The 72,089-nt window shown below is 43.3% G+C and overlaps 2 protein-coding genes across 10 annotated transcripts in view; both read right to left on the bottom strand.

The window, feature by feature from the left end:
- LOC110527788 (RNA-binding protein 5) overlaps window positions 1-13,384 on the bottom strand; it is a 17,287-nt gene extending 3,903 nt beyond the window's left edge. For 2 of the 7 annotated variants that reach the window (XM_021609296.2, XM_021609300.2), the window contains exons 1-17: window positions 13,285-13,383; window positions 12,391-12,465; window positions 9,938-11,621; window positions 9,665-9,754; window positions 9,456-9,525; window positions 8,200-8,273; window positions 4,777-4,851; window positions 4,224-4,527; window positions 3,920-4,077; window positions 3,674-3,774; window positions 3,523-3,592; window positions 3,370-3,436; window positions 3,104-3,198; window positions 2,554-2,674; window positions 2,339-2,436; window positions 1,854-2,237; window positions 1,591-1,746 (exon numbers count right to left, since the gene is read on the bottom strand). In XM_021609296.2, coding sequence (XP_021464971.2) covers window positions 1,591-1,746; window positions 1,854-2,237; window positions 2,339-2,436; window positions 2,554-2,674; window positions 3,104-3,198; window positions 3,370-3,436; window positions 3,523-3,592; window positions 3,674-3,774; window positions 3,920-4,077; window positions 4,224-4,527; window positions 4,777-4,851; window positions 8,200-8,273; window positions 9,456-9,525; window positions 9,665-9,754; window positions 9,938-11,621; window positions 12,391-12,437 — 3,594 coding nt within the window. In that variant the 5' untranslated portion in view covers window positions 12,438-12,465; window positions 13,285-13,383. Of the gene's footprint in view, window positions 1-1,590; window positions 1,747-1,853; window positions 2,238-2,338; window positions 2,437-2,553; window positions 2,675-3,103; window positions 3,199-3,369; window positions 3,437-3,522; window positions 3,593-3,673; window positions 3,775-3,919; window positions 4,078-4,223; window positions 4,528-4,776; window positions 4,852-5,581; window positions 5,625-8,199; window positions 8,274-9,455; window positions 9,526-9,664; window positions 9,755-9,937; window positions 11,622-12,390; window positions 12,466-12,659; window positions 12,935-13,284 lie in introns of those variants that run through there. The other 5 variants (XM_021609298.2, XM_021609299.2, XM_021609297.2 and 2 more) reach the window with 5 other exon arrangements.
- A 12,180-nt stretch (window positions 13,385-25,564) lies between these two features.
- Window positions 25,565-64,513, bottom strand: camkva (CaM kinase-like vesicle-associated a). 3 transcript variants are annotated; one of them, XM_021609292.2, is made up of 11 exons: window positions 64,248-64,513; window positions 34,851-34,986; window positions 34,565-34,696; window positions 29,116-29,190; window positions 28,648-28,786; window positions 28,280-28,400; window positions 28,038-28,113; window positions 27,808-27,944; window positions 27,557-27,635; window positions 27,383-27,470; window positions 25,565-27,190 (listed from the first exon to the last, which is right to left on the bottom strand). In XM_021609292.2, exons 2-11 carry the CDS (start codon window positions 34,943-34,945, stop codon window positions 26,837-26,839), a joined length of 1,296 nt encoding a protein of 431 aa, XP_021464967.1. In that variant the 5' UTR covers window positions 34,946-34,986; window positions 64,248-64,513; the 3' UTR covers window positions 25,565-26,836. The 3 variants fall into 3 exon arrangements, with proteins under 3 accessions (XP_021464967.1, XP_021464969.1, XP_021464970.1); XM_021609294.2 differs by lacking the exon at window positions 64,248-64,513 and adding an exon at window positions 58,875-59,076; XM_021609295.2 differs by lacking the exon at window positions 64,248-64,513 and having other exon boundaries at window positions 34,889-34,992.
- Between the last annotated feature and the right edge of the window lie 7,576 nt (window positions 64,514-72,089).

Raw genomic sequence — 72,089 nt, 5'->3', positions numbered from 1 at the left:
ACGGACGGTATGTGTGATCACTCTCTCCGTAGTCGACGTACGTAAGACCTTTAAACAGGTCAACATTCAAAGTCCGTAGGGCCAGGCGGATTCAACACCATAGTGCCCTCAAAGCTCATCACTAAGCTAAGGATCCTGGGACTAAACACCACCCTCTGCAACTGGATCCTGGACTTCCTGACGGGCCGGGCCACCCCCAGGTAGTGAGGGTAGGTAGCAACACATCCGCCATGCTGATCCTCAACACTGGAGCCCCTCAGGGGTGCGTGCGCAGTCCCCTCCAGTGCTCATTGTTCACCCACGACAGCATGGCCAGGCAAGACGCCAACACCATTGTTAAGTTTACAGACGACAACATTGGTAGGCCTGATCACAGACAACGAGGAGACAGCCTATAGGGAAGAGGTCAGAGACCTGGCTGGGTGGTGCCAGAATAACAACCTCTCCCTCAACGTGATGAAGACAAAGGAGATGATTGTGGACTACAGGAAAAGGATGACAGAGCATGCCCCCATTCTCATTGAGGGGGCTGTAGTGGAGCAGGTTGAGAGCTTCAAGTTCCTTGGTGTCCACATCACCAACAAACTAGAATGGTCCAAATACACCAAGACAGTCGTGAAGAGGGTACGACACAAAACCTATTCCCTCTCAGGATAGGAGAATGAAAATATTTGGCATAGGTCCTCAGATCCTCAAAAGGTTCTACAGCTGCAACACCGAGAGCATCTGGTTGCATCACGAGCAATGGACATTAGACAGGTGGAAATCTGTCCTTTGGTCTGTCGTCCAAATTTGAGAATTTTGGTTCCAACCATTGCTGTGAGACACAGAGTAGGTGAACGGATATCAGCATGTGTGGTTCCCACCGTGAAGCATGGAGGAGATGTGATGGTGCTTTGCTGGTGACACTGATTTATTTAGTATTCAAGGCCCACTTAACCAGCATGGCTACCACAGCATTCTGCAATGATACACCATCCCATCTGGTTTGCAATTAGTGGGACATTTGTTTTTCAAAAGGACAATGATCAAACACACCTCCAGGCTGTGTAAGGGCTATTTGACCAAGAAGGAGAGTGATGGAGTGCTGCATCAGATGACCTGGCCTCCGCAGTCAATCGACCGCAACCCAATTGAGATGGTTAAGGATGAGTTGGACCGCAGAGTGAAGAAAAAGCAGCCAACAAGTGCTCAGCATATGTGGGAACTCCTTCAAGACTGTTGGGAAAAAGCATTCTTCGTGAAGCTGGTTGAAAGAATGTCATGAGTGTGCAAAGCTGTAATCAAGACAAAGGGTGGCTACTTTGAAGAATCTCAAATATAAAATATATTTTGATTTGTTTAACACTTTTTTGGTTACTACATGATTCCATGTGTGTTATTTCATAGTTTTGATGTCTTTACTATTATTCTACAATGAAGAAAATTGTAAAAAAAAAGAAACCCTTGAATGAGTAGTCAACTTTTGACTGGTACTGTATATAAATACACTGTATACACATGTCAAATATTACTGCCCACTACACGTGAAGAATAAAAATAAAGATGACAAAGCAGCTGCATGCATGTCACCGAGACACGCCTACCCACCTTCCTCTCGAAGATGGCGAAGGCCGCATCAGCTGCCTTGGAGGTCTTCCTGTCGTCCAGTCCGCCCACGGAGGTCTTCAGTATGGGGGACGGGCAACGGACGCTGTCCTTCTGGCGGTTCTGGATCTTAGCCCAGCGCTCCATATCCTTCATGACCTGAGAGACAGATATGTATTCACCATCTATGAGGTAGTGTATTTGGGCAAGAGGGTTGTTCATATAGCTTCATTGTACATGAGTACAATGTGGTAATGTGGGTTTACTTTGACGGCGGCTAGGCTCCTGGGTTTCTCCTCTTTCTCTCCTGGTTTGTCTTTGCCGTCTTTCTTGTCAAGGCTGTGAGGTGCAGTGTCCTCCTCCTCTCTCCTCTCTGGGGAAGGGTTGGGGTTAGGCATGGTGTTCAGGGCAGGAGTAGGGTTCAGGACTGGGGGAGGGTCGACGTGAGGGGTTGGCTCTGGTTTCTTTATGTCCAGTGGAGCGTCTGCTACTGGATTGGCCAGAATGGCCTGTACGTCAGGTGCCAGGGCAACATTAAATTGGGCCATGGGGGGCTGGGTGTCTGTGGAGTGTCCTCCAGGCACGGGGATGTACGTCTTGGACGCACTGTCCCAGTAAAGGTACTCCTGGGTCTGGGCATTGTAGAAATACTGCACACACAGACAGAGGACATGAAGCACAAACACAACAAAGATAATCATTTCAAGAGCATGTATCAGATCATATATGAGCTACTGTGCAGCACTCTTACCCTAGAGGCAGGGTCATAGTACAAGGTAGTTTGGGGATCGTAGTAGAACCCGGAAGTGGCATCATACAGGTAGTTAGTCACGTCAGGAGTTTCAGTAGCTAGAGAAATGAGAAGGACAGTTATTGCAAGAGCATGACAAGATGAGACTGATAAAATGCCTGTCTAGTCGCATTTTTCCCCCCTGATGTCAGAGGGGCATTATTGCTTGGCCTTACCATAGCTGTAGCCATCAGTGCTGTGGTCTCCTGTAGCTGACATTACTCCCGCAGAGGAGACCTGGGGGTGCAGAGCCTGTTGGTAGGGAACAACTAATGGAGGTTCACCATAGCCACCTCCCTGGGATGTGGGAGAGGGAAACATAGGTTACCTGGGCATTTCACACCGACATTCACTCAAGCATTTCCTCTGTTTAAAGTGTCAATCATTATCAACGCTTCAAGAATGCACAAGATACACATAGTATACACTGTCCATCGAAACGCTTACTTGCAGGTTCCATCGACAATGCAACAATAAAAAATAACAAAAGATAATACAAACGGCAGTCGAATGGAATAAACATTTTAGCATAAGTATAATACAGGAAGGCACAATTTCTAGTCAAATATTTACACGTGTTTTGGGGAAGAGGGGGCAAGTGTTATTATTGCTAAATACTGCACAATTTAAAGACGAAGAGTCAGGTAGCAGCAGCAATATGTGTGTGTAGCATGAATGGATGCGTGTGTCTTCACACGAATAAAGTCGGTTATAATAGTATCTCACCTGAGCCATGCTGGAGTTCAAGTGAGAGACGGATGAATGGGAGTGAGGGATGTCTGAGCTCATCGGCCCACCCATTGAGCCACCCAAACGGTCTCCTAGGTCAAAAAATATATATAAGAAGATGGATTCTTACAGATCATTTTGGACTCAACATTACCTGATTGAAGGATGTTGAGCTGAAAAATACACAAAATGTACCGTCTCTTCATGTGCAAATCCTCAGGCAGAAAAGTGTTTGAATGTGGATACTGACAGAGAGGACTCACCTTGCATGTTAGGTGGGGGAGCGCCTGGTGGCTGCTTGTGAGGTTGGGATGAATAGTACTGCTGCGGCTGGAATTAGGGCACAAAAACACATTCAGTTTTCTAACCAACACACAAAATCAAAACCAAAAAACGATAGCAAACACCTAACTTACCTCCATCATACTGGACTCAGGTGGGAACCCCAGGAGAGAAGTGTTGGATTTATCAAACTCTCTTCTGTAGCTAGCAGGAGAAGACACCATCAAATCCTCAGTAGTGCACTGAAATCTGTGGCTACATGATATAACATGCTACAGGACTCACTTTTGATTCTTCAACGGCTTGGCGACCTCGGCGTAAACCCGGACCCCGTCGATAGAGAGAGGCCTGGGCTTGGTGAGAAGGTCAACTAGACGGGTCACTTGCTAGGATGGAAAAAAAGGCCACGTCATGATATCCATTAAGCGGGCTACAACTCTGACATTTCAAATCCACATATCAGGTGGAAAAGGGAGTGTGATAAACCATGACAAAGAGCCTAATTGACATGTTATGGCAGCTATGTGATACCTCATGAGAGTCCATGTCAATGAAGCAGAAGCATTTGGCACCCGGTGGTTTGCCTCTAACCAGACGGACGTTCCTCTCATCCAGGTAGGCGAAGGGGTCCAGGGCTTTCAGGATGGTCTCCACTGTTGTGGTGGGCTTCACATTCTTTATGATCATGGCTGTAGGGCAACAGAGGGGAGAACAAGCACACTGATCTATAAACTTGGAAGCCATTGAGTTTGAACAGTAATCCATAGACAAACAAACGCATTATTATCCAGTCACACATCAAACCAACTATTCCAATACTGCCCAGCTCACTCACTCTTGCTCTCCTTAAAGATGGGGTCCAGCTGATGAGGACCAGGAGCTTGGCGAGGGGGGTTGCGGCTGGCCCAGGACTCTGCCTGCTGCTCAGCCTCTTGCTGTCTGAGCTGCTGGTCGACCTGCTGCTGCCAGGCCTCTGGGGTGAGGTCTGAGCTGCGCTGCCACGAGCCCTGCTGAGATAGGGGGTCCACTGGGGCCTTGGCCTGTGAGCCATTCTGGCCGTAGTGGTCGCTCTTGGCCTTGTTGACCAGGAGCTGGCCCGGGCTTGGCAGCAGGGGTTCCTGGGCCGGAGGGCCTGGTTCCTAACGCAGCGAGAGGAGTCACATCAATTACTTAGTGGTAGTTGTCTTTACCTATAGCTTAACATAAGGAATACAGGCAAAACAAATCTACTGCTCACACAAATCTCGGGGTAAATACGACCAACCATAAAAATACCTATGCTACTAGCATTCTAAAAATAAGAAAAGATCTATGGAACCAAGGTAAAGGGAATGAATAAATCCCTGTCATCCCCAGCAGGCCCTTCCTGTGTGATATACAACACTTACTTGAGCTTCCTTGACACTTCTGTCCGGCTGGACGTATCTCATGAGAGCCGTTTTAGTGCCAACCATCAGCGATCCCTGAAAAACAGAAAGAGAGTTCGCTAGATCCAAACGGAGCAATCCGCTTCCTTGCCAACCAAGTGACACAATTCTAAATGTTCCAAGAGAACAGACTCCCATCATGCACTGTGGCAGGTTTAGTCCTCCTTAGTGGAGAGGGTAGTAGGACAAACATAGTTCTGACAGAAATTTGGAAGCCATGTCGACCAATACCTTCCAAAGAACTTCCTCCATGCAATTGCATTACTGTTTCCCAGGAGGTAATTCAACCTTTTATGTACAGTACTATCAAAAGCGGAGATTATGAATTTCCCATCACTCGTCTTACTAGATAAAGTTAAATCTATATTCGTTGACAATGCAGGACTCAAATGTGTACTTCAAAAATGTGAAATTCAATAGACCATTGTGTTGGCAGTGCACTGTAAATGTATGACACTCATTTGCCTAAAGGCATGACTGTGCTGGATCAGACATGCAAGCTGTTGGTTTAAAGACAATTTTTTTTCCAGATTTAACAACCTCAGTTTTAACTAATACAGTGCATTCGGAAACTATTCAGACCTCTGGACATTTTCCACATTTCGTTATGTTGCAGCCGTACTCAAATGGATTAAGTAGTTCCCCCCCTCAATCTACACACAATACCCCATAATGACAAAGAAAACAGCTTTTTAGACATGTTTGCAAACGTATAAAAAACGTATTAACTGAAATATCACATTTACATAAGTATTCAGACCCTTACTCAGTACTTCGTTGAAACCCCTTTGGCAGCGATTACAGCCTTGAGTCTTCTTGGGTATGACTCTACAAACTTGGCACACCTGTATTTGGGGAGTTTCTCCAATTCATCTCTGCGGATCCTCTCAAGCTGTCTCAGGTTGGATGGTTGCTGCACAGCTATTTTCATGTCTCTCCAGAGACCGGGTTCGATAGGGTTCAAGTACGGGCTCTGGCTGGGCCACTCAAGGAGATTCAGAGACTTGTCCGAAAGCCACTCCTGCATTGTCTTGGCTGTGTGCTTAGGGTCTTTGTCCTGTTGGAAGGTGAACCGTCACTCCAGTTTGAGGTCCTGAGCCCCCTGGAGCAGGTGTTCATCAAGTATCTCTGTACTTTGCTCTGTTCATCTTTCCCTTGATCCTGACTAATCTCCCAGACCCTTCCGCTGAAAAACATCCCCAGGTGGACACCAATCAAGTTGTAGAAACATCTCAAGGATGATCAATGGAAACAGGATGCACCTGATATCAATTGCGAGTCTCATAGAAAAGGGTGTGAATACTAAAAAAAATCTATCTAAAAACCTGTAATCACTTTGTCATTATGGGGTAGGGTGTAGATTGAGGAGGAAAGACATTTATTTAATAAAGGGGTCTCTATACTTTCCGAATGCACTGCAAGTACATCTAAAATGGTGAGTGGCAGTTATATCTACAATAACCCCACTTGCCGAGACAATACTTTAACCGTTTCTTTGCTGTTGATAGGTAAAAAGATACAGCCGAATGCATTAAACACTTGAGAGGAAATGCATGTCTTTTAAATCTTACGTAACCAAATGATTTTTACAAAATCCAAAACCATTCTACCAACCAGCTACCCAATTAGTAAATTAACAGAGGATAGATCAAAGGAACATGTAACGTCTGTCACTGATTCTGCATCGTTCCAGCCTTGATCAGAGCCAGACATGGCTCTAGCCTTGATGATTGTCTGTTGCTTAACATTGTAGTGCGTCATGAGTCCATCAATATGGGTACCAGATTTGGCCAATATGGTTAGGAGAATATGAGTCACCTGTACTGGTGGCGTGCATCACTGACCTTTGCTAAAATGGCTAAAACCAACCAATGCAGGCTTCTGACACTCTACATGAACTTATACCAATTTGACCAAAAGAAAGGCCTCACAGTCCCCAAAAGGAAAAAGTAAGCAAAGAACTGTGGTCAAGAGAAAAGACTCAAGTGTCAAGCGAATGGGTGTCGAGCAGATATTCTACTTGTATTTAGCAGACAAGTGGATCTGATGTGGAGGACGCATTTAGGCACAGAGTCTATCCATTCAGCACTGTGAAAGAATACCATGGTTGCTGCACAGCTCTCTACGTGTAGAGAAAGAAGAATGGAATAGAACATTACTGTCCACTTGTTGAGAACAAGGAATGAGCATAACCCCCAACAAACAGTCAAGAGTATTGCAGAATGTAGTACCCCAAAGTAATTAGGGGTAAAGTTAGGCTTGTAGGTAGCCAAAGGTTAAGGCAAGATATTGCCAGAAAGGTATAAGTCAACAGGCAACAGCAATCTGAAGCATAAAGAGATCAACTTTCCAACATTGCCACCAAAAAAAAGCAACTCTCGTATTTTTAAGTTCTGTGCAAAAATGAGAACAAAACAAACCTTAAGATGGACTTGAACGCTAGCTCAGAAATGGCTGCCTTACTCGCCTTGACATTGCCATCCAGCAATGAAAAAAAAAGATCACTAAATGAAAACCAATCCAACTAAGGACTTTGATGGACAGAGGACCAAGAATGCAGGAACAAGACATTATGTAGCATGCCTATGGGCCTAGACATACACTGAGTGAGCAAAACATTAAAAACACCTTTCTAATATTGAGTTGCACCATCCCCTTTTGTCCTCAGAACAGCCTTAATATGTTAGGCGTGGACTCTACAAGGTGTCTAAAGTATTCCACAGGGATGCTGGCCCATGTTGACTCCAATGCTTCAAGTTAGAGGGATGTCATTTTGAGTGGTGGACCAGTCTTGATACACACAGGAAACTGTTGAGCGTGAAAAACAGAGTAGCGCTGCGGTTCTTGACAAACCGGTGCGCCTGGCACCTACAACCATTTAAATATTTTGTCTTGCTCATTCACCCTCTGAATGACACACATACACAATCCATGTCTCAAGACTGTAAAATCCTTCTCTAACCTGTCTCCTCCCATTTAGCTACACTGATTGAAGCGGATTTAAAAAGTGACATCATTAAGGGTCCATAACTTTCCCCTAGATTCACCTGGTCAGTCCGTCATGGAAAGAGCAGGTGTTCTTAATGTTTTGTACACTCAGTGTACAATGCACCAGACAGACGCCTCCTCGACCTCGTATTATTGAACTATTATGAAAAGTCGAATTTCTCCCAAAAAGCTATTCTCAGCATCCTTGAACCTACACCAACAGTGTAAATTCACACACCCACACGTAGGGAGTAACTACAACAAATTATCCCAAACAATAACCAACCCTGCTCCCACCTCTCCCTCCCCTAACCCTTATAAAATGCCAGCCCCCCCAGCCCAAGCCTTCTTCCTGCCCGAAGGCACAGCCGACGTAGAGAGACGAGGATGGGCCACCTGGTTGGATTCCATGAAGTGGACTGCATCCTCGAGGTTTAAAAACTCCACATAGGCCGTATCGTAGCTGTAACCTGGGGACAGCATTTGAAATACAGATGGGTTTGAGTTAGTCAATGCCAGTAAGGACAGCAGTTCATGAGCACATCACGAAAGGAGATCACATTCAGCATTTTTGTGGTGATGGTGCTGCATTTAGATGACTACATGGGGGGGATAGAACATTGTCCTAATTATTCATGTTGAGACATGTATGCCAATGTCTCCACTAATACAGTACCTTTTCAGCACAACATGCATTTTAGTCATTTATCTTGCATTTGAGTTGGCAATGTCCGTATTTAATTGCCAGTACCAACATATTTTCCTAATCCAACTATGGACTGAATGTTGTCTCTAAACATCTTGCCAAGTATGCCAACTATAGCTTCATTTCCATAAAGGGAAGTTCCTGCAAGCATAAAGGTATGACCTATGTGCTACTAAGGCATAGGCTTACGGTGTATGAAAGAAACTAACATGAAACATAGGCTATGCCATTGATGAATTGTCTTGCTGCCATATTTAAACTTTGTCATTTCAGAAACATGGTATTGTAGCGTCTCAGGGATCTGAAATGTAACGCTTTACATTGCATGAGCTCAGCCCTTTTCAACAGAACACAATTTAAACCCATCTTGCAACATTTATTAATGTGATGTTCTTTGGTAAGCATGTGAATGAACAGTTGGGAGTAGATGGCTGAAGCAGTCCTTACAATCAAATTATTGAGAAAACTTTCGGTCTAAGCTGAATGACGAGAAACGCAACACCAAGAACCTGAAGTCGCAGCAAAACACTTAGTGGTCTGTAATACGGGCTTGCTGCCGACATTCGTTTACAATCAATGCTTTATTTGTTAAAAAAAGGAAATTGTGTATAATGAAACAAATGGTGTGTACGCAAGAAATGCTTGTCACATGAACTGTTGTGACAGATAGTCACTGTCAAAGATGGCTTCGTTGAGGATGAAAGCTTCTACAAAATGTTTTGAACGTGTTCCTACATCGTCAGGAATGAAAAACACTAATGGATAAATACTAAGAAAACCTGGCTGTTGAGCTGATGCGCGACTGCATCAAGATCGAGAACACCGGAGGCAACAAAGACACTTTGAAAAGCGTATATGAGTCGTATAGTGAAATAGCGAAACATTTCGTAGGAGATTTGAGATACTGTTCGAGTTGAGCATGTCCACACATGGACTTTTGTCTCACCTGGCACAACATTCTTTATCTTCATGCCCTGCATTGGGACACCATCACGGACTGCAAAGGCACCAAGAATCTGCAAGAGAGTGAAATGTTTTTAGGCTTTAACCTTTAATAAAAACACCTATAGGTCTATAACTAAAACTTTCATCATCTAACTAGAAGATTTTACGCAATCAGAAAAGTAAAAGGTAAATGTCTGATTTGATTCCTACCTGTTCCATTGTGGCTGTCTTAGGAATTCCAGTTATGCAAATTGTATGAGTAACCTTGTCCTTCACAGTCGCACTCCTGTAATCCTGATCCTTTGGTTGACAGGTCAGATTTAAATAACAGGTTAATTAAAGCAATTGAAAAATCACATAAATGACAAAGGGGAACACTCAACCAACAGATGTACAAGAAAATTTGTATGGAATTTAGTTTGGATGCAAATGTTTTGTTTTGCATTTTCTATGTGGTTTAGTCTATAAATGTGCTTTACTAACCTGGGAACCAGAGTCACTGAATTTGGGAGTCTGGACTGGTTTGGATTCCTTTAGAACTTCGTTAGGTACTTGCAGCTCCTCAGATTTGTGGTAAAAGACTCTCCCTGGGCCTGTTCTGTAGTCAATGTCCCTGTAGTCCTGGTCTTTGCCTTGGAATGCAGGCCCTGGAACCAGCTTATCCCTCTCTGAGCCTTGTTCAAGCAATGCATCCTTCGGTCCTTTGAAACTAGCATTATCTTTTGGCCCCTGGCCCAGTGGAGTTGGTGGAGTCTTCTCTAGGAGATAGGGGGGCCTGTCCATCTCTAAGAGGTATGGGGGTCTGTCACCTCGATTTGGTGCATTTTGATTCTGCTTGGGATCTCTGTCTCCAGGCCAGCGCTTGCTGTTATTCTCTCTGTTCGGGGTGTTTGGCAGGAGCCCAGGACCCATGGGTGGAAAGGGAGGGTACTGGGGACCTCTACGGCCAAAGGATGGCAAATCCATGACAGAAAAATCTTGGGGGGGCTTTTTATCCCAGTCCTGGGAACCAGGAGCTTCTCTCTCAGTGTGAGGGAAGCCAAAGGGAGGCCCATCCTTTTTCCCTGGGAATTCTGTGGATGGTCTGTCTTTTTCTTTAAAAATTGGTGGCTCTCCAAGAAGACCGCCCCCTCTGGACATTGGAGGGAATCGCTGTCCCTGAACATCTATGGTGAAAGGAGGAAGACCTCTGATCATAGGAGATGGAAGAGTGTCCTTCATTTTTCGGTTCTTCCACTCCTCTGCAAGCGACACCTCATCCATTTCTGGAAAGTCGATGTCTCTATGGGTGCCTTTTGGATCTTTACCCATAAACTTGGGTCTGTTTGGCCCACCAAGATCTGGAGGGCAACCAGGATTTCCCCAGACATCCATTGGCGCACCTTCACTGTTGCCAAATCTTACAGGAGATCTGTCCCTTCCTCTGTATTCAGCCTGGGGTCCAACGCGGTTTCTGAAGTCCATATCAGACTCAAACCTTCTCCTTGGATTCAACGACGAAGCACCCCTCCTGCTGAAGTCCATCATTCCCCTGTCTGAGTCCCGTGGAGGCATGTCCATATTAAACCCATCAATGTCATCCATGCCCATTGGGGGCCTGTCAATATGAGGCCTGTCTCTATCACGCATGTCTCTGAAGCCCTCATTTCTACCCATAGGCTCAATGGAAAATCCTCCACGCCTTCCATCCATATTGGGATTGTTGAAACCTGGCATATCCTTGCGGAACATCTCCCCATCTCTCATATCTATAAATCTGTCATTTGGCTCTCGTAGATCTCGTGGTGGCATGCCTCTCCCTCCCATGCCTGGGCCTGGCCCCTTGAAACCACCACTACCTGCTGCATTTAGCAGCTTGTCTCGGATTGCCATTTCATACTGCCTTCGGAGGCCGAAGTCTGATTCCTCCCCAGGTCTTCCCGGGAAATCCCTGGGTGGTTCTCCTCTCCCTCGTATGTCAAGAGGTTCCATAACATGGCCCCTCATATCAGACGGACCCCTCATATCAGACGGACCCCTCATATCAGACGGACAATCCATCCTCCTCATGTCCATACGAGGCCCCCGATCCTGTGGCCCCCTGGGACCCATGTTCATCCCATTTCGACCCCTGAAATTGGGCATAGCTCCACCCCGGTCCCCAAACATTTCTCCACGATTGCCCCCACTGGAACAAAAAAAATGGTGGGATGTTTGTGTTGGTACAATTAATTATGTGAGAAATGGCCATGATATAATAAGCATATCAAAGTAAACCTGGAGTCACGTGATGATATGGTGTGTGGTCCTCCCACTACAACTCAGGAAACCATGCAAATTATTAGGTTACAGATTAAATAAATTATGATGAACTTCACAGGTTGGTTAAAGTGCACTGTGATGAGCTTGATGCTCCTTTCCAATAAATATAGAGCGTCTTATTCTGGTGACATGATGATCCATGCTTGACAAATAAACAATCTCACTCTTATCTATAATAATCTCATCATGTAGACTAGCCTACCCTCACTGTATCTGTGAGCTGTTGGCTAGAGAGCACATGTCAAGACCAGAGTAGGCACATTTGCTATTTATCGCAACAGTTTCTGACAAAAACTATCGGTAGAGTTGAAAATAAGATGGAAACACATTGAACTTTAGATTCTTATTCAGTACTTGAAAACTAAAATCTACATTGTGTGTACTAAATCCTCAAGCACAGATTTTTATCTGTAAGAAGTCTGTTTGGTGGAAACACACCACTGGTGGATTTTAGAATATTTGCATGAAAATCTATTGCCAATTGGATGGCATCCTAGCTTCTGGCAAACATTTTCAATTGAGCACCTCTTTCAAATCAAGTAACCAATGAAAATAACTTGAAACGTTAGTGTTCCTCATCTCATATCACTATAAAAACAGCTCAGTGGATACTGCCTTTGACACTGTCTGCTTACCGAAAGGGTGGTCCCGCTTGTGGTCCTCTCCTGGGTCCGTCCCACATTTTTCCAAACTTCAATCACCAAATGTATCTGACAGAGTAAAACGTTATGTTAAATCGCAGACAGTAGCTTGACTCCAATGCAGTGTTACCTACCTTCAGTATAGCAATAAACTACAGGGGCTTGATAAGCATCTATAATGAGCAAATTCAAGGAAACAAATTGCCACCAGTTTACCGTCTACAAAGGAAGATGGCACTGACACAATAGTCGGTATCACCAACCTTTAGCATCGTATGTTGTGCCAAGGAATGGGTTAGCTAGCAATGTGACATGTTATTTACTAGCTAGGCCTGACAAATGTGTGTTAACTAGCTAGCTAAATTAAGTTAGCTAGCTAGATAACGTTAGTTACTTTTAGTCAATATTTCCTCCACAATTTGTGGTACAGTTGAAGCTAACTATCTAGCTGTCAAGTATTTTGATAAACAATCAAGGTACACTCTGGTGTGCATTGCAAGGCCAAATACGCTAATGACGACGTTTCAGTTAGCTAGCCGTGCTGGCGACATTTTCTAAGTAGCTAAAGTCAAAGATACTGTGTATAATGACGAGACAGTCTTCTCCCATAGGCGGGAAAGCAGACCGGGCAGTCTGCTTATCGTGGAAAGAATTTGACGGGAGTATACCCTCTCGCTTCGCATTTTCCTCTCTGCTGTCAGCTAGCTAGCTGCCTCCACCGGATTGGTTTTCAAGCTACTAACGTTAGTGAGCTAATATCCTGGCAGGTAAGAGTCGGTTTTCAACATGTTCGCGAGGTGATGTTTTTTATTTGATTTTAAAGGTTGATATGAACGGAAATAACCACATTGAATCCATTTATTTGTATTTATAATAGGAGAAGCTCACCTTATATTTGTTCTGAGATCTTCAATCAATCGGGAAGAAAATGGAGACCGGAGGTTTTAAAGAAGAGTGGTATCCAGGGAGGGGTAATATTTTGGTGGGATTTGTAGTCCTCTGGCAATATGTACTACAATATCCACTGAGACGATAGGTCTGTTCGACATTGACGCTTGACTGATCTTCAAATCGCATTGTATCATAAATAGCGACTCGTTATTATTTGAGGGTCAGTCAGTCACAATTTACCCACGATATAACACGGTTTTGATGCTCTCGAACACGGCCAGTGGGCGATGTTTCTTAGCCCAAGCATGTCTCTTATTATTATTGGTGTCCTTTAGTAGTGGTTTCTTTGCAGCAATTCGACCATGGAGGCCTGATTCTCCTCTGAACAGCTGATGTTGAGATGTGCCTGTTACTTACACTTTGTGAAGCATTTATTTGGGCTGCAATTTCTGAGTCTGGTAACTGTAATGAACTTATCCTCTGTAGCAGAGTTAACTCTGGGTCTTCCATTCCTGTGGCAGTCCTCGTGAGAGCCAGTTTCATCATAACGCTTGATGGTTTTTGTGACTGCCTTTGAAGAAACTTTAAAAGTTCTTGAAATGTTTCATAATGACTGACCTTCATGTCTTAAGTAATGATGGACTGTCATTTTGCTTATTTGAGCTGTTCTTGCCATAATATGGACTTAGTCTTTTACCAAATAGGGCTATCTTCTGTATACCACCCCTACCTTGTCACAACACAACTGATTGGCTCAACCACATTAAGAAGGAAAGAAATTCCACAAATTAACATTTAAGAAGCCATACCAGTTAATTGAAATGCATTCCAGGTGACTACTTCATGATGCTGGTTGAGAGAATGCCAAGCGTGTGCAAAGCTGTCAAAGGCAAAGGGTGGCTATTGAAGTACCCTCAGTTCTTAGTAGATTGTCTGTCCTCATCCTAGGCCACGCCCATTTACAGCTGCAGCTGATAACTCAACGTCTAGGATGTATCACTTCTTCTTTAGTGAATAATAGTTCAAAGTTCATACACAGTTGCCATAATCAGCTCGTGCTGTATTCTGGATGGTCTAGTCGAAATTCACCATTCCAGCGTAGTGATCGTCACCTCCACGTTGAAATTCACCCATTTAATCATTAGGTCAGCAGTCCTAACATTTCAGGAACTAAGGTTGACTTCCGTCAACAGGCTTTTGTACTGGGGGAGAGAAGGGTGTGTTTCATAGTTCTCAACCAATGTCTGTTCACTTGGGTGTGGCCACTGACTGCCTACGTTTTACTATGGAACAATTATCTTATTTAGCAGGCTAAAATTACATTTAAACTTTTCACAAATAGTTTCATATCTAAACATTTAAATTGCACAACAATTCCATGTGAATCTGATAACTAGAATGTGTGGACTTTCCAAGATACAATTTATGTCGTCCTATCATCAGATATAATGTCCCAGACAACAACTGACATCATATTCTTTAAGTACCATTGGACACTTTCAACTGGTTGAGAAAGGGAATTATCGTTCCATTCCCCAACCTTTTGATGTTACCATACTTTCTCTGTGGTAACAAAGGGCTTTCCAAGAGTCCATTCTGTAGAGTGGAGAGAGAAAGGGGAAAGGTATTTATAGGGCGGGTCATAAACCTCGTCCAACAGGGCAACGTCATGACAGTCCCCCTTTGTTGGGTTCAATCTTGCAATTTTCCTGCAAGTTGTAAACTAACAAAAAAATGACCATGGGTTGTCCCGGTTGTGGACCATTGTTGTGGTCCCCCTCTGGTGGTTGACCAGGGTAGGGTTTCTGCGAATGAAGCAGGCCGCTCCAAGGCTAGGCAGCGGATGTCCAGTTGGTGATCGCTGTTGCGTCCCTGTCATCTTGTCTCCAGACTGGAAGATCTGGGCAGTAACTTAGGCAGATATTAACAATGCACACATACTCACAAAATGTGTCATTACATTTCCTCCCCAATGAGCGGCGTTGTGGCACTAACTCATGGTTGTATGGGGAAGTTGTTTATGGCTCTATCACTTCCTAAGTGTCAAATAAAATGAATAAAAGCATAAGCAAAAGATTAATACAAAATATAGTTATCACACCTTAAACATCTAATTGGACTGTATTCTATATACAGTACGTCCAAGGTCTTGGCAAAATTACTATCATGGCATTGTTTGTAATGTCATGTCTAGGGCATTCCTCTTCCATTGGTTCATGACCAATGTTCTGGAGATTCCCTTCCACGTGATGGCAATCTTATTTTGGAAGTGGAAAAGTCCGCTGGACTTCCATTACCACCAGTGTGGTACACCTCAGTGATATATCAGATGTGTTCTGAGTTATCCCCGTCGAGGGGCTTGTTCGCTCCTCTCTGTTCTCATGGGGAAGTTTACAACTAGATTTGTTTCCTGCTCTGACAGCCTCATACAGTTAATGCACGTAGTCTCGACCCCCCCACCGGCCTCGAAGAGGCTCATGGGTCTGGGCTTGTATCCTCCCCTTTGTGTCTCGGGACCCCGTCCCCAGGGGTTGGTGTGGGTGTCCGAGGCACAAACAAAAAGGTCGGGCCCTGTGTATGAGTTGTCAGCAGCCGCGTAGGTTGTAGATTGGCTGTAACCTTTCAACCAAAGGGCCTCCCGGGTGGCGCAGTGGTTAAGGGCGCTGTACTGCAGTGCCAGCTGTGCCATCAGAGACACCAGGCTCTGTCGTAACTGGCCGTGACCGGGAGGTCCATGGGGCGACGCACAATTGGTCTAGCGTCGTCCGGGTTAGGTCGGAAGGGATGTCCTTGTCTCATCGCGCACCAGCGACTCCTGTGGCGTCTGTGGTCTCTCCCGAGCCCGTACGGGAGTTGTAGCAATGAGACAAGATAGTAGCTACTACAACAATTGGACACCACGAAATTGGGGAGAAAAAGGGGGGGAAAAAAAACAAACATTCAAAATGCTTAGTGGCTGTCAGTCACCACAGCGTCCACGTGGCAACCGCGTGGTACCTGTGAACTGAGAAGAGGATATCTGATATCTGTGATATCGCAAAGTGTTTCACCAGTGGGAGTCATCGGGTAAGTTGCTGGACTGTCGCAATTAGTGTCATTGGGGTGACAGTCGGAAGATGTATCATCGGAAGCAAGCTCATAAATGTTTTTCTTGCTGAGATGGCCGCAGTGCTTACGGAAGTGTCCGAAGGGCAAGAGAAGTTAATCTCAACTACAGTATTGCACAACTTCAAGGAGAAGGGAAGATGCTCATTCACAGAGACTGCTGGCCCGAAATCACGAAAAGAATGGTCAAACAGGTTTGCTGAGGGAATGTGTTGAGATATTGTAATATCTCCTTGGATCGGATTCTGCACCAAGAGGTTTTGAAGCGTCTTTTTCCCAAGGGGTGCATTCGACAGACACCCCTCGTGGATGACTGCGTTGCAGCTAGCGTTTGGGGAAGACAGTGTTGTCAGTGGAGAAGGCACTGTGACCATACATGGTTGGTTTTCCAATCCATCAGTGGGAGTAACCGATCTGCTCCGAGTAGCAGGGGTTCAGATTCGAGACTGGTAACATACACAGGCTGAACGAGCGATACGTCCTTTTATAAATCCCTCAAACTTGTGAAACTGAAAAAACTGGAAAAAGTATTAGAAGTCATGTCTGTTAATGTTTCATTGCCTTGTCACATAATTATTCTTTATTTGTATTTTTTTTTTTTGGGGGGGGGGGGGGGCGCCTGGTGTTCTATTATTTCATTTTTTTCAAAGGAATGTCCCTGTATTGATGTGTAATATTGTTATTATTTTTGCAATAAAACATGTATTAATAGCATCGAATTGCAAAAATAGCCCATCTGAAAAGAATTGCCCATCTGTAAATAACCCACCCAACTACCTCATCCCCATTGTTATTTAATTTTTTGCTCCTTTGCACCCCAGTATCTCTACTTGCACATTCATCTTCCTGTCACGATTTCCGCCGAAGTTGGCTCCCCTGCCTGTTCGGGCGGTGCTCGGCGGTCGTCGTCACCGTCCTACTAGCCGCTACCGATCCCTTTTTCGTTTGTCTGTTGGTTTTGTCTTATTAGTTTCACTTGTGTGTATTTTAGTTTAATTAGCTTCCCTATATGTAGTAGGTTGACCCGCCCTTGTTTTGTGCGGAATTGTTTTTTGCTACTCTGTTAGTTGTGGTTTTCATGTTTGTATTCTCCGGACTGTTTGGTCCTGTGTTTGGGCTGTTCTGTTTTATGCGCCCTGTATGTTGGCATGACCGTTTTTTGTCAGGAGAATAAATCAGGATTTACTGAACCCTGCTCTCTGCGCCTGATTCCAACCCACCACTCCTAGTATCCCGTGACACTTCCGCACATCTATCACTCCAGTATTTAATTGCTAAATTGTAATTATTTCACCACTATGGCCTATTTATTGCTTTACCTCCCTAATCTTACTACATTTGCACACTTTGTATATAGATTTTTCTATTGTGTTATTGACAGTACGTTTGTTTATCCCCTGTGTAACTGTGTTGTTTGTGTCACACTGCTTTGCTTTATCTTGGCCAGGTCACAGTTGTAAATGAGAACTTGTTCTCAACTGGCCTAACTGGTTAAATAAAGGTGAAATTAAAGAAAAGGTAAAAAATACCATACTTTCTCTGTGGTAATAGAGTGGAGAGAGAAGTGGGAAAGGTATTTATGGGGGGGGGGGTCATAAACCTCACCCAACAGGGCAACGTCATGGCATTTCAAATCTATTGATCAGAATATATGTTTGTAAACTCACCATTAAAACATACCATAGTGCCTCCCGAGTGGCACAGCAGTATAAGGTACTGCATCGCAGTGCTTGAGGCTTTACTACAGACCCATGTTCGATCCCAGGCTGTGTCACAGCTGGTCGTGACCAGGAGACCCATGAGGCAGCTCACAATTGGCCCAGCGTCGTCGGGGTTAGGGGAGGGTTTGGCCGGCTAGGATTTCCTTGCACCATCGCGCTCTAGCGACTCTGTGGTGGGCCGGGCGCCTGCAAGCTGACTTTGGTCACCAGCTGGACGGTGTTTTTTCCGACACATTGGTGCAGCTGGCTTCCGGGTTAAGCGAGCAATGTGTCAAGAAGTAGTGCTGCTTGGCAGGGTCGTGTTTCGGAGGATGCGTGGCTCTTGACCTTTGCCTCTCCGTAGTCCGTAGGGGAGTTGCAGCAACGGGACAAGACTGTACTACCAATTGGATATCAGGAAAAGGAGTAAAAGTACCAAAAAAATACAAATAATAATACCATAGTGATTGAGTGCCCATGATATTTGCATTGCTACTAAGTGAACCTTCAATTGTTCCCAACTATTCCCAGTGACCGGCAGACCACCCCTGTCCCCCCCGGATCCCAGGGCTGCAGAGAGAATCCTGCATTTCTTAATTTCCATGATTAACAAATAATATATCATATTTGTAATAATGTAGTTAGTTCATGCAAAGGATTGTTACCTCTAACCAGGATTGCCATTACAAAAAAATATATATTTTTGGCAGGCAATTATTATTTTAGCAAGCAATTATGGTGATTCATCCTGTATTGTCCCTAACATCACTACTCCCTAGCAACAGATGTAGGATACAGACACACACACACACACACCCATACACACTCAACTCCTTTTCCTTACAAACAACCATAAACTCAGATGCATATACTGTTGCAGCTGTTTGAGAAGGCATGCAAAATTGACATAAATGGGGAATATTTGATTAATTCCTAGGTGAGATCAGATACACACCCTTCCCCTATCAATACCATATTTACATGTGCAGGGATACTGGAGTGATGGAGGTTGATATGTATAGGGGTAAGTGGCCAAGGCAACAGGACATAAGATAAAGTAGCAGCAGTTTGTATGTGAGTTGGTGTGCAGGTGCGTAGAGTCAGTATAAATCTATGTGCATATTATGTTTGAGTGGGCAAATGATGGAGTGAGTGTTTGTTTGTGTGTTGGAGTGACAATGTATGTGAGTGTGTAGGGCCCTATCGGTGTGCTTAGAAATAGTGCAAGTGCCACATGTGCTCCCTCTCCGGCACCAGGCTGCTCGTTATGGTGCTCACCTGTCACCATCGTGATGCGCACCAGCGCATTATGACACTCACCTGGACTCCATCACCTCCTCGATTACCTGCCCTTTATATGTCACTCCCTTTGGTTTCTTCCCCAGTCGTCATTGCTTCTGTTTCTGTGTCATGTTGCTGCTCTGTTCGTGTTTTCTTGTTTTGTATTATGCTACGTTTATTCATTAAAACACTCACTCCCTGAACTTGCTTCCCGACTCAGAGCACGTCGTTACAGCAAGGATGGAAATAAAGGTAAATAAAGAGGTTACTCAGGCAGTCCGTGTAGCTAATTTGTTAGCTATTTATCAGTCGTATTGCTTGGGGATAGAAGCTGTTCAAGAGCGTGTTGGTGTCAGACTTGATGCACCAGTACCTCTTGCTATGCGGCGGCAGAGAAAATTGTCTACGGCTCGGGTGGTTGGAGTCTTTGACGATTTTCCGGGCCTTCTTTTCAGACCGCCTCATATAGAGGTCCTGGATGGCAAGGAGCTCGGCCCCAGTGATGTACTGGGCTGTCCACACAACCCTCTTTAGCGCCATGCGATCGAGGGCGGTGCTATTGCCATACCAAGCAGTGATGCAGCCAGTCAATATGCTCTCAATGGTACAGCTGTAGAACCTTTTCAGGATTTGACATACAGTAAGTGCATGTGATACCAAAATGTCTACTAGACAGTCACCATTACATTGGTGTCAGAACTGTAATAGCTATACACCCAAGCCTGTGAAGCATCTGATGAAGAAGACTGGGCAAGAAGAGGAGGAAATTAGCACTCTGCTCCAGGTGCTGAGTCTCGGCGGGAAGTGATCCAAGGAATAAGGTGCCCATCCGGACAGTGAAGGATGCCTGCTATGGGAAGTGGAGTCCTAGGAACCCTACCTAGCGCAGTTTCAGCTAGCCATGTGGTCAAATGGATGGGCTGAAGAGGAAATGGCTGTGCAGCTTGCCCCTGTAGGGGCTGTACTAGAGCTCTGACCAGTGGAGGGACTACACTGCCCTAACTACCACCTTAAGGCCTAGATGTTGGAACACGGAAACTCCAGATGAAAGTCTCTGTGATGGAACTTCAAAGCAGTGGAATAAGGCAAGGGAATTGTGGACAGACAGCCCCCGAAAGATCCTTCCTCCAGATGAGAAGCAGCAGTTGATGCCCCCTGAACAGGTGAGTGTGCCCCAGCAGATGAGAAGTGGCAGAGTGGACGTACCTTCAGAAGCTACCCAGCAAGCTGTGCGGGAACAAGGGAAGAGGTGTTCGGAAAGTCTGGAGCCTGATCAATGGGAGAAGTTGGAAACACTGCTTGCATTTAGTGGATGTCTCTGCAGCATGAGATGAAGACTACTGGAGAATCCGTCTTGTCCAGCACTCTATTGATACTGGCAACGCAGAACCTATCCGTTTGTGGCCCCATCGCTTGCCACTGGCGAAGAGAGGAAACAGAGCAGAAGATCCAAGAGATGGCGGATACAAGTTTCATCAAGCCATTCAACAGCCCTCGGGCGGCCCCTGTAGTCCTTGTCAAGAAGATGGACAGCTTGTGGCGTTTCTGTGCAGACTACAGGCAGCTGAACTATGTGACTGGGAAGGATTCCCATCTCCCCCCCCACACATAGATTAAATCACAGGGCCACTGTGGTGCAGTTCCCTTGACCTCTGCAGCAGTTATTGGCAAGTGGAGTTTGCCCCAGAAGCCAGGCCGAAGACCACCTTCTCGATTGGACAGGGACGGTGGCAGTTCACCATGGTGCCCTTCAGGCTCTGCAACACTCCACTAACCTTTGAGCTTCTTATGGAGCAAGTGCTGTGTGCAATCCTCTGCAACAAGTGTGTGGTCTACCTGGATGACCTCCTTGTGCCTACTGCAGACATCCAGGGAGCTCTGGCGAACCTATGTGATGTCATACGCGCCTTCTGTTAGGCAGGACTCAAGCTAAATCCCAAGAAGTGTAACCTACTGCAGCGTCAGATCAGGTTCCTGGGCCATGTTGTCAGGGGCAGATGGAGTCGCAGGTGATCAAGCCAAAGTAGTGGCGGTTAAGCACTGGTCAGTCCCAAAGGACCTCACTGAGTTGAGAAGCTTTGTTGGCCTGGCTTCTTACTAGCGGAAGTTCATCAAGGACTTTGCAACAGTAGACAGCCCTCTACAAACAAGGACCAGCGGTTTGACTGGGATGAGGACTGCGCGGCCGCAATTCACTTAACTGTGGGAGGCCCTTATCAAGGCTCCGGTCCTTGCATACCCTAACCCTCAGCACCCATTCATCATGGATCCAGATGCCAGCAATGTGGGCATTGGGGCTGTTCTGTCGCAGGAGGGTCCAGATTGTGAACGGGTGGTGGCCTCCTACAGTCGGAGCCTCAACTTTGCAGAGCGCAACTACTTTGTCACAATTCAAGAGTTGTTGGCTGTGGTCGACGAACTCTATCATTTCTGATCCTACCTCTATGGGACTTAAGGCCTCCTCCTTACTGACCATGCCTCACTCACCTGGCTCCTCAACTTTTGAGAACCACAAGGCCAGGTGGCTCGCTGGATAGAAAAGCTATACGAGTACGACTACCAGATGCAGTACCGGGCTGGTCGTCTCCACACAAACTCCGATGCGTTTAGAATAGAATGCTATATATGTTGGGGAGAATCTCAAATTTGGACTCATCAGACCAAAGGACAGATTTTCACCGGTCTAATGTCCATTGCTTGTGTTTCTTGGCCCAAGCAGGTCTCTTCTTATTAATAGTGTCCTTTACTCTTTGCTTATTCGAGCTGTTCTTGCCATAATATGGACTTGGTATTTTACCGAATAGGGTTATGTTTTGAATGGCTCAAACGCATTAAGAAAGAAAGAAATTCCATAAATTAACTTTTAACAAGGACCACCTGTTAATCGAAATGCATTCCAGGTGACTACCTCATGAAGCTGGTTGAGAGAATATCAAGAGTGTGCAAAGCTGTTATCAAGGCAAAGGGTGGCTATTTTGAATAATCTCAAATATAAAATATATTTTGATTTGATTAACACTTTTTATGATTACTACATGATCCAATATGTGTTATTTCATAGTTTTGATGTCTCCAGTATTATTCTGCAATATAGAAGATAGTAAAAATAAAGAGAAACCCTTGAATGAGTCGTGTGTCAACTTTTGACGGGTACTGTATGTACAAAATGCCATAACAGTAGCTCAAAAGGGACAGGAGATATGCTTGTTCAAAGTTTGGTGGGATACAAAAACTCTAATTTGCAGAAAATGTAATGGTGATGAGCTTATAAGTACTTATGGGAAACATGTTGCTCATGAGGAGATTATACTGTATGTACAAAAGGTCATGACTAGCTCAAACGGGACAGGAGATATGCTTGTTCGAAATATCTATGCGCCCCTCTTGTGCCGACCAGTGTATTGTTGTAAATGCCAGATCTCTATGGCAAGACGCATCATTCACCTAAGTTTTGTCAAAATCTAGCCAGTGGTGTCTGAGATATCGAGTGTGACTAAACTATGGACAGCAACATCTCCCCACTTGGTCTGTTTATTGCTATATTCTCGTGTGGACAGATGTTGACAGGAGTGGAGTCTCTCGCTTTGCTTCTTCCTCTCTGTTAAAACCTCCTAGCGTGGATGTCCGCACCCCCGCGGGAATCGAATTAGCGTAATAAGCTAGAGACTATATGTATCTGTTTTTTTTGTTTTGGATGCATCTCAATCCACCATCCACCATTGTCGCATTTCTGCATCTAAGGTGACAGAGCTAGAGCGGTGTTTGTCAGACCATGACACATCCCGAAAATCAGTCTTCTCACAAAATCTTCTGTAGTGTCAGAATGGATTGCCTACAAACGATTATGACCCCTCTATGTAAACATGTGATTCTCACGAATACGTACAGTGCATTCGGAAAGTATTCAGACCCCTTGACTTTTCCCACATTTTGTTAAGTTACAGCCTTATTCTCAAATGGATTAAATACAATAATGTCCTCATCAATCTACACACAATACCCCATAATGACAAAGCAAAAACAGGTTTTTAGAAATGTTTGCAAAATTCAAAACAGAAATACCTTATTTACATAGGTATTCAGACCCTTTCCTATGAGACTCAAAATTGAGCTCAGGTGCATCCTGTTTCCCATTGATCATCCTTGAGATGTTTATACAACTTGAGTGGAGTCCACCTGTGGTAAATTCAATCGATTGGACATGATCTGGAAAGACTACAGGCAGCTGAACCAAATAAGGTCCCACAGTTCACAGTGCATATCAGAGCAAAAACCAAACCATGAGGTTGAAGAAATTGTCTGTAGAGCTCCGAGACAGGATTGTGAATAGGCACAGATCTGGGGAAGGGTACCAAAACATGTCTGCAGCAATGAAGATCCCCAAGAACACAGTGGCCTCCATCATTTTTAAAACGGAGAAGTTTGGAACCACCAAGACTCTTCCTAGCCAAACTGAGCAGTCGGTGGAGAAGGGCCTTGGTCAGGGAGGTGACCAAGAACATGATGGTTACTTTGACAGAGCTCCAGAGTTCCTCTGTGGAGATTGGAGAATCTTCCAGAAGGACACCCTTCCAAAAGGACAACCATCTCTGCAGCACTCCACCAATCAGGCCTTCATGGTAGAGTGGCAAGACGGAATCCACTCCTCAGTAAAAGGCACATGACAGCCCGCTTGGAGTTTATCCAAAGATTGAACTCATTGACCTGAATGACAAAAACATTACTCCTGGAGGAAACCTTGCACCATCCCATCGGTGAAACATGGTGGTGCAGCATCATGCGGTGGGGATGTTTTTCAGCGGCAGGGACTGGGAGACTAGCAAGGATCGACGGAAAGATAAACGGATCGCTCAGGACCTCAGACTGGGGCAAAGGTTCACCATCCAACAGAACAATGACCCTAAGCACACAGCCAAGACAATGCAGAAGTGGCTTTGGGACTAATCTCTGAATATCTTTGAGGGGCCCAGCCAGAGCCCAGACTTGAACCCGATCGAACATCTCTGGAGAGACCTGAAAATATTGTGTAGCGTCGCTCCCCATCCAACCTGACAGCGCTTGAGTGGATCTACAGAGAAGAATGGGAGAAACTCCCCAAATACAGGTGTGCAAAGCTTGTAGCGTCATACCCAAGAAGTCCCAAATGTGGGAAAAGTCAAGAGGTCTGAATCATTTATGTCAGTTGTTTTGAGGGCCACAGGCCTCACAAGACTCTTCTGAAGGTCCCCAAGTACCAGTGGAAAAAATTTATTGAAGTAAACACATCTTTCTTATATCTCTCAGATATAGGACACACTTCCTTTAAAAAAAAATTTTTGGGGGGGGGACTATCTGTTCCATGTAGTGAATCCGCTGGGGCGGCAGCGTAGCCTAGTGGTTAGAGTGTTGGACTAGTAACCGAAAGGTTGCAAGTTCAAATCCCCGAGCTGACAAGGTACAAATCTGTCGTTCTGCCCCTGAACAGGCAGTTAACCCACTGTTCCTAGGCCGTCATTGAAAATAAGAATTTGTTCTTAACTGACTTGCCTAGTAAAATAAAGGTAAAAAAAAAAAAAAAAATGCATTTGTATGGGATAATAGCAGTAAGGCCAAATAAAAATGTTAATTAAATATTATAAATTTATACTTCAAGGGGTCTTCAAATTCAAAATCAAATAGCAAAATGATCCTTGGTATGACATTTAAAACAATTCCAAATAGCCTATTAATAGGACCCCCCCCCCCCCCCCACATTACTTTTTATAAACTTTTAATAAACTTGTCTGGTAGTGTTGATCGAACGACATATGCTCAGTTGGTCTTGAGCAAGTTGGAAAAGCAGTGTGAGCCACCATTTGTGTGAGCCACCGTTTGTGACAAACCTCAACCTGCAACTTTTAATAATACACAAGTAACACAAGCCAACACCACAAATAAATATAAGTAACACAAGTATAATCACATTACTTGCTTTCTTGCTACAGTAGCTACATAGACAATAAAATGCATTTTTTTTGTCTGTGTAAATTTCAGCCTCCCCTAATGCAGGATATGATGACAGAGAATGTATTTTCTGGAAATGATGATGATACGTTTATTTCCCCTTTGATAGCTACTGGACCATGAACCTACACATAGTATTCCAACTCACCTTTTTAGCACAGCTGCAGAACCCATACAGTACATTGTGCATCAAAAATATATATTATAACTTGTGAATCACAATACATTTTATTTTAGATTTACAGTCAAGAAATACAGACTACAAATGGGACATGACTCAAAATACAAGAAAAAGTACATTCGCTAAATAAATGCATAATACAAGCATATTGTTAAATAATTCACCATACATTAACCTTATAGAATACTTTTTAAACGTGTGAGGATTGATTAAATCATTGCTTTGATTTGTTACTCTTTGTTTTGTGGTGGCTCCCATGATATGAATCAGTCAAAGTGAATTAAGAAAATGTTTTACAGGTATTTATGGGCAAAATGAAATGGCAAAAAAAAAACAATCAGGTGAAAAGGTCACGAACTGTTTTAAAATATGTTCTACTGTCCCACACCTACATAGGGACAAGTTTTTTTGAAAAGCAATCAAGTGGAACCGGCTGGTCATGGCATATGAAAAATAAATCATACTGATCAGTCACAATTAAATCAGATTCTGAAAAGTGTCACAGTTTTATACAGCAATACGAATATTGCTCAGTTCATAGATGTACATAATACTTCGGCAGCACTTCAGCTCAGCTAAAAGATGCTTAAGACATAAATAACACACTTTAACAGGCTTGACGCGATCTTAAACGTACACACAACATGAGCTACTATTTGCAAAATGTTCATAAAGCCCGATACACTATTTTATTGGGATCAATAATCAAGCATACACATTTTCTCACCAGGTTTCCGTCTTCTTTCCAAAGAAAAGGGAATATACAGTGAGAATATAAGCAGTTATCAGACCATTTCTCAGTCACATTGGGTACGGTACAGCAGAAAACAGATTTTGAGATTGCTCTCTAAGTTGACCTTTAAGGAACCAAAGAGGCTGGCCATCACAAACATGTAGGTGTCTAGGAATTTCACTAAAGGTGTGATTCAGATTCAAACCGATACATTGATAGAATTGAGAATTCGATCAAATAAAAAGTAATTAAGTGAAGAGAAAGTGTGAGACAGAAATTTGCTAGACCTGCTCAAAACAAATGTTAGAGGTATGTATTCCTCACACTCTTTTTTTCCCCAAAAGGATGAGTATCAACAAAACTAGAGGGGAAAAGAGTAAGAGGAAAAGATAGACAGACCACTCAACCAATCACAGGGTGCAGATAGATAGAACAGACTGTGTGAGATGCGGCTGCACTAATGCTGCAAGAGGGTGAGTGTGGCGGGACGTTAAGCAGATTCTGGATAATCATGCTGGTGCCTTATTTACAGGGTGTGTGTGGTGGGGGACACTGGTCCCGCTTTGTCTAACCATTCTGATCCTCCTGTGTTTGTGGGGGTGTTTGGAGTGGTGCTGCGGAGTCCCCGTTACACCGTTCCAGGGGCTCGGCCTCTGGCTCCTCAGGAGCTGGGCTGGGCTGGAGCTGGGAGGGGGAACCAGGAGTGATGATGGTGGGTGCATTCTGTGAATAGGGAACTTGGAGGGTGAGTGAGGCTTCTGTGCTGGCAGGGGTGCCCTCAGAACCATCAGCTGGGGGTACTGGAGTGTTGCTCGGGGTGACAGGGCCAGCGGTGGCTCCTGGAACTGGGCTGGAGGCACCGGAGTCACTCTGTTCTGGAGCTCGAAGCCTCTTCATCAGGGTTGTGACCCTTACAGCTTTCTGTGGAAGAGCAAGACCATAGAAGGATGTTTTTAGAACACCATCATCTAACTGAACAGACTGTCCAGTGAATGAATAGAACTTCATATGCACAACATTCATGCATTTTGCATACTACGGTGTAGCCCAGTTCAGAAATGTTTTTTTTTTTATTTATTTTTTTTACATTAGTTTGACAGAAAGGAAGAGTACCTTCCACTTGGCTTTGGCAAAGTTCTTTTCAATTTGCCCACACACTCCATCCCTGATGTTCTTGTTGGAGGCTGCATTCCCAGAAATCCTGAAACAAGGGACAGGTCAACGGAAAACCCACCAAAACACCTGAGAAGACAGAAATGGGTATGCATTTCAATCTTGGATCCATACCATTCATGGTTGATGGCCTCCTGTGCAGTCAGTCTTTGATCCTGCTCCACTTCCATCAGACATGACACCAGGCTTTTCGCTGTGGATGAAATCGACAAGAACGATACAGTACATATCTACTCTTTCTCGCCTCTGGTGCAATAAAGTGGACATGCCTAAGAAACATAGTTTTTCCATCTAGCTGCTTTACTGGTTTAAAAATGTGATATGTAGTACTGCATTCTGATTTGAAATAACATGACTCTTTATACCTGAGTCAGATATGTCATCCCAGTACGGTGAGTCAAACTCATAGTCTCCCGACAGAATCTTGCGGAAAAGGTTTTTGTCGTGATTATCATAGTCTTCATCTTCCGTTTCGTCGTAGAAAGGGGGGTTTCCTGATAGGCTGGAGGAAGGGAAAACAAGACGTTTGATAGTCACCTGAGATGGACAATGACACTGTAAACTGTAGTAAACTTAGGTGGTAAAGAACACTCACAGAATATACATGATGACTCCGATGGCCCAGCAATCCACTGGCCTTCCGTACCTCTGACGTCCCACCACCTCAGGAGCTGCAGGAAGACACACAGAATCCAATAGAATCCATTCCATTTAATAGGAAAATGGAATGCCCAGAGGTAGCAAGATGGTGTCCGGGCTCTAAAGTTGGCCAAACATTCATGCCAAACCCATCTGCCCCCATAAGTCTATGATCTGCCCTCCTCCCTACCCCCTCACCAAGGTACTCTGGGGTTCCACAGGGGTCCTTGATGAGTCCGTTCTCCAGCTTGGCCAGGTGGAAGTCACTGATCACTATTTTGGAGTGCTTCAGGCGGTTGAAGTACACCAAGTTCTCCAGCTGTGTGAGACAAAACAACGTGTACATTTGAATACATCATCATTAATTTTTGTTATGTAGAAAGCATGACAAAATATAGATAATTGCCAGGTTATAGAATTACTCAGGGTGCCATTCAATACATTTTTATTTCAGGCAGAGGGCAAAGTAGCTTAATTTCTAATGCTGGCACCCAAGTGAGTGGCCTGTGGTGTAATAGCCACTATGCAACACTAGATGGGAGCAGTGTGCTGAGTGTGCAGTATACCTTGAGGTTCCTGTGGACAATTCTCTGGGAGTGCAAATAGGCCACGGCTTCCAACACCTGTCTGACAACGTTGCTGGTGTCCTTCTCTGAGTAGTAGCCTTGGTCTAAGATCCAGTCAAATACCTCTCTGCCTGTAGCTCTGCAGAGAACATACAACATATGATATGACAGTGGTTTTCTCTGTATCATTCAAATGTACTGTAGGCCTCTTGCAACACTCAATAAGTCAAATCAACTCTCAGATGAGACGACTAAGATGAGATTCTCCTGCAGAATATGGGAAATAGACATTTCACGCAGGGGTTCAGAAAGGGAAGCATACATTGAAAAGTCTGCAGGATGTAGGCTATCGTTGTACACTCCTTAAAATGGTGTAAACTGGGAGGGAACCACAATGACTTCAAGGGAATGAGTACAAAAAATGAAAAAAATAAGCAACATCATTCAATAATTTCCAATAACACTCACAGCTCCAGGAAGAGGAAGTACTCCTTTCTAGTTTCAAAGACATCAACCAGCTGGAGGATGTTATGATGTTTTACCCTGTTAAAAAGGGAGACAGAAGGAAACAGAGAGAGACATGAGACAATATTATATATCAAGCAATTATAAGATTAACTAGCAATCATCAAACTATATGACATTTAATTATTTGTATCAGTGGTTTAATGACTTAATAACCATTAGAGAATTGGACCATTTACAATTTAAGTGAAATTCATATTATGAAATGCCTACTCGTGCACTAAATAAAATCATTAGGGGAGAGTGGGGCAAATTGAGCCAAAGGGGTAAGTTGAGCCACCCGTGTTTCTAGGAAACCATACACACAATGTATAACTTGACTAAATATTTAATATTTCATGGAGTCTGCAAAGGAAGAAATCACATGGAAGAAGGGGTAAGGAAGTTAGATCCAAAAAAAACATTTTCAACAAGTACAAATACATTTATTGTGAAGTTGGACCCATTCCAAAATGGACCTGACCTTTCCCACCCGGACCCGATATGCATAAAAACATATTTTTAATATAGAGACCTGTTCCGAACGGACCTGAGGACAACTAGACCTGTACCCTATAGACCTGGTCTCAGTGAAGGAAGCAGCAGAAAAGTCAAGTTTTTAAGCTACTTTATCAACAGGAGCTGATAAAGCGCGAGGTACAGGAGGGAGATAGAGTTGCTGCTCTAGCAGACGAGGGGATGGGGGAGTGTTACTGTGAGCGAGTGAAATGGGGAGCAGGGAGGAGGGAGAGAGAGATGAGAGACTGCAACCAACCAAGCCGACTCGTGCTATAGTAGAATAATAGCTGCCATAAATAGGTTATTTATCATCCAATATGATTACATTGTACCAGTCTTGACTACATCAAACCGAGAAGATACTCTGAACAAAAATATCAACGCAACATGCAACAATTCCAAAGATTTTACTCAGTTACAGTTCATATAAGGAAATCAGTCTAATAAAATAAAATCATTAGGTCCTAATCTAAGGATTTCACATGATTGGGAATACAGATATGCATCTGTTAGTTACAGATACCTTAAATAAAAACAGAGGAGCGTGGATCAGAAAACCAGTCAGTATCTGGTATGACCACCATTTGCCTCATGCAGTTCGACACTTCTCCTTCGCATAAGAGTTGATGTGGCCTGTAGAATGTTGTCCCACTCCTCTTCAATTCTTGTGTGAGGTTGCTGGATAACGGTGGGAACTGGAACACGCCGTTGTTCAAGTCGATCCCGAGGATCCCAAACATGTTCAATGGGTGACATGTCTGGTGAATATGCCGTCCATGGAAGAACTGGGACATTTTTAGCTTCCAGGATTTGTGTACAGATCCTGGCGACATGGGGCCGTGCATTATCATGCTGAAACATGAGGTGATGGCAGCGGATGAATGGCATGACAATGGGCCTCAGGATCTCGTCACAGTATATCTGTGTATTAAAATACCCGTCAATGAAAGGCAACTGTGTTCATTGTCCATTAATCATTTTGTTCAAAATCAGCAAACCGCTCGCCCACACATCTGCCCAGTAGAGTTGAAACCGGGATTCATCCGTGAAGAGCACCCTTCTCCAGCATGCCAGTGGCCGTCGAAGGTGAGAATTTGCCCACTGAAGTTGGTTACAACGCCAAACTACAGTCAGGTGAAGACCCTGGTGGGGACGACGAGCATGCACATGAGCTTTCCTGAGACAGTGTGTGCAGAAATTCCTTAGTTGTGCAAACCCACAATTTCATCAGCTGTCCGGGTGGCTTTTCTCAGACGATGTCGCAGGTGAAGAAGCCGGATGCGGAGGTCTTGTGCTGTCGTGATTGCACGTGGTCTGCGGTTATGAGGCCGGTTGGACGTACTGCCAAATTCTCTAAAACAACGTTGGATGCGGCATATGGTAGAGAAATTAACATTCAATTATCTGGCAACAGCTCTGGTGGACATTCCTGCAGTCAGCATGTCAAATGCAGGCTCCCACAAGACTTGAGACATCTGTGGCATTGTGTTGTGTGACAAAACTGCACATTTTTAGAGTGGCCTTTTATTGTCCCCAGCACAAGGTGGGGTGTAATGACCATCTTGTTTAATCAGCTTCTTGACATGCCGCACATGTCAGGTGGATGGATTATCTTGGCAAAAGATAAATTCTCACTAACAGGGAAGTAAACAAATGTGCGCATAACATTTGAGAGAAGTAAGCTTTTTGTGCGAATGGAACATTTCTGGTATATTTTATTTCAGCTCATGAAACATGGGACCAACACTTTGCATGTTGCATTTATATTGTTGTTCAGTGTAGATAAACTAACTAGAAAGCTAGGCTAATTGAGGCTGCACTTTCTCTTCTTACAGTTAAAACTCCATTCAGAATATTAAGTAGCAGCATACCTGTTGGCTCTTGGTCGATGTAGCCTATCCTTTAACTTTTAATTCCGTAATTGTAATTCCATATTCCATTGACTAGATACATTATATGTACAAAAGTATGTGGACACCCTTTTAAATTACTGGATTTGGCTATCTCAACCACACTGTTGATGACAGGTGTATAAAATCGAGCACACTGCCATGCAATTTCCATAGACAAACATTGGCAATAGAATGGTCTTACTGAAGAGCTCAGTGACTTTCATCGTCGCACCGTCTACGCCAACAAGTGAGTTTGTCAAATTCCTGCCCTGCTAGAGCTGCCCCGGACAATTGTAAGTGTTGTTATTGTGAAGTGGGAACCTGTAGGAGCAACAACGGGCTCAGCCGCGAATTGGTAGACCACAAAAGATCACAGAACTGGGCCGCTGAAGTGCGTAGTGTGTAAAAATAGTCTGTCCTCATTTGCAACACTTAACCGAGTTCCAAACTGCCTCCGGAAACAACGTTCATTGGTAGCTTCATGAAATGGATTTACATGGTCGGCCATCTGGCAGTCCGACGGACGAATCTGGGTTTGGCGGGTGCTAGGAGAATGCTACCTGCCGAAACGCGTAGTACCAACTGTGGTACTAGTCAGGGGCTGGTTTTTATGGTTATGGTTATAGGCTAGCCCCCTTAGTTTCAGTGAAGGCATATCTTAACGCTGCAGCATAAGATAACATTCTAGACGATTCTGTGCTTCTATCTTTGTGGCAACATTTTGGCGAAGGCCCTTTCCTCTTTCAGCATTACAATGCCCCCGTGCACAAAGCGAGTTCCATACAGAAATGGTTTGTCGAGATCGGTGTGGAAGAACTTGACTGGCCTGCAAAGAGCCCTGACCTCAACTCCATCGAACACCTTTGGGATGAATTGGAACCCTGACTGTGAGCCGGGCCTAATCGCCCAACATCAGTGCTCGACCTCACTAATGCTTTTGTGGATGAATGGAAGCAAGTCCTTGCAACAATGTTCCAACCTCTAGTGGAAAGCCTTCCCAGAAGAGTTATAAGGGGGGAACAATCCCATAGTAACGCCCATGATTTGGAATGAGACGTTCGACAAGCAGGTGTCAATATACTTTTGGTCATGTATCTCCTATATTTAGCCACATAAGGACCTATGACACTTTGATGACTTATGATTGGAGAACGACAAGCTACACGTACCACTCTCGTGAAAAGATCAGCAGAATAAATTATACAATTTCTCTCTCTCTCTCTCTACTGCAGAATTCGGGTCTGGATATGTACGGGTCCTTCCGGAAAAGTCAGCTAAAATTACACATACCTGAGACCCTTGACAATTATTTCAGATCTGACCCAGACCCGTGACATTATTTAGAATTCTGGATCCGGACCTGCTCGGGTCCTGGATTCGGTCTTCGGGTACAGGTGGATCCGTGAAGACCTTTCATTTATTGTGGTATAGGTTTCATGACGCTAGTATCTAAACCAAAAGTTTAGATTTAGAAAGTTGATACTTTTAAGATGTTTCCATACATCAGTTGTGGTCTCTATAAGGTTCAATATGAGGTTCTAAACCTAGCATGAAAGTGAATCATTGTAGTTGTGTGGGTTAATATAGTCAAAATGTTTGCCTTGGGGTAAGTTGAGCCAAAGGCAAGTTGAGCATATTTAAGTGTTTTCTTCCCAGGCGTAATGAAAGGCATTATAACTGGGATATGAGGTAACAACAGGGCATGGCCTATGTCAAAAAGTGTTTTTTTTTTAAGTACAAAGTGTTAGGTGTTAAGCCTCTGTTAAAAGATGCTTAAATTGATTGAAAGACAGAAAAGCAATTGCTATTGGGAAATAAAGATAGACATGGTTTTAAAAAGGTAGCGGTAACATTTCACTCAGTACATACATTTGAAGGCGGTTTAACTTAATCCATACATAACTGAACAGCATGGATATTCAAGGCACACAAGGTATGCGTATCAAATTGTGTCAAGAGACCACTTTTTTGGGACAAGCTGTGTCTTCACAGTCAAAACAGTAATGTTTACACGAATTCGGATTTCGGGGGGGGGGGGGGGGGGGGGGGGGGGGGGGGGATACACAACATCCTGAAATATACTGTATGTAGATATCTTTGCTCGAAAGAATACTATATTTCCCTTGACAGAGGGATGCTGAATGTAAAAAAATAGCTCAACTTGGACCACTCTCCATATAGGCAAAAAGGTACAAATAGGCATTAAAAACAGACATTATTTGTGATATTGTAGGGGTGGATTAATGATTTTGTTATGTATGGAGAGTGGACCATTTCCAATTCCTGTGAAATTCTGGTTAATGAATTCAAACTTGAGATTGGTCTCACTACCAAAGTTTATTTTTTTAACCTTTGTTTAACTAGGCAAGTCAATTAAGAACAAATTCTTATTTTGAACGACAGCATAAGAACAGCAGGTTAACTGCCTTGTTCAGGGGTAGAATGATTTTTACCTTGTCAGCTTGGGGATTTGGTCTTGCAGCCTTTCGGTTAATTAGGTATTTAAAGGAATCTTGATTGGCATATTTTATTCACAGTTTTAAGTTAAATAATGTTTTAATTAATGTAATCCCAATATTTTCAATTGCATTACTGATGGGTCTGTGACTCTTTCTACTTCAAATTCAAGACTGGACTGCTCAAGAGATATTGCTTCATTGTAACTATTTGTTACAGGCAAATAGATCATTCAAGCTGAACAGGACTGGTGTTTATGGGAATGTTATAGAGATGTTATGGAAACATTATGAGGATGCAATGGAAACAAGAACGTTAGTATTTAGCAACCATTATTAACTAATTTCTGTTAACTATCTCTACTGCGTCCCCCCCCCCCCCCCCCCCCCCCCCCCCCCCCCCCCCCCCCGATTTCAATTGCATACATGTGAATTGTAAAACTAGAGATAATCGTAACAGAATGATTCATGCTTTCCTGTGGCATTTCAGACGCCAAGGATAAAGCTTTGCATTAATGAATAAGCCAGAAACGGAATTTCACTCACATATTCAAGATCACAATTTCATTCTTGGCAGCTTTCCTCACTTTCCTCCCGTCCTTTTTCAAAAACTTTTTACAGGTGAACATTTTGAGTGTGTTCTTATCCTTCGCTCTGAAGATCTCACAGAACTCCTCCCTTAAATCAGGACCACACACAAGAACAAACAAGAGAAACATTTTAAAACGGCCAAATCTTCTACTGAAAGGAAGAGGCATGCGTGTTCCTATTAAGCTTCAGTCCCAGAATACAGAATGCAACAGTCGTTTAGACGTCGTGAAGGAATACTCACGATTTGACAATTTGTCCAAGGTCATATTTATCAGTCACCTCTGAGGGATTGTTGTAATCCTTCTTCTCCCCGAGTGTCAAACAGCCAAATGGCATGACAGCTCCTGCCCTTCACAGGGAATTCACACCAGCACCACCTGTTAACAAGACCGAGCACATTGTTGCTACAATACACATGAAAGCAATTGTACATGAGAAGGCACGTTGTTTCGCGTGGCTGTGCTGCGGTCATAGGTACGAGTTCCATCTCACTACTAAACATCTGAATAAGAGCACCGTGACAAACGCTGTTGCTAAAGTTTATGATCTATCCCTTCTCCTAGTCACTGTATGTACACGTCTGTAGGTACACGTCTGTAGGTACACGTCTGTAGGTACACATCTGTAGGTACACGTCTACGTCAATTACATCACACCCCTGCACATCAACGCAGTACTTACCCTGTGTATATAGTTATCGTTATTCATTGTGTATTTATTCCTTGTGTTATTATTTTTTTGTTACTTCTACATTTTCCTCTCTGCGTTGTTGCGAAGGGCCCATAAGGAAGCATGTCACTGTTAGCGCTAAATGGCACAATTGTAATTGGCTCCTGCTGGATGTTAAATCCCTCACCTACCTACTGTAGCAGTCCACTTTGCTGAACATAAGTGTAACAATACTCTATCTGAGTGAGGTTACATAAGACCAGGCCTGGCATTGTGTTAGAGGTATCCAGTCTAGAGGTAGCCTGTCATTGCTAACAATTAAGGTGCAGACCAAAACATGTATTCTTTCAATCAAATGCACACATTAGCCAGCATGCACTTATCATTTTCAAAATGGGTTTATGGAATATGCCGGTCATTGAGATCATAACGCACTTTGAACTCAACATGATAATGACTTCGATTAAAATCTTTAGAGAACATTGTATGCCATGGGACCTTGAAAATAACCGGATTCATTCATATTCATCCATCACATAACTCTACTATACAAAGACTGAAGTCTCCAGTAGCCTGGAAGGCGTGTTTCTTTTTTACTCAACAGTGAGCCAGCCCTGTACTTGCATTGCAGATGTCACTTTATAGAACTGAATAGGTTTCCATGAATCTGGTCCAAAGCAGCAACACATACTCAGTATTCAGCCTTGGGACGATTAATACCACCAGGAGCTGCAGTAACTATTGTTCTCTCTGAACAAAGCACACAGTTCCCTGAATACATGCAATACGAATATGATCCTCTCTGGATGGGTTTCTGGCTGCTGAACAATCCTGTTGATTTGGCAGCAGAGGAAGCAGAGTGAAATACAGTGGGAGGAGGAAGGAGGCGAGTGAATTTGACCGAGGTGCCATCTCAGTGGAGCCATCAATCATGTCCCTATTATGAGAAGAAAAATGGATTCCTCATCTCTGGTGGAAAATCAATGCGAGGTTTCACTCTGTGGTAGAGGAAAATAAACAGGTCCTTATGGAAGGATCATGAATGTATGAGGAAACAACAAAAATAAATGATACAGGGAATAAGGCGTTTAGCCTTTGTAAATGAGCCATTACCATTCCTGCATTAATAGCTGGTGTAGATGCACATGATTTCAAAACAGTTCTAATCTTTTAGTAGTATTAGGAGTAACAAATAGCTATAAATCTACATAAAGGTTCACTTATTTTCTTTTGACAACACCAATCATTCATGACGTATGAGGCATCTGCTATGCTCGTTGCAAGCCTTCCTAATGGCTAGTAGAAGGTAAAGGTTACAGCAGGACTAACTTCATGTAGTAGGTGTTAAAGAAACACCTGAAACGAAATGCCGCATATGACGGAGAAGCTGTTGCGGTCTATAGAAACAACTTCAGATCGCAAGCTACTGTAGCAAATGTGCCATAGCTAGCTGCTAGCCTGCATTATTTAGCAATAAAGGATTCTCTGACCAAACTTGACATAAAAAAAATGGTATGTGGTGACTGTCGACTTTGTGGTAAAACACTATCCCGTGAATATTGCAAGTTTTAGTGATTGCTTCCTCAAATATTTGATCAGAAAGCTATATGTTTTCTAGTCGTACGCTCACCCGATATTTTTCACCGACAGGGTTCATTATCGCGACCAAAACAGTCGCATTTGACTTCGCAGTGAGACACATTCTTAACTGGTCGCAAGAGTGACAGCAATTTTTTTTGGACCTTGTCACGTTAGTTTTGGTTCAAAATGAGCTTTTTCTTGTCATCCTGATTTATTCAAACAATAATGTGCAATTGACCAAAGATAAACCAACTTTCTGAATAGGCAACAATGACACCGGAATACAGGGAAGGTTTTGGAAAACCTCTTGGCCAGTCGATCATAACGGTCAGTGGCCTGCTTGGTCCAGTGAATTTCTTTTGTAATAATGCAATTTTTTTTATCTAGGGAAAAGTATTCATTATTGTATATTTTGTTGTGTTACAGCCTGAATTCCAAATTCATTAAATATTTTTGTTTTTCACACCCATCTACTCACAATATTCCATAATTACAAAGTGAAAGCATGTTTTTAGAAAATGTTGCAAATGTATTTAATCATTGCTAGACAACCATTTCCAGTCTTGCCATATATACAGTAGTGAACAAAAACATATGAAAATGTAAAGTGTTGGTCGCATGTTTCATAAGCTAAAATAACTTTTATTAACAAATGTGTTTACATCTCTGTTTGTGAGCATTTCTACATATCCAAGATAATCCATCCACCTGACAGGTGTGGCATATCAAGAAGCTGATTAAACTGTCATGTATTGTCATGTTGTGTCTTGTTCCTGTTCTTTCTCTTCACCCTGTCTCCCTCTGCTGGTCGTATTGGGTTGCCTTCTCTTCCCCTCCTTCCCCCAGCTGTTCCTTGTCTTCTCTAACTACCTCGTTCACCCTTTTCCCACCTGTTCCCTTTTTCCCTCTGATTGGGTCTCTATTCCTCTCTCTGTTCCTGCTTCTGTCTTTGTCAGATTCTCGTTTGAGTTTCTCATGCCAGAACCAAACTATCGTCTTGTTTGCTTCAACCTTGTCCTGTCCTGTCGGAATCTGCCTGTTCATCTGAGGCTACGTGTGATCAGGTACCTCTGTCCTCTACAACCCAGCTAATCCCCTCTGCTGCTAGAAGAGGACTCTAACCCAGCTATTCTCCTCTGCTGCTAGAAGGGGAACTCTTCTGTGATATTCAGAAGGACTTTATGTTTCATTTGTCGCCCTCTCTGCGGGTTGTTTATTTTGCCATCATATCCATTTGAAGAGGATCTATGTCTTACCTGTGTTTCGACATTAAAGAACTCTGTTTTTGTTAAACCGCTTTTGGGTCCTCAATCACGTGCATGACATAAACAAGATGATCGTTATACAGGTTTATTTACTCTCCCCCTTGTGCTGGGGAAAGTAAATGCCACAGATGTCTCAAGTTTTGACAGAGTGTGCAATTGGCATGGTGAATGCAGGAATGTCCACCAGAGCTGTTGCCATAGAATTGAATGTTAATTCCTCTCCCATAAGCCACCTCTAATATTGTTTTAGACTATTTGGCAGTACATCCAGCCAGCCTAACAACCGCAGACCATGTGTAACCATGACAGCCCAGGACCTCCGCATCAGGCTTCTTCACCTGAGGGATCATCTGAGACCAGCCACCCGGACAGGTGATGAAACTGTGGATTTGTACAATTGAATTTCTGCACAAACTTTCAGAAACCGTCTCAGGGAAGCTCATCTGCGTGCTCGTCCTCACCAGGGACTTGACCTGACTGCAGTTTGGAGTCGTAATCAACTTCAGTGGGCAAATACTCCCCTTTGATGCCCACTGGCACGCTGGAGAAGTGTGCTCTTTATGGATGATTCCCAGTTTGAACTGTACCGGGCAGGTGGCAGACAGCGTGTATGGCATCATGTGGGCGAGAGGTTTGCTGATGTCAACATTTTGAACAGAGTGACCCATGGTGGTGGCGGTGTTATGCTATGGGAAGGCATAAGCTACAGACAACGAACACAATTGCTTTTTTATCAAGGGCAATTTGAATGCACAGAGATACCATGACGAGATCCCGAGGCCCATTGTCGCGCCATTCATCCACCACCATCACCTCATGTTTTAGCATGTTAATGCACGGCCCCATGTCACAAGGATCTGTATACAATTCCTGGAAGCTGAAAATCTCCCAGTTCTTCCATGGCCTGCATACTCACCAGACATGTCACCCATTGAGCATGTTTAGGATGCTCGGGATTGACGTGTACAACAGCGTCTTTTAGTTCCCGCCAATATCCAGCAACATCACACAGCCATTGAAAAGGAGTGGAACAGCATTCTGCTGGCCATAATAAACATCCTGATCAACCTTATGCAAAGGAGATGTGTCGCACTGCATGAGGCAAATGGTATTCACACCAGACACTGACTGGTTTTCTGATCCACACGACTACCTTTTTTTTTAAAGTATCTGTGACTAACAGATACATATCTGTATTCCCAGTCATTTGAAAACCATGGATTAGGGCTTAATTTATTTATTTAAATTGACTGATTTCCTTATATGAACTGTAACTCACAAAAATATATGAAATTTTTGCATGTTTTGATGTGTTTAGATTTTTTTTCAGTGTAAACTAAGCCAATAATTTAATTATTGCACCTGTTACTGGAATGGTTGTTCCAGTTTAACAGGCTTAGGTAGTTTCATCCACGGTGCTTAACCCTGGCAGACATTACGAGTGCAAGTTGCGGATTAATACACATTTCAACTGTTGGATAGCCTAATGCTGGCTAGATTCCAATAGGAATTACACATACTTTTACAAGCCAGTATAATGTGATTTACAGTTAGGGTTGTAACATTCTGGTACATTTCTCAGGTTTTCCAGAAATCCTGGTTGGAAGATCTTTATACAATCTTTGGGGGATGTTTGTGGAATTTTGCAACCCTACTTGCAGGCCTGTTGTGACCTGTAAACTGAGTTTCAGGCCACAGTATAAGGCCTTATGATATATGTAATGGTTGATTTCTAACTTTTTATATTTGCCCTGGAACTCACCATGTCGCTGTCACTAAGAAATACAATTCAATCGAAAAGGCAAGCCGCACTGATTTGAGGCGTGGCTTAGTGGGGGTGTTACATTTAAGTATACCTTACAAAAAAAGCTGCATTTGTATTACTCATATGAAGGTAGTACTGCTTACTTCGGCTCTTTAAGTTTCTTATCTTTTTTTTTTTTTAGGTAATCAGTTTCCTGTTTGAGTACTCAGGAACATTATCACTCTTCTTGGTAAGCAACGCCATTGTAGATTTGGCATTAGGTTTTAGGTTATTGTCATGCTGAAAGGTGAATTAACTAAAAACAGGTTTTCCTCTAGGATTTTGCCTGTGCTTAATGGTGGCTGCATAACATGATGCAGCCACCATTATGCTTGAAAATATGGAGAGTGGTACTCAGTAATGTGTAGTATTGGATTTTCCCCAAACATAATACTTTGTATTCAGGGCAAAAGGTTAATTGCTTTGCCACATTATTTGTAGTATTACCTGCCTTTTTGCAAACAGGAGGCATGTTTTGGAATATTTGTATTCTGTACAAGCTTCCTTCTTTTCACTCTGTCAGTTAGGTTAATATTGTGGAGTAACTACAATGTTGTTGATCCATCCTCAGTTTTCTCCTATCACAGCCATTAAACTCTGTAACTGTTTTAAAGTCACCATTAAAGTCATCATGGTGAAACCTCTAAGTGGTTCCCTTCCTCTCCGGCAACTGAGTTAGGAGGGACGCCTTTATCTTTGTAGTGACTGGGTGTTTTTATACACCATCCAAAGTGTAATTAATAACTTCACCATGTTGAAAGAGATATTCAATGTCTGCTTTTTTTTTACCATCTATAAGTGCCATTCTTTGCGAGGCATTGGAAAACCTCACTGGTCTTTGTGGTTGAATCTGTGTTTGAAACTCACTGCTTGACTGAGGGACCTTACAGATAATTGTGTGTGGGGTACAGAAATGAGGTCGTCATTAAAAAATAATGTTACATTTTACTATTGCACACAGAGTGAGTCCATGCAACTTATAATTTTACTTGTTCAGCACATTTTCACTCCTGAACTTATTTAGGCTTGCCATAATAAAGGGGTTGAATACTTACTGACTCAGGACATTTCAGCTTTTTATTTTTCATTAATTTGTAAAACATTGTGGTATCCCAGGAGGTCTACCCGGGGGATGGTAATAGAGGGGAGGTACATGAGGCGACGTTGGCGCCCTCTACTGGAAATACGGGAGCTGGGCACCCCGAAGCCTACAACCAGGGGGGCCCAACCACGAGAGTTCCAACCAGGTGAGAAGGTCTTGGTGCTGATCCCTACAACAGAGAGTAAATTCCTGGCTACGAGGCATGGGCCGTCAACTATAAGTTCCGCCAACCGGGGCGGAGAAGACCCCTCCAGCTTTACCATGTGAACTTTACTCCAGTGGCACACACGTGAGGCACTGTGCGTAACGTGGACCCGGCCACAGCAGGGCCCGCCCTCGGTCTAAGTTGCAATGGGGGAAGACCTCAACCCAATCCAAGACAAGAGCTCAGAGAGTTGGTCCTGTGGAATACGGCCGTGTTCTCCGAGGTGTCGGGGTGCACGGATCTCGTGGAACATCATATCCACACATGTCCTGGAGAAAAAGTGCGCAAATGGCCATACCATGAGCCCGGAGGGTGGTGGTCCAGTGGGAAGTGACGATAATGCTAGAAATGGGGGTACTGGAGGAGTCACACAGTGAGGGGTCTAACCCCATAGTTCTGGACAAGGTCAGTAAGTTTGATGCTTACCCCATGCCCCGGGTGGACGATCTGATCGACGATCTTACCGCTTGGGGATGGCGAGATACGTCAGCACCTTGGACCTGACAAAGGGGTACTGGCAGGTGCCACTACTAGCTGCCTCCCGGGAGAAGACTGCCTTCTCCCCCCCGGGGGGGCTATACCACTACAGGGTTCTGCCTCCACGGGGCACCATCAACCTTTCAGTGACTCATGGACCACGTCCTGCGGCCGCACAATGAGTACGTGACAGTTGGGAGTCACATCTTTGTAGGTTACAGGCCGTGGTTGATGCTCAAAAGGGATGCAGGTCTGACCGCGAACCCCCACAAGTGCAAGCCGGGCTACGCCGAGGTGGAGTACCTGGGATATCAGATTGGGAGAGGAAATGTGAAACCCCAAGAAAAATAATCACTGCCATTAGGGGATGGCCGGTCCCCCGAACCAAGAGGCAGGTGAAGTCATTCCTGGGGTTAGCAGGGTACTACATTAGATTTGTACCCAACTTTGCTGCAATAGCTTCTCCCCTCACAGACTTAACGAAGGCACGATTACCCCGACGGTGCGATGGACGGAGGACACGGAGGCGGCGTTCCAGGCCCTGAAGGATACGCTATGTTCGCACCCGGTACTCGTCACTCCGGACTTCTCAAAAAACCTCCTAGGCCAGAGAGACACGTCTGACACAGGGGTAGGGGCCGTTTTGTCCCAAGAGCAGGAAGGCGAGGAGCACCCAATCATCTATGTCAGCAGGAAGCTCCTCCTGAGGGAGAAGAAATACTCGATTGTCGAGAAGGAGTGCCTCAGCGTGAAGTGCGCACTGGACACACTCAAGTATTACCTTCTCGGGAGGAAGTTCACCCTGATCACTGACCATGCCTCCCTTGTGTGGATGGCAAGAGGTAAGGACGCGAATGACCGTGTCACCCACTGGTTCCTGTCCTTACAGCGCTACTCTGTCATCCACAGGTCGGAGGTGCAGTCCCGCACGGCAATGCAGTTGTCCTCTCCAGGAGGGATGCAAACCTAGACCTGAGCATGCCTCCCTCCCAGTCAGGGCTAAGGAGGGGGGCGGGGTCTACCCTATGGGGGGGTCCTACCCTTTTTTTTTTCCCCCACCTAAAATGACATACCCAAATCTAACTGCCCGTAGCTCAGGACCTGAACCAAGGATATGGATATTGAAAGGAAACACTCAAGTTTGTGGAAATGTGAAATAAATGTTGGAGAATATAACACATTAGATCTGGTAAAAGATAATACAAAGAAAAAAACATGCGTTTTTCTTTTTTTATTGTGCCATCATCTTTGAAATGCAAGAGAAAGGCCACAATGAATTGTTCCAGCCCAGGCACAATTTGGACTTTGGCCACTAGATGGCATCAGTGTATGTACAAAGTCGTGGACTGATCCAATGAACCATGTATATCTGTATATCAAGACTGCCTAAATGTGCCTAATTGCTTTATTAATACATTTTCAAGTTCATAATTGTGCACTCTCCTCAAACAATAGCATGTTACACTGTAATAGCTACTGTAATTTGGACTGTGCAGCTAGATTAAGAAGAATTTAAGCTTTCTACCCATATCAGATATGTTTATGTCCTGGGATTTTTTTTGTTACTTACAACCTCATGCTAATCACATTAGCTCAACCGTGCCGCATAGGGGGGACACAGATCCCGTAGAGTTTAAAAATCTGACATATCCTTGAATAGTCAGTGAAGTTATGGTAGCTGATTTAGTTAAGTTATAATTATTCCATTATTTTATTTCTGATTTAAGAGATCTTTTTTATTTTTATTTTACCGTTATTTAACTCTTATTTTCAATGACGGCCTAGGAACAGTGGGTTAACTGCCTGTTCAGGGGCAGAACAACAGATTTGTACCTTGTCAGCTCGGGGGTTTGAACTTGCAACCTTCCGGTTACTAGTCCAATGCTCTAACCACTAGGCTACGCTGCCTCCCCCTCTCAATTGAAGGGTGTTGCGTTATTGTGCTTGTTGTCGTAAAACCATGTGCGGTTATTATGAACAAGACAGCATCCAATATTGGCTTCAACTTGGTTTTCCATACAAAGTGTTCCATTACAAAGGGAACCCGGTTTTTGGTTGCTTTCTCCTTTTAAAATATGATAAAGTAACCCCTCAACAACATCTAGTTTTAGCAACTTGCTAGCTAGCTACCACATGAACAGGTGCAGTTTTATAGGGTGAGCTGTAGTAGTTCAGCACAGCTGGATCAAATTAGGTTTAAGTGCCTTGCTGAAGGGCACATCAACAGACTTTTCACCATGTCGACTCAAGAATTTTAACCAACAACCTTTCGGTTAGTGGCCCAACGCTCCAACCGCTAGGCTAACTGCCACCCACTAGTGTGTTTGTGTCGGGAGCATGCTGTCTATTTAGTCAAGCAATGCCCACATTATTCTGACATATTTTTTTTAATAAAAAATAATGTCAGTGTCAATGCAGGCCTATTAAATAATGAATTATTCTCCAAATGGTAATTAATAGGCCACATTTTTTGCAATCCAGTGGCCATTTGTTTTGAAAGCCCTACACCACTGAATTAAAGGGAAACTTCTTTGCTGTTACAGTAAAGCCTGCTTTTCCACTGACTAGACCATGTAAAGAACACACTCCATCTCCCAGAATAGCTCTTGGGCCAGGAGAGCAGACTGAAGTATAATTTCAGAGCCAGAATGATTGCATCCAGATTTTTTCTTCTTCTTCTAATAAACACACAAAAGCCGTTAGCTACTCAGTCTACACTCTGGCAGAGGAGGGTGTTATTTTCGTCTTCTTCATGGCAAAAACTTTCAAAGCGTTGATTAAATTCCCTTTTCCTAGTGTTTCAACAGTGCTGTTTACAGCAGCAGCAGCAGTCCTTGCTGTATTGGTTCGGTGCGGAGTGGGCAATATCTCCAACCGACACGTAGACTGCTAGTAATGAGCCAGGAGAGGGAAATAATGAACCCTGTGCAGCGAGAGAGGAGAAGAAGAGTGAATAGTTCTGTTTCAGGTTGTGAATCAATCATCGGCACGGGAAGGAGAGAGTCTCTGGGATGAAGACTCAGAGGAGAGGAGAGGAGAAGAGGCGGTTGAGTGTAGTGCGGGCCACAGTGGGACTCACTACTATATAACTCCAGGATCAGGGCTCCAGAGATACGCATTGCCTCACTCGCTGGCTGAATAGCACAGTGGCCCTGATATAATCAGCCTCCCCTGAAGCAACTATATTACTGCAACTGATAAACATACATCAAATCATATCAAATGGTATTCGTCACATGCTTCGTTAACAGTGAAGTGCTTACTCACGGGCCCTTCCCAAAAATGCAGAGAAATTAAATAGAGAAATAATACAGAAGTAATAACACATAAAACATCTAAGTAATAATAAATACACAATAAGTAACAATAACTTGGCTATATACACGGGGTACCAGTACCAAGTTGATGTGCAAGGGTACAAGCTAATTGAGGTAGATACATACAGTACCAGTCAAAAGTTTGGACACCTTCAAGGGTTTTTCTTTATTTTTACTATTTTCTACATCATAGAATAATAGTGAAGACATCAAAACTCTGAAATAACACATATGAAATCATGTAGTAACCAAAAAAGTGTTAAACAAATCATACTATATTTTATATTTTAGAGTCTTCAAAGTAGCCACCCTTTGCCTTGATGACAGCTTTGCACATGCTTGGCATTCTCTCAACCAGCATCACCTGGAATGCTTTCCCAAAAGTCTTGAAAGAGTTCCAACATATGCTGAGAACTTGTTGGGTTTTTACAAGGACTGATTTGACGTCATTTCCGGTCAAAACTTGTAGACTTGTTTATGTGCTGCTGTGCGGTTTGTTGCTAACCTTACTTTGCTACCTGCCAACTTTACAGTTTTTACTTTTTAATTACCGTTTTATATTTACATTTTTGACCTCTTTCGACTTTTTTCATTCATCTGGATGTGGTTCATCAGGACCTCCACCATTCGGAGCTATACATTAACATTTTGCCATCTAATTGCAGTCGCTGTACTCATAATATACAGGAGAACGATCGCCTTATGGCGAGGATAGCTGTGCTGCAAGCCCAGCTTCAGAGCAATCGTTAGGCAAGTGAAGGAACGGATGAAATAGTGTCTGTGCCACCAATAAGTACAGATAGTAATATAAATCGCCTCACACAGACCCCGCAGCCGGACAATTTTCTCATGGCTTCTGGAGGGAAATGCTGTAGGATTGCTCAACCGATGTCGCTCATTCAGCCGACAGAAACTATCAACCGGTTCTCCCCATTAAGCAACGTGTCGGAGTCAGAGGCCGTGCTTTCTCTGGTCTCTCCTCCTCCCGTTACGGGGTCTGAGACGCCGAAGCCTCCCACCATTAGCTCTGACAAATTGAAAGCCCTAGTCATTGGCGACTCCATTACCCGCAGAATTAGACTAAAAACGAATCATCCAGCAATCATACAATGTTTACCAGTGGCAGGGCTACCGACATTAAGGCTAATCTGAAGATGGTGCTGGCTAACGCTAAAACTGGTGTAGAGAGTATAGGGATATTGTTATCCACGTCGGCAGTGATGAGTGATGAGCTCTACAGCAGTCTCACAACTCAATCGCTGGTTGTCTGCCCCTTGTAGATAATTGGCCCTCTTTCTGGGACTCACCCACAAACAGGACCAAGCCTGACCTACTGAGGAGTGACGGACTCCATCCTAGCTGGAGGGGTGCTCTCATTTTATCTACGCACATAGACAGGGCTCTAACTCCCCTAGCTCCACAATGAGATAGGGTGCAGGCCAGGCAGCAGGGTGTAGGCCAGGCAGCAGGCTGTTAGCCAGCCTGCCAGCTTAGTGGAGTCTGCCACTAGCACAGTCAGTGTAGTCAGCTCAGCTATCCCCATTGAGACCATGTCTGTGCCTCGATCTAGGTTGGGCAAAACTAAACATGGTCGTGTCCGCCTTAGCAATCTCACTGTAATAAAGACCTCCTCCATTCCTGTCATTATTGAAAGAGATTGTGATATCTCACATCTCAAAATAGGGCTACTTAATGTTAGATCCCTCACTTCCAAGGCAGTTATAGTCAATTAACTAATCACTGATCATAATCTTGATGTAATTGGCCTGACTGAACCATGGCTTAAGCCTGATGAATTTACTGTGTTAAATGAGGCCTCACCTCCTGGTTACACTAGTGACCATATCCCCTGCTAATCCCGCAAAGGCGGAGGTGTTGCTAACATTTATGATAGCAAATTTCAATTGACAAAAAAAATACATTTACGTCTTTTGAGCTTCTAGTCATGAAATCTATGCAGCCTACTCAATCACTTTTTATAGCTACTGTTTACACGCCTCCTGGGCCATTTACAGCGTTCCTCACTGAGTTCCCTAAATTCCTATCGGACCTTGCAGTCATGGCAGATAATATTCACATTTTTGGTGACTTTAATATTCACATGGAAAAGTCCGCAGACCCACTCCAAAAGGCTTTCGGAGCCATCATCGACTCAGTGGGTTTTGTCCAACATGTCTCCGGACTTACTCACTGCCACAGTCATACTCTGGACCTAGTCCTGTGGAATAAATGTTGTGGATCTTAATAGTTTTCCTCATAATCCTGGACTATCGGACCACCATTTTATTACGTTTGCAATTGCAACAAATAATCTGCTCAGACCCCAACCAAGGATCCTCAAAAGCCGTGCTACAAATTCTCGGACAACCCAAAGATTCCTAGATGCCCTTCCAGACTCCCTCCACCCACCCAAGGACATCAGAGAACAACAATCTGTTAACCACCTAATTGAGGAACTTAATTTAACCTTGTGTAATAACCTATATGCAGTCACACCCCTAAAAACAAAAAACATTTGTCATAAGAAACTAGCTCCCTGGTATACAGAAAATACCCGAGCTCTGAAAATTGGGACGGAAATGGCGCTACACCAAACTGGAAGTCTTCAGACTAGCTTAGAAAGACAGTACTGTGCAGTATCGAAGAGCCCTCACAGCTGCTCGATCATCCTATTTTTCCAACTTAATTGAGAAAAATAAGAACAATCCCAAAATTATTTTTCATACTGTTGCAAAGCTAACTAAAAGCAGCATTCCCCAAGAGAGGATGGCTTTCACTTGATCAGTGATAAATTCATGAACTTCTTTGACGAAAAGATCATGATCATTATAAAGCAAATTACAGACTCCTCTTTAAATCTGCGTATTCCTCCAAAGCTCAGTTCTCCTGAGTCTGCACAACTCTGCCAGGACCCAGGATCAAGGGAGAGACTCAAGTTTTTTAATATTATATTTCTTGACACATTGATGAAAATATTAATGGCCTCTAAACCTTCAAACTGCATACTGGACCCTATTCCAACTAAACTACTGAAAGAGCTGCTTCCTATGCTCGGCCCTCCTATGTTGAACATTATAAACGGCTCTCCATCCACCGGATGTATACCAAACTTACTAAAAGTGGCAGTAATCAAGTCTCTTGAAAAAGCCAAACCTTGACCCAGAAAATATTTTTAAAACTATCGGCCTATATCGAATCTCCCATTCCTCTCAAACATTTTTGAAAAAGCAGCAACTCACTGTCTTCCTGAATTCAAACAATGTATACGAAACGCTTCAGTCTGGTTTTATACCCCATCATAGCATTGAGACTGCACTTGTAAAGGTGGTAAATTACCTTTTAATGCCATCAGACTGAGGCTCTGCATCTGTCCTCGTGCTTCTAGACCTTAGTACTGCTTTTGATACCATCGATCACCGCATTCTTTTGGAGAGATTGGAAACCCAAATTGGTCTACACGGACAAGTTCTGGCCTGGTTTAGATCTTATCTGTCGGAAAGATATCAGTTTGTCTCTGTGGATGGTTTGTCCTCTGACAAATCAACTGTAAATTTCGGTGTTCCTCAAGGTTCCGTTTTAGGACCACTATTGTTTTCACTATATATTTGACCTCTTAGTGATGTCATTTGGAAACATAATGTTAACTTTCACTGCTATGTGGACGACACACAGCTGTACATTTCGATGAAACATGATGAAGCCCCAAAATTGCCCTCCCTGGAAGCCTGTGTTTCAGACATAAGGAAGTGGATGGAGGCAAATGTTCTACTTTTAATTCTCGGACAAAACAGCTAGTTCTACGTCCCAAGAAACATCTTCTGTTGAATCTGACAATTAATGTTGATGGTTGTACAGTCATCTCAAATAAATCTGTGAAGGACCTCTGCGTTACTCTGGCCCTGATTTCTCTTTCGACGAACATATCAAGACGGTTTCAAGGTCAGCTTTTTTCCATCTGTGTAACATTGCAAAAATCTGAAACTTTCTGTCCAAAAATGATGCAGAAAAATGTATCCATGCTTTTGTCACATCTAGGTTAGACTACTGCAATGCTCTACTTTCAGGCTACCCAGATAAATCACTAAATTAACTTCAGTTAGTGCTAAACACGGTTGCTAGAATCTTGACTAGAACCAAAAAATGTGATCATATTACTCCAGTGCTAGCCTCTCTACACTGGCTTCCTGTTAAGGCTAGGGCTGATTATAAGATTTTACTGCTAACCTACAAAGCAGTACATGTGCTTGCTCCTGCATATCTTTCCGATTTGGTCCTGCCATACATACCTGCATGTACGCGGCGGTCACAAGACGCAGGTCTCCTTACTGTCCCTAGAATTTCTAAGCAAACAGCTAGAGGCAGGGCTTTCTCCTATAGAATTACATTTTTATGGAATGGTCTGCCTATCCATGTGAGAGATGCAGACTTGGTCTCGACCTTTAAGTCTTTATTTAAGACTAATCTCTTCAGTAGGTCCTATGATTGAGTGTAGTCTGGCCCAGGAGTGTGAAGTTGAACAGAAAGGCACTGGAGCAGCGACCCGCAGTGCGTGTCTGCCTGGCCGGTTCCCCTCTTTCCACTGGGATTCTCTGCCTCAAACCCTATAACAGGGGTTGAGTCACTGGCTTACTGGTGCTCTGGGTTTCTGTACAGCACTTTGTGACATCAGCTGATGTAAGAAGGGCTTTATGAATACATTGTATTGATTGATTGATTGATGGCTGCTTTTTCTTCACTCTGCGGTCCAACTCATCCCAAACCATCTCAATTGGGTTGAGGTTGGGTGATTGTAATGGCCAGGTCATCTGATGCAGCACTCCATCACTCTCCTTCTTGGCAAAATAGCCCTTACACATCCTGGAGGCGTGTTGGGTCATTGTCCTGTTGAAAAACAAATAATAGTCCCACTAAGTGGAAACCAGATGGTTTTTGCGACTGCACTTTATGGATTGACTGAACTTCATGTCTTTCTCTTTGCTTATTTGAGCTGTTCTTGCCATATGGACTTGGTCTTTTACCAAATAGGGCTAGCTTATGTATACCACCCCTACCTTGTCACAACACAACTGATTGGCTAAAACAAATTAAGAAGGAACGAAATTCCACAAATGAACTTTTAACAAGGCACACCTGTTAATTGAAATGCAGTCCATGAAGCTGGTTGAGAGAATGCTAAGAGTGTGCAAAGCTGTCATCAAGGCAAAGGCTGGCTACTTTGAAGAATATCTAATAGTATCAATATCAAAGTCAAGAAAGGTCATGCAAAAAGGGTCAAAGCAGATAGTCCGGGTAGGTTTTTGGTTAACTATTTAACGAACTATTTAGCAGTCTTATGGCTTGGGGGTAGAAGCTGTTCAGGGTTTTGTTGGTTCCAGACTTGATGCATCGTTACCGCTTGTCATACCGTAGCAGAAAAAACAGTCTATTAGACTTGGGTGGTTGGAGTCTTTGCCAATTTTCATGGCCTTCCTCTGACACAGCCTGGTATAGATGTCCTGGATGGCAGGGAGCTCAGCCCCAATGATGTACTGGGCCGTACTCATTGCACTCTGTAGCGCCTATTTTTTCTTGCTGACGTTGAAGAAGAGATTGTTGGCAGTGTGGTGCCAGATCTCTGACCTCCTCTCTATAGGCGGTCTCATCGTCGGCGGAGATCAAGGCTTGGAGGACTCACGCTGAGCTGTGGTCAATGAACAGCATTCTCAAACAGGTCTTCCTCTTGTCCAGTTCTGAGAGGACAATATGTAGTGCGATACAGATTACGTCACCTGTGGATCTGTTGGGGTGGTATGCGAATTGGTGTGGGTCCAGGGTGTCTGGGATGATGGTGTTGATGTGAACCCTAACCTGCATTTCAAAGCATTTTGTGCTACAGGGCAATAGTTATTTAGATAGGTTACCTGGCGTTCTTGTCATAGGGACTATGGTGGTCTGCTTGAAACATGAAGGTATTACAGACTGGATCAGGGAGAGGTTGAAAATTTCAGTCAAGACACTTGGCATCTGGTCAGCAAATGCTCCTAGTACGCGTCCTGGTAATCCTTCTGTGTCCTGGTAGTCCGGGTCTTACTCACATGGACTGTCCGGAACAGCTGGTGCTCTCATGCATGGTTCAGTGTTGCTTGCATAGTGTTGAGAGCATAGAAGGCATTTAGCTCGTCTGGTAGGCTCGCGTCATTGGGCATCTCGCGGCTGGGTTTCCCTTTTAAATCCAGGATAGTTTGTAAATCCTGCCAAATCTGATGAGAATCAGAGCCGGCGTAGTTGGATTCGATCTTAATCTTTAGTACATGGGCCATTTGTTCTGTGTTGTCATATGTTCTGCAACTTTACTAATATAATTCATATTTTGATATACTGTAACTATTTTCCATTCATAAGTATAGTGGTACTTGTCCATTGTGTATGCTAATCCAGACCCACTCCACAAGAGACACAAACCCATTCCACGACAGAAGAATAGACATGCTACATTGGCCTGTCCCTTCATTAAATTTTATCACGCTCCGTCAAGCTAATCAACCTTTAGGGGTTGGGAAGCCTCAGCTAGTCTATACATGAAATATAGGCTGTTGCATATTGCTGTGACATTTGACAGCTTTCCTTACAGTGAATACCGCCTGTTGTATTTTCTCCCCTCAAGATTAGCAGTTTCAATGATGTGTAGTAATATCCATACAGGCATTCGCCCTTACCTTACCCCTCCTTCCTGATAACCTCACACACATCAGTCTAAATGTACCTCACAGTTAGACTTCCGTCACAGTTGCCACAGACTTCTACATAACACTGCTTCTACAGTACCTGGAGTAAATGTATCTACTGTAAAATTTACAACAAGAGAGTTCAGAAGTCAAAAACAAAGGTACAATGACATACAAGGGTTGTCATATCTGTCTTGATTTTAGCTGTAAATTTGACAGCAAGTCAGTTCTGACATGGGGGACACTCTAGCTCTTTAAGGTAGTCAAGACCTTTCTCAGTTTGAGATTAGATCGACAACATCACTCCCCAAATGTTTGTTTTAGACATAATAGCTTTGCACTCTCTGGCAATCCCTTAGTAGCAACACATGCAGGGCTATGTTTGTGACTGTTAAATATCTTAGTCATTCAGCAGACACTCTTATGCAGAGCGACTTACAGTAGTGAGTGCATACTTTTCCCCCCATTGGAATCAAACATACAACCCTGGCATTGCAAGCACATTGCTTTACAAACTAAGCCACACGAGACCTGTAATCTGCTGTCACCTAGCAGCACATTGATCCCAGCATTCATATTCGATATTCTACGTGGCTGTAAGGAGATAATGAAAGAGTGGAGCCAGCACGTTTGCCAGCACATTTTCATAAGCTGCTTGCGTGTGAATACATTCATTTTTGTTTTGACCTTCCATACATGCCCTAAAATAAGCCTCTGCAAATGTGTTTCTGTTTGCTCCGTGGTATGAATGATGAGGGAAGGAGGCCAGTATTGTCAACTGTAGACTACATTGGATGTATTGGCACTGGCATATGGAGAATGCAAATGTAGCCTAGCCTTAAACAGTAGCCTATGTAGTGTGTACCAGTAGCTACGTTTACATCCAATAGGCAACAGATTTTCATATGAATATTCCAGTATTCGCATTTTCCCACCACAGATGTTTTCCCATTATTGCGGATAAAAGGCAGTGTGTGATGACATTGTGCACATAAAAAATAACTTTTGCGGTTAAATTCCCATATATCGAATAAAAAAGTGAAATGGGTTTTCATCGCATTTAACTCTACTGATGGTTTTGTCACTAAAAATGTTTGTGTTATATAGTGAATGTGCCCACTCTGATCTTGACATGTGCGTTCCAGCCTACAACTCGCAGATAGTGTGGGTCTAGTTTACATGATGAGATTATTATGAACAAAAAGAGCAAGATTATTTCGGTTTGTCAAACGGCAGCTAAACATGTCACCAGAATAAGACCCTCAATACTTATTGGAAAGGAGCATCAAGCTCATCACCCTGCACTTTTACCACCCTGTGATGTTCATCATAACTTATTTCATCTGTAGCCTAATAAACTGCGTGCTTTCCCGAGTCGTAGTGGGAGGACCACACAACATATAATCGTGTGACTCCAAGTTTACTTCGATATGAGGGTTATTGTATCAATATTTGCGCATAAAGATGTTTCCACTGTCATTGCACGCATAATTAATTTTTACAGACACAAAGATTCCACCTTTTGATTTGGAAAGTTTACCGACAAAATGAGCTGTATCCATCAGGCCTGTCATGACATTTTTCATCCGACATGTACTTTACTCGCGTAGAAAGGTTGGATTTCATCACCTTCCAGTGTAGGATTATCTATGATATGTGTAGTGTCTAACCGAATGAATATTTCATTAACTGCATTATTAACCCTTTATAGGACACTATACGGGGAACATAAGGGGGAAAGGAGAATGTTCATGTTCACAATCCACTATCTGAGGAGCCATTTTTGAAGACTTCTAGAAATCAAGGGAAGAGACAGTCAGGTGTAAGAGAATATAGCCAAAGACACATGCTCACATATGCACTCTGAACAATATGGAATAATGCAGATGTACATTTGAAACATATGTATTTCGTAGCTAAACATGTTCTGTGCATAAACAGCCAACAGTTTACAGCCTGTATACAGTATGCACACCTCCTTTCTCTTCTGTCGGAAAGCTGCAGAGCTCAGCATCACTCCCTGGTACTGTATGCTAAAACAGAGATGTGTTAGTAGTTTCAAGTCCAAAGTACAGCCTGCCACTCTTCACATGCTGAGACCCCTTCTCAAGCATGGATCCTAGGGAAACGACCACCACAAAGGCTGCCTGCCTGGCTGTCTCTAACCCAGTGGTTCCTAAACTGTGGGGAGCGCCTGCAGGGGGGACGCTGGGGGTGTAACACAATCATACTCTTATAAACACACACACACACACAAACACACACACACACACACACACACGCCAAATTAGCTTATATAACGGCTTCATAATGACATTCCCCCTTGTTCTACAATCCCATTATCGTTTTGCTATGCAGCTCTTGTTCCAATAGTGAAGTGTTGGCTCAGGGGTCACTTTTAAAAATGGTTTCATGTCTGAATAAGAGGACAGAAACAATAACCCTTGTTCACTTTTTATTCTATTATTTTGTTTTCTAAGCAAAGCATTCATCCAATTCAGTTTCAGCAAACATAACAAGTGCGAGACACAGCATCAATCAGTGGTGATACTGATATAGCTAATAGAAATAGTGCTTAGCATAATGCATAAACATTCATCATTCTTCGCTGTATTGTCTGAGCCTCTGTGCTAATCATGAATATGCAAAAAGCCTCGTCACAACACTGTTACGCACTAACCAGGTTTCCATCCCACCTTTTTTTATGCGAGTAAAGTACATGTTGGATAAAAAATGTCACAGCACATTTTATCGGTAAACTTTCCAAATGAAGACAAAAGAAAATACGCTATACAAAGGTGGGATCTTTTTTTGTGTCTGTAAAATGTATTATGTGAAAAATGGCGGTGGAAACACCTTCATGGTCAAATAATAGAGAAAATAAGGAAGTAGGGTTTGTTGTGTGGTCCTCCCACTACGACATGGGAAAGCATGCAGTTTATTAAGGCTACACATGAATTGAGTTATGATGAACTTCACTGGGTGGCGAAAGTGCACTGTGATGAGTTTGATGCTCCTTTTCAAGAAATATCAAGGGTCTTATTCTGGTGACATGATGGTCGATGCTTGGCTGCCGTTTGACAAATACAGAAGCGACAGGCGCAACATTCTCTCGTCTCAAACCCAGTAGGTTTCTACTGAAGCTGACAGAGGCTGACGACATCGAGGCTTACCTACACGTCTTTGAGAGGACAACGGCTAGGGAGAAATAGCCCCATGAGCAATGGGCCAGCCTACTAACACCCTTCCTATCAGGCACGGCACAGAAGACCTATCAGGATATGATGGTTGACCAGGTGGCTCATTACGAGGTGCTGAAAAAGGAAATCTTGCGCCGTTTGGCCAAGCAGCAGGAGGACAACTACCTACAGAAGGGATTGCTGCAGAAGGTGCAAGCCACAGTCCTCCAGGAGAGGGAGGCCAAGGAGGCACTGAGAGGGGAGGTGTCCCTCCACCAGAGATCTGCAGAGCTCCAGCAGAGCCTAGGTTGCTATGAGGAAGGATTTAGCCAGGCAGTAGGAGGAGAAACAGGAGGGCCTTAGAGAGATGAAGGAGCAGCTTGCCAAGCAGCAGGAGGACAGCTCCCTACAGAAGGTCTTGCAGGAGGCCCAGGCTGCAGCCCTCCAGGAGGAGGCAGTAGACGCTCTGAGAGGGGAGGTGACCCTCAATCAGCAGAAAGCTGCAGAGCTACAGCAGAGCCTGGAGACTGCTCTGAGGGATCAGGAGGAGAAGAGCAGAGAGGAGGCCACTCTGAAAATGGAGACCCTCCAAGCAGCAAAAGACCTGCAGCTCAGCACTCGGACAGAGAAGGCCACCCCCTTACAGGAGCAGCTAGCTAAGAGGGAGCAGGAGATCTCCCTTCAGAAGGAGGCGCTGCAGGAGGCCCAATGGGAGAAAGAGTCAGTGGAGGCGATTCGGGACTGGCCCGCCCCCTCACCAAGAAGCAGATCAGGTGCAGCCCATGGAAATGCCGATGCCCTCTCCAGGAGAGGTGCTCTAGGGAGCTGGACCGCCCCTCCCTCCTGGACAGAGCTGGGTGTGTGTATGGCAGACAGTAGGGAGAGGTGAGGGGATTGGTAATTGAGGGGAAATATCTTGCAGGTCGCTGGCTCCACCCCTGAGCCTTACATGGATTTCCTTCCCCTGGCGAGGCTCAAATAATCAACATAACTTGCAATACACATGCTGTCCATCATTTTTTTTCATAAACTTGCAATACAATACATTTGTATTGTATTTGTACATTTTTTTTCATAAACTTGCAATACACTGTCCATCATTTTTTTTTAAGCATGGGTTTACATGCAATCTCCCTCATCCGTTTCAAATTCTTTTGAGTATACCTTTAAATGCCCTGATGTGTCACTAATTTCGGCTTTGACAACAGCTGATCAATTAGATATGGGGATGCGCAAGGAATAGCAGGATAGAAAGCAATTGCGGCATGACGCATGCGAAAATACAATGTTTTATAGTATTTACATTTTCAAAAAAATCAAGTATGGGTTAAATGTCAGGATGTTATGCTCATTTTGGCTCTTCCTCGAGTAGATTGGAAGGGGTGGGCTGTGAGTGATAGGACCTAGTTCTCTTCAGGTAGCCAAACAATAAAACGTGGCCACTGAATTAGGAAGATGCCTAAAAGCAGAGCTTCTGCGGTGGTATTCAAATGAAGGCTAAATAGTTTTTCTTCTACATCGCAGCAGAAGTCTTTAAAAAAATATGTTTATTTTTTTCTTCTCATTGACAAGTTTTTCTTGTTCTCTTGCCCTTTGTCAGAGCTTTTAAACTAAATACTACACCATCTTTTGATTTCTAATTGTGTCGGCGCCGGGGACTCGAAATGTGGCTGCTTTATTGATGTCATGCTAATCAGGCTATTTGATTTGAACACATGGATTGTTTTACTTTTGTAGGCTAGGATTCCAGGATACCAGGATTGCAGTGCTTTAGTGTATTATGTTGCTGTCCAGCGTTTCTGATTTGTAGCCTTTTGATTTGAACATTTGAACACTTCTGGCTATTTGACTTCATTTATACATGTTACAGAACTTTGGTTTCACTAAATATGTTGAAATGAAACTAAATAATCTGTTTCTTTCTTTAATACTTTTGTAATAGAATAGGTAGATTACACGGTCTACAGTACAGGTAGAATGTGGTAGTCTGGCTATAAACAGCCTATAACTCCATTCCTATTCAATTCAGAGTTTAGAGAAATACATCGAATTGGAAATTAGCTATTATCAGTCTGTTGAATTTGCACTCGGCCCCGCCCCACCTCCTCAGCCATTCAAGAGCTGAGCTGCTACTGCGTTGTGGCCGTCGCATACTGCATACTTTTTACTAAACGGTTTGTGCTAAATAATATGTGACGATGAGTACGCAGTTTAAGTTTGTATGGGTATTTGGACACGGCCAGTCTTTATCTGAGAGTAATGGCTTGGGAGCTATAGAGACTTAAAATCTTTTACTGCAGATATCGTTATATCTGCAATAAGGCATCGTGAACTGTACAATTGGGTGATCTGGCTGTTCATTTAATTATCTCTCGTAATACTGTAAGTACCATACAATAACCAGGTCAATTATTCTCCCCAGTCTCCCAGGTCTTTTTTTAAACCTTTATTTAACTAGGTAAGTCAGTTAACAAATGCTTAGTTTCAATGACAGCCTAGGAACAGCCAGTCAACTGCCTTGTTCAGATTCCCCCCCCTAACATTCAGGGGTGAAAGTAGATTTAATTTCTTACCGGTATGGGACTCCCTATGTGTCACATAGATAAAAACAAGTATAGAGTGTAGATGTAATCATCGCTCGGGGATTCGATCTTGCAACCTTTCGGTTACTGAGCCAACGCTCTAACCACTAGGCTACCTGCAGTCTGACGCAGGCATGGCCTTGATGCCTGATCCCTGGCACGAGTCTGGAGCCCACGAAGGTTAAGGCTAATGAAGCACTAGTGATGGGGAAGATGGTCAGGCTAGGAAACAGATGTTGCCTTTTTCAAACGTAAGACCATCTTCTGTGTATTATCCCCGCCTAGAGGAATTTGATTAATTCAACCTCAATACAGACTAGATATTGTATAAAACACAAACATATATCGTTGCCAGGGGAGAAAGTAAGCTAACTTTACTGCATGTCAGCCGCATCAAAAAAAAAAATGCGAATTGACTTGAAACTGGATGGTATACGTGAGAACAATTACATTTTGCAAAGGTGGAGATTAGTGGCCGATACCGAGATGCGTGCGGACAGCAGTGGACTCATCAATTCATGCTACAAGTATCATTACAATACACTTTTAGGTTTTTTGTAACAGACGTCTCTTTCCGTTCATCAAATTGTGGGTGCACAGTACACTGTTTGGATGCTGGAATTATTTGATGAGCGGACGAACGTGCGCAGGTAGCCTACAGGAGCGCTTTTTTTTTTTAAATGATTGACAATCAGATGAAAACATCACGACTGGTTGTGTTTATGCCACATTAAAAGATAACACGTGTCAGAAGTCATATGACAAATCTTTACTAGGTCTACTAGGCACACAGATTCTATATGTAATTCGATGATTACATCTACACTCTATACTTGTTTTTATCTATGTGACACATAGGGAGTCCCATACCGGTAAGAAATTAAATCTACTTTCACCCCTGAATGTTAGTGATATCGGGATATTCTTTTTGATGATATATATTGCGATCTTATTTTCCCTGTAGTTGGCTGTACCCGCAACAAAACTCCAGTATTTTTCCTTTACATATTTTTCTCCATCTTCTTTTTAAATAAGGAGCCAATTTGTTTCCAGATCTTTTATTTCCATGACTGATCCAAACTCATTTTCTCAAGGCTCTCTCTTGTCCCTCTGCAGCAGACACATGGTGAGTAATATGTTTGGAACATCAAATTGCAATAAAATCTCAGTATTGAATCGCAATACATATAGAATCGTGGGAATCGCAATAAATATCTGAAGTATTGTGATAATATCATATCGTGAGGTCCAGTTCCCAGCCAATACTGATCGTTACCATCAGCACCTAGGACAACAGATTCCACAACAGAACTGCAAGGGAATGGGAAAACTACATGAAATCACTGGTGAGAACAGCTGAGATAGCTGGGCTCTCCTTACCTGTTTGATCTGGCTGTTGACTGAAGAGGAAGGACGTAGGTCCCTTGTGTTCCAGCTTCTGACTTTATTGGTTATGAGTCGGACACATTTGTTCCTATTCTTCTTCTTCACGCTTCACTGCCTAATCTGACCATTCTGTTCTGTTGTTTGTTGCCTTGGATACCAAGTCCTACATAAGCGTCATTGGTACAGTGCTGCGCATTCCCCATCCACACGGTGTTGTACAGGAACAGAGCTAAATTTAGTGGCTGGCTAGGGTCATGCTCACCTCACTGGGTTTTTTTGACGCAAAACAAACGGAAGCTTCGTCTTGCATCAAAAGATCAACATAGAAGATGCTTCATGGAATGATCTTAGTACCTTCAAATAGACTGTGTTTGTAATAAGAACAGTACCCGTTGGCCTACAACCCAGTATACAACCCATTATTTTCATCTGCATGCACATGAAGCATGATGTGACCACTTTCTTCACTCACTTCACACTTTTCTTGTTGACTGTTTTTTTCACATTACTGTAAACACGCCACAACCGCACAATATATACAACAAGGACAACAATTCGTTAGTGTGGTTTAACCTTATCAGACCAGGTTCTATGGAAGGCAAACTGATAGGTTTCTGTAATAATCTGTCACATCTCTCTGTAGTCATTCAATCAATGACTAGTTGAAGATTGACATACAGCATCTAGCAAAATTACATCATGGATCAAGCGGGGGTGAAATATTAATTAATGCTATAATTTAAAGATCTCCTTCAATTTTAGCTTTTTGTAGATGCAGTCATGTACTCGGATCTCTGCCACACTTTCAGTAGGATGTGAGGATTTTCTTTGACAGCGGTGCTCACTCACATTTTCTTCCTTGTAAAAATGGGCTTTACACTTGTGTTCTTTGATTGGCGAATGACCTATTTTCTCAAAATGGTATTTGAGTGCTCTCCGGCCTCTTCACTGTGTGAATGGGACTTCTATAAACTAATCCAATTGCCTTATGCGGATCTCTTGTTTCTCCGAATTGTCCCTCAGGTAAAGCAATGTATTGACATTTGAATGTACTGACATCTCCTCTAAGCAAATATTATTTTCACACACACACACACACACACACACACACAACCCAAAAGATGCTTCCCAGAAGAAGTTGTTATTACAAGCGTTTGGCTACATTACTTAAATAATACATTATGATTTCCATGGCTTTAGTAATTGTCACCCATGGGAATATGGTTCTTACTGACCTTTGCAGTGGTTTCATTATACTCAGTGGGGAGATGTGAATTTCCCTCACAGCCATTCAGCAAATGGATTGCTTCATTTTCTCTGCTTGAGTCTATGCAGCGACATGCTGTATGTAGATGCTGCATTAGTAGACTGACTAAACCATACTTTCCCTCCCTCTCTTGGTTTTCCTCAGAGGACTGTCTATTTGTTAATTAAGCCATATTCCCACGGTGAAAGATGGAAAGTGAGGAGTGGAGGGGCGAAAGAGATTTCTACTTCGTAATTCACATTAGGCTACATCCTTGCTTTTCCCTTCGTTGTGGCTGGCAATGCTACATTCCTGGTCCGCAGCTCAAATTGACCGTAAATATCACAGTGGCCATTAGCCAGTAATCACAAACTATTTACATTGAACAAAAATATAAATACAACATGTAAAGTGTTGGTCCCATGTTTCATAAGCTGAAATAAAAGATCCCAGAAATTTTCCATACGCACAGAAAGCTTATTCTCTCAAATGTTTTAACCAATTTGTTTACATCCCTGTTAGTGAGCATTTCTCCTTAGCCAGGATAATCCATCAACCTGACAGGTGTGGCATATCAAGAAGCTGATTAAACAGCATGATCATTACACAGGTACACCTTGTGCTGGGGACAATAAAAAAGGTAACTTTAAAATGTGCAGTCTTGTCACACAACACAATGCCACAGATGTCTCAAGTTTTGAGGGAGCGTATAATTGGAATGCTGACTGCAGGAATGTCCACCAGAGTTGTTGTCAGATAAATGTGTGTTAATTTCTCTACCATAAGCCGCCTCCAATGTTGTTATAGAGAATTCCTTTCAACCAGCCTCACAACCGCAGACCACGTGTAACCATGCCAGCCCAGGACGTCCATATCTGGGTTCTTCACCTGCAGTATCATCTGAGACCAGCCACTCGGACAGTTGATGAAACTGTGGTCTTGTACAGCCAAAGAATTTCTGCACAAACTGTCAGAAACCGTCTCAGGGAAGCTCATCAGCGTGCATGTCGTCCTCACCAGGGTCTTTACCTGACTGCAGTTTGGAGTCGTAACCAACTTCAATGGGCAAATTCTCACCTCACTGGCACACTGGAGAAGTGTGCTCTTCATGGATGAATCCCAGGTTTCAACTCCTGTACCGGGCTGATGGGCGATCGGTTTGCTGATGTCGACGCTGTGTCAACAGAGTGTCCCATGGTGGCGGTGGGGTTATGGTATGGGCAGGCATAAGCTTTGGACAACAAACAGTGCAATCACTGGGGGGGAGGTGACATCAATATGGCCAGCAGTTGTTATCGACACAAGACATTTTGGTAAAAGCGGACCATAGCAGGCAATTGGCACATCCATTTTCAATGTGAACTTTCTACATGTCGACAACAACAAAAAAATCACTGGACAAGTTAAAGGAGACATAGTTAGTATGGTCTGATTTGCTGGGCTATTTCCTTCACCTTTGACCCCATCAAGAGCAGCTTTTCTGCTGAAGTAATTATTCATTTAATCATCTCATGGGAGATGCAACAGAAAAAATACGTAGAAGGAGGCCAGATCTTAACGGGGATATACAAATCAGTTTATTTCTGGTAATACTTTCATAAATAAAAGCAATGGCTTATATGACTGTAAAGACATGTCTGTACATGTTTACCAATTCTTCTGTATTTTGTGATTTCTGTCCCTCTTGAAAATATCTGCATCCCCATGAGGGCTTAACCTGAGGTAACGCATTCCTTAACTCTACCTGATAAGACAGACCTATGTGGCTCCACCTCTCTCAGAACAAAGACTGTTGCCCCTCGTATGTCACAAAGAAAGACGTGCCAACCCACATCCAGTCATTCTATACGGTCAATTTGAATGGGAGCCAACACGAAGGCCGTTTGTCCGGTCGGTGTCCTCTGTTTCAGACAATATTTACACCCTTTGACAGCCATCAATTCAAGTATAGCCAAGTAGAGAGGCAGGTGTCCTTGCAGGACCACCAACAGCATCCTAAATTACTTCTCTCCTTAATCCTAATTTAGGACATTGTGTTATCCCAAGATGATTTACAAACACAGGGCTCCACTCATTTGAGCAGAGAGAGAATGTGTAATGTAAAATGTAGATGTTTTGAGGTTGAAAATATAACTGACATATGTAAAGAGAGTGAACAGCTGATGCGAGAGTCCATCCTTGGAACTTGCGAATCAAAGGCATACACACAACGCATACACTGCTTTCAACTGGGTAATTGCGGAGGTGGGGTTTCGACATCATTAAATAGAGCAGTGGTAATTCACACCTATGTCCTCCATAGGCTGCTACTGGAGATTTTGGTGGTTCGTTAACATTCCGAGATATAGCTTTTACATTGGATTTTTATTAGGAAAAAACAACAGCCTCTCTCCTCTCCTCTCGTGTCTGATACGTGACGCTTTCCAGACTTCAGTTAAAAAAGTAATGTTTCATAATGTCGGTTGGATGCAAAATAAAAACACACCACGACCCCGACACAGGTGTCATGGAAACCAACGCAAAACATGCCACATAAACATGAAACATGAAACGCAATCTGACTGACAGACCAGAGAAAACAGTGTTATGAAGTCTGTAAACCTGGATTTAAAAAAAAGACCATTCCCCTACATGCCAGGTGTTTCTGCACATCGGTCTTTGCATACAGCCGCAGCAATATTAGAAAATCTTTTTTTTTTTTTTTTACCTTTATTTAACTAGGCAAGTCAGTTAAGAACAAATTCTTATTTTCAATGATGGCCTAGGAACAGCCTGTTCAGGGGCAGAACAACAGATTGCAACCTTCCGGTTACTAGTCCAACACTCTAACCACTAGGCTACCCTGCCGCCCCAGGGTAGCCTAAACAGGGTTAGTGATAAGCAATGGTCCAATCCACGCCACAGTCAGCAAACAATCAGCAAACTCAGTGCTAGTTAGAAAGTGTGAGTGTTACTCCAAGAGAGGCTCTGCCAAGGCCATGAGCTGTCACAGCCTGTCAGGTATATCAGGGCCCATTATCAGCCCTAAAGAATGCAGGCCGTGCCCAACTTCACAGAGGGAGCAGGGCATGATCGCTGGGCTAAGACCCAGGCTAACATACATATTTTACTCGTGTAAATCTACCCTGAGACCCATATCACTTACCAGAATAATCATTATTCCTCCTGGGTCTGTGGGTGCTGCCTGATACCCAAAAGTGAGGTATCACTATAACAAACGCAATCTGACTCCTTTTAGACAGTAAAATCACTTGAGAGTGGAACAATGTAATGAGCTGCACCATAAGTTAAGGTGAGAGGGTTGTAGTAGCTGCCATCCTACTCTGACTCGGGGAAGGAAAGCGTGCACAATGGAAATAACATGGTAACATGATAAACAATGTAATTTCCAATTGTCATACATTGTTAAGGGATCATCATATGTATTTTTCAATTGTAAATCTGCAATCAAATCTTACGATATTTTAATGAAATTAAGTACATTTCCCACCAAATCCTGACTAATTTTAAAATTCTATTTTATTATATTGTACAATGATTGGAAACATCTCAGACAATTTTGGACAAAGCCATATGAAAAAAAGTTTGCCATCAGGTGTTTACAGTAAATGGAATTGTTACAATACTTTCTGAAATTCACAATTTTTGTAATGTAAAGACAGTTAACCTTCGAGGGGGGTACAACAGGCACACAGTTTCCGAAACCTGCAACGTGAAGATTGTCCATTAAGAAAGGTATTCACATATAGTCAGTGCTGTAAAGTACTGAAGTAAAAATACTTTCAAGTACTACTTAAGTTGTTTTGGGGGGAAACTGTACTTTACTTTACTATTTATATTTTTGACAACTTTTACTTTTACTTCACTACATTCCTAAAGAAAATAATGTACTTTTTACTGGCTGACTTACATTTTTACTTGAGTCATTTTGTATTAATGTATCTTTACTTTTACTCAAGTATAACAATATGTTACAGTACATTTGCAACCATTGCATTTAGTGATACCCTGTCTTATATATTTTCCAAAACAGAAGGCCCCCAGAAATTGTGTGGGATATCTTAGGTTTACATCTGACGTTTTAATAAGTCCAATTTGCAAATTGCATGCTGCTCACTCACCTGAAATTAGCTCTGTAAAAATTGAGTCCGTTCTTTTTCCAGGTCTTTCTTTCTTTAGCCTATGAGTGCTTTGTCATCGAAAGAACGTGATAAGAGCTTGGTTTTCCTGGGTTGGTTAGCAGTGGAGATGTATTCCCTGTGAGATAAAAGAGATAGATCCTCGCTCATCTGCTCTGTCAAAGCTTCTTAAGGAGAGCAACACAGAGGAGGAAGGATGCGCATCGATAGTAGGCTGCTCTAAATACCATCAACAACATCCAGGCAAGGGAGGTGTGGAGTGTGCGCATATGAGTGTGCAAATATATGGAGCGCATTTGAGTGGGTACGGCTAAAGTGTTTATCATAGTCCAAAATGTGTACCTGTATGCACAGCAGCGTGGTAGAAAATTGGACTGCTGGCTTTCAGACTTTTCACATTTTCTGTCAACACATTCAAATGAATCCAGGACGGGTAGCAGAGCCGCGTTGGTTGGGCATTGTGGGGAGATGTGCGTTTGGGCTGTATGTCTGATGGTGGTCTCAGAGCCGTATAGCTATGTCACAATGGGACCCCTGACGATCACAACTGACTAGATGAAAGTCAAGGAGTGAAGTCGGGGGAGGTGGATCTGCAACAGCCAAAAGTTGGATACTAATGTGGTTTTCCAACAGCAAGGATCAGATCAACTTGGAGGTGTTGCAATTGTTTGTCAACGTTTTTCTTTATAATGTCGAAATATACATGTCCCCAACCCCAATATCGCACACTCGCAAACTGAAATCATATTTGTGCACATTGTATAATCAATTAGTGAGAGAGAGCCTTATTAAATATCACATTTGATTGTATCCACGGTAAGAATCGTGGCAAAGTTGGTTCCTGTTTCAAGTCAAGTCTTTGGTCACGTTCGTTTGGGTCAAACAAAAACACCCAAATGATTGGTTAACAATAGAGCCACCAACAATGCAGGCCATGGCTGCAGGATGAAGTTGGTGAAGAGCACCTGCAGAAACTTGTAGTTGATTGAAGTCAAAACTTCATGACATTTGATCACATGATTTTTGCAAAGTTAACGCAGTCTACATGTTGGCACAAGTCTGACTATTTGTATCCCTATAATGCCACACACCTTGAAAAGCGGTGACACTTGACAAAAGTCATCTGCTCGAAAGCATTCATTTATCAAGGCTAATGGTAGCCTGTGTCATGGAACCCCTGAAGGGACACATAGAAAAGGAAAAAAGCGAATTATTTTGCGTTCCCTCGCAAAAAGTTAGCTAGCTGGTAACCTCGTCCCCAGGCTATTGCACACAGCGCATTTTGATGGAAGTCTCTGGGAACGAGATTAGCTAGCTACCTTACCTTCACAACCAAGAGGTCATTGAAGAACAGCCTTAGGTAAGTGTCCTTTAGTCTTGTAATTTCACATCTGGAAGGTGAATTGAAACAATTAGCTAGCATGATTATATAATTTGTAGCACTGCCAACTACAGTAGCTAGCTTGCTAGCTAGCAAGCTATATGAATGATGTACTGAATTTACTGTCGAGGGGATCACAATAGTTGTTAGCTATGGCTATACTCATATCAAGAACAAGCAAGACCCTATCTGAGAAGCATGACTGATCGAGCATTCTACTCAGTGCATTGTCAATGAGCGGTGAATTCATCAAAAGTTCATCAAATGATAATGATGGCAAAGTTGTTTCCTTCTAAACAACTGCCTACTTTATCAATGCCATAGTATTTAGATTAAGCAGTCTTTAGCCTCCATCTATCACGATTTTTTGGGGCCACTATGGCAAAGTTGGTTCCTGTTCCGACAGAGGAGGGAGGTTTGAGAACCTTCCGTTCATAGCAATGGTATGGCGCGGCGAAGTGATGGAGGTGCAAACTATGAATGGCAACATTTGCTTTGCAGTTGTCTAATTTGCCCAAATCTCTGACTGTGTATTTCTGCCAGTAGAGGTGCGTGGGTAAAATCACTGGATAAGCCCCCCCCCCCCCCAGCCACACACACACACACACTAGAAAAGCCATATTACCACCGATGTGTTGTGATAATTGCGTTGTTTGCTCCTTAACCTGTTAACTCATATGTCTTGCGACCGTGATATATAGGACTAAAGGCCGAGACAATAAGAAGACACAGAATAAATGCAACCACCCCTTTGTTTTATCACTAAACCAGATAACATGTACAGCATATTGCATGTACAGCAACAGACAATTACATGACCTACAGCATTGTCAAGCAAGTTAACATTTTCGGACCACTTAACAACTATTGATTTAGAACCACAGAGTTCCCGCAAGTCGTAAAGAAAACGGGAGCTGACTCCACTATTCCAGCACCATTTCAACTTCAACATTTCATCATCATCAAATCACCTCTGCTTAGTCTATTACAGTGACAACTAAATGATCCCAAAAACAATTTAGTCCATTCAACATGAGATAAATATAATGTGGCTGTCCATGGTTCTGATTTATGTGTGTGTGTGCGTAAGTGTAGAAAAAAGTAGAAAAACATGTCGACTCACCCTATAAGTAGAGAAATGCAAATGCCATCCTGCTCTTTTTCATGTTGACGAAACAGTCATACAGTACACCCTTTTATTTTTTGTTGTCATAGGCTACCTGGCTAAAATGCTTGCTCGCCAATCTAACTTCCATTCATGGGCAACATTAGCTAGTTAACATTAGTCTTCTACAACTAGCTACATATTGAACTGCCATGCTCTCAAGCCAGGGGCACAACAATGTATGAATTAATGGTTGGATCAAAATCGCCATTATAATCATTGGCCAGTACGGAGAATTAGGTAAAACCCCAAGTCCAAATCCCTATCTCCATCCATGTCTAATTTAGGAAAGGGACAATTTTAGCTAGCTGGTTAGCCAGCCACCGGAGGACAATACCACATCGAGATGCAACAATTCAAGTTTATCTGTCAATGATGTATGCTCTCAATGGGATTTGATAGGAGAGACACCAAATCCAAGCTGGCTTCCGTTGAGTTTTTTTTGGTCCGCCAAGACCATTCACAGTTTAGCTCAATGCTGACTGGCAGATTTTGTATACTTTTTTGTCAAGGGAGGCCAGATGCTCGCTGACTTCTCTTGCCTTCAATGCTATGGGCGGAAAGAATGTCATACTTGTTTGGATCAGAGAGAGAGAGAGATGCTGTTTCACTCGCTCGAATGCTTCCTCCTGTGAGATACATTCAGCCTCTTGCGAATTGAAGGAAAACTATGAAAAACCTAGAGACGAAAGACACATTATTAATTTATTTTTTTTATTCATTTTTGTACATTTTCAGGGGGAAGCCTGGCTTCCCTTGCCATCCAGGAATACACGCCACTGGTGTCTGCCAGCCTGTCTGCCAGCCTGTCTGCCTACCTGTCTGCCAGCCTGTCTGCCAGCCTGTCTGCCAGCCTGTCTGCCAGCCTGTCTGCCAACCTGTCTGCCAGCCTGTCTGTCTAGGAGTTCCAGATGTGGCTGGAGGAGTGGTGGTGGCCACTGCAGGGCAACTTTACTGGAGCACATACATTTTTTTTATTATTAGTTATTTATTTAACCTTTATTTAACCAGGGGAAACCCATTGAGACCAGGGTGTCATTTACAAGGGTGCCCTGGGAACAAGAAATCAACATGAAAAGCCGCAATACAACACTATACGTTTAGCCAACAGAAAAACACATATTCTTGCAGTTAACACAGAATCTTCTCATGTTTCTGTGCAAAACAGTTTTGTCACCTTTTTGGGCCCTCACCAGTTTTTAATCCCTGGATTAACTCCACGGTCTATGATTAGTAGATGTGGGTGATTGGACATACAAATTGGGGACTAGCCTAGCATCAGCAGCTCTTCTCAACTATTGACAAGGATTTATTTGACATCCAAGCATCATGAGAGACGCTTTAGTCTGCATGCAACACTTCTACTGCTGAAGAGTTGAGCACCAATCAGATCCTCCTGCTGTTCTTCACCCCTTGGTGCAGTCTGCTGACCATCCCTGAGGCCAGGAAGAAGGCTGCCAGCTGAAGTAGGAGCCAAGTTCATCGCCATGCAACATTCTACTGACCGAGGTAGACGTTGCTTTGAGTAGCAACTGACTGACATGCAGTCAGGCAGGCAGAGAAACACACAATCACACTTGACTTGTCCTTACAGTGCATTCGTAAAGCATTTAGACCCCTTCCCCTTTCTACATTGTTACGTTACAGCCTTATTCTAAAATGAATAAAAGTACTTTTTTTTCCTTTATCAATCTACACACAAGACCCTTAATGACAAAGCGAAAACAGTTTTTTTGAAATGTTGCAAAAAAACAACAACCTGAAATACCTTATTTACATAAGTATTCAGACCATTTGCTATGAGACTCGAAATAGAGCTTGGGTGCATCCTGTTTCCATTGATCATCCATGAGATATTTCTACAACTTGGAGTCCACTTGTGGTAAATTCAATTGATTGAACATGATTTGGAAAGGCGCACACACTTGTCTAAATAAGGTCCCACAGTTGACAGTGTATGTCAGGGAAAAAAACAAGCCCTGAGTTCGAAGGAATTGTCCGTAGAGCTCCGAGACAGGACTGTGTCGAGGCACAGATCTTGGGAAGGGCACCAAGAACACAGTGGCCTCCATCTTTCTTAAATAGAAGAAGTTTGGAACCATCAAGATTCTTCCTAGAGCTGGCCACCCCGCCAAACTGAAACATTTGGGGAGAAGGGCATTGGTCAGGGAGGTGACCAAGAACACAGTGGTCACTCTGACAGTGCTTCAGAGTTCCTCTTTGGAGATGGGATAACCTTCCAGAAGGAAAACCATCTCTTCAGCACTCCACCAATCAGGCCTTTATGGTAGAGTAGCCAGGCGGAAGCCACTCCACAGTAAAAGGCACATGACAGCCCCACTTTGAGTTTGCCAAAAGCCACCTAAACAAGATTCTCTGGTCTGATGAAACCAAGATTGAACTCTGTGGCCTGAATGCCAAGCATCACGTCTGGAGGAAACCTGGCACCATCCCTACGGTGAAACATGATGGTGGCAGCATCATGCTGTGGGGATGTTTTTCAGCGGCAGGGACTGGGAGGCTAGTCAGGATTGAAGAAAGATGAACGGAGAAAAGTACAGAAAGATCCTTGATGAAAACCTGCTCCAGAGCACTCAGGACCTCAGACAGGGGTGAAGGTTCACCTTCCAACAGAACAACGACCCTAAGCACACAGCCAAGACAACGCAGGAGTGGCTTTGTGACAGGTCTCTGAATGTCTTTGAGTGGCCAAGCCAGAACCCTGACATGAACCCAATCGAACATCTCTGGAGAGACCTGAAAATAGCTGTGCAGCGACGCTCCCCATCAAACCTGACGGAACTTGAGAGGATCTGCAGAGAAAAATGGGAGAAACTCCCCAAATACAGGTATGCTAAGCTTGTAGCATCGTACCCAAGATGAATCGAGGCTGTAAAGGGTCTGAATACTTATGTAAATGTGATATTTCAGGTGTATTAAAAAGGTTTCTCTGCAAAAATGTCTAAAAACCTGTTTTTGCTTTGTCATTATGTGTGTAAATGGATGAGAAAACCCCCCCATTTGAATCAATTTTTAAAAAAAGGCTGTAACGTAACAATTTGTGGAAAAAGTCAAGGGGGCTGAATACTTTCCGAATGCACTGTATATTGACAGGACCTTACTCACAGGTACTCCCCTCAGGGCTGTAGCCAGGGTCTGAGTTTTAGTGAGGTCCGAAGACATTTTAAGAAAGTTAAAGCAAATTTACTGCATTTCTATAGGATTAAAAAACTCTAAAATACTATTTGGAGAACAGCATAAATGACCCCATCCATTATCACATTTGAAAGAGAGCAACCCTGCTCTACTTATTTGCTGACCTGTGACCCACTGACACCGCCCCACTTTAGAGGGGAGTAAGGCAGCTCAAGAGTTAATACACACAGGGAACTTCATTCACACACAGGAGAAGATGAACATGGATATGTACTTAGGGACGGTTCTGTAATGGACAGAAACGGAGATAATGAATATGCTATATATGAGATAAATAAAATGGCCTGAGTAGAAATATTCAGAGTAGGCGTGGTGGTGGTTCCCCCACAGAGGCGGGCTGTGCCCCAGCAGAGGTGAGAAGGCCTGGCAGCATAAGCTCTCCAACTGTGGTGGCGATTCACCAACTGAGGCATTCAAGTCCCCCAGTGCAGGAACCAGAAGAGGGCCCAGGGCAGGACCCGGAGCAGGCCCCAACGGTAGACCCAAGATCAGGCCCAGATCAGGAGGTAATAATGGTCCAAGGCAGATGGTAGATCAGCTCGAACCCTAGGAGCAGGAATAGAGAGTGTCCCTGGGTGGTGAGGTCTGGTGTCCCCCCCACCATCACGGCGGTGGGTTGATTCCAGCAGCAGCAGATCCAGGACTAGTGCTGGATCAGGTAGTGCACCACGGGCAGGGGAATCCTGGACAGCCCACACGGAACCCAGGGCTATGTCTGGGTCAGGTGAAGCTGTATTTACTGACTTGTCACCCACTGACACCACCCCCGTTTAGAGGAGAGTAAGGCAGCTGAAGAGTTAACACACACACACACACACACACAGAGGAAACGTTGTTCACCCACAGGAGAAGATGAAGATGTACATGGGGATAGTTCTGTAATGGACAGAAACAGAGATAATGAATATGCTGTACAAGAGATAAATACACTGGCCTAAATAGATATACGCGGAGTATGATAGAATGGAATATGGGATAGAACCACAAGGACTGTCTAATAATGACCTAATAACCATGTAGTAACAAGAGATTAATGACCAGCATGGCATAGTACAGTAAGAATAATGTCAGTAGAATATTATAGAAATAATCGGCTATTGCACAGCAACACACGAGCAAAAACTGTATTTAAATAATATATATTATACACTGAGTGTACAAAAACACCTTCCTAATATCAGTGGTGGAAACAGTATTCAATTGTCATACTTGAGTAAAAGTAAAGATACCTGAATAGAAAATGACTTAGGTAAACGTGAAAGTCACCCAGTAAAGTACTACTTGACTAAAAGTCTGGAAGTATTTGGTTTAAAAAAATACTAACGTATCAAAAGTAAATGGAATTGCTAAAATATAATTCAAATTCCTTATATTAAGAAAACTGCACAATTTTCTTGTTTTTATTTCATTGACGGATAGCCAGGGGCACACTCCAACACTCAGACATCATTTACAAACGAAGAATTTGTGTTTAGTGAGTCCTTCAGATCAGAGGCAGTAGGGGTGTATAGGGATGTTCTCTTGATATATCAGGGATCAAGGTTAGACCCAGATGCAGACTGTTGAAGTAACAAAGTGTATTGTAGCAACAGGGGCAGGCAAAGACAGGTCAAGGCCGGCAAGGGTCGAACATCCAGGGTAAGGCAAAGGTACAGGACGGCAGGCAACTCAGGGTCAGGGACAGGCAGAGGTCAAAAACCAGGAGGACGAGGAAAGAGAGGCTGGGAAACGATTGGAGCTGACAGGAAAAACGCTGGTTAGCTTGAACGAACAAGACGAACTGGCAAGAAACAGACAGAGAACACAGGTATAAATACACAGGGGATATTAGGGAAGATGAGCGACACCTGGAGAGTGGGGTGGAGACAAGCACTTGGACTGGTGAAACAGATCAGGGCATGACATGATAAGTGTGTGAATTAGACCATTTCCCAGTTTAAATGTAACATGTACTTTTGGGTGTCAGGAAAAAGGTATGGAGTAAAAAGTATTTTCTTTTCTTTAGGAATGTAGTGAAGTAAAAGTAAAAGTTGGCAAAAAATATAAATAGTAAAGCAAAGTA

Source organism: Oncorhynchus mykiss, chromosome 7 (assembly GCF_013265735.2).
Source record: "Oncorhynchus mykiss isolate Arlee chromosome 7, USDA_OmykA_1.1, whole genome shotgun sequence".
Classification (NCBI taxonomy): domain Eukaryota; kingdom Metazoa; phylum Chordata; class Actinopteri; order Salmoniformes; family Salmonidae; genus Oncorhynchus; species Oncorhynchus mykiss.
Note: the sequence above shows the minus strand (reverse complement) of the source record. Positions and strands in the feature narration are given on the sequence as shown.

What these genes read in the sequence shown, in the direction of transcription:
- camkva (XM_021609292.2), bottom strand. Translation starts at nt 34,945, where the DNA reads ATGCCATTTGGCTGTTTGACACTCGGGGAGAAGAAGGATTACAACAAT. An exon ending in GAAATTGTGATCTTGAATAT is followed by an intron (nt 29,191 to 34,564) that starts GTGAGTGAAATT and finishes CCTTTTTAACAG; the next exon opens with GGTAAAACATCATAACATCC. An exon ending in GGAGTCATCATGTATATTCT is followed by an intron (nt 27,945 to 28,037) that starts GTGAGTGTTCTT and finishes CCCTTCCTCCAG; the next exon opens with CCTATCAGGAAACCCCCCTT.